Below are 72,089 nucleotides of genomic sequence, written 5' to 3'. Positions count from 1 at the left end.
AAAATATGTTGACAAAATAAATCTACATATAGGCTAGGTGTTGACTTCTTGTTTGCTTCATTTTTATGTGGCTTTGTGTTATGAAAATTCATTTTACAAAACGGAACCATTCTTGTCACAGCCCACAAAAATATGGAGTTGAGGGGCCTTGGAAAGGCCTAACACTGCTCAGGTATATCTGCTCCAGGGACAGAACCAATGCAACACCTTTTTCAGTCTTTCAGAGAACTTTTTCCTTACCAACTATGGAAGTTCTACCCTGACCTTGAGGTCAGTTTTGTCTGCTGCCAATTAGAACTTGCCAGCAGCTAAAAGTAGGCAAAAGGTCAACACTTTCTTCCAAATAACCTTATATTTCTCCATCCTAACAAAATTCCCTTGTCCTGTGGGGGGTACCAGAGGTCAGTGAGCCTGTCATGTATCTATTGTGTTACACCCTATTTGTCTATTGGAACTCCGTCTCTCTAGTTCTGACATTTGACCATTTGTATTAATGGTTATCTATATAACTAACACATATATAGATTTTCCTGATTCAAAAAGGACTTCCAATAAAGGCAATTTTCCTTTGTGAACTAAACTCCAATTCTAATCCTCTTTCCTCAAGGAGAATGTACCCATTACCTATCACCTACATATTTTGAAACGTACAGGAATGTGCAAACTTTGAAACCAGGTGCCACTGTACCCTACTCACACCAGACCTTCTGATAACAGAAATGCCATCAGAAACCTTGTCTTCCCTTGCCTGGACCTATAAATATCCTGTCTCCTGCTTCCTCAGGACACCTTGCCCTCTCACCTACAGCTCCTCGGTCCTGGGACCCAGTCCTCAACTCTCCCGGTGTCCCGGGACCCCGTCCCCTCTCCTCCCCGCATCCTAGGTGGGACCCTTCCCCTGCCCTCCATGCGTCCAGGGACCCGCGTCCCCTCCCCTCCCCGCGTCCTGGAACCCCCGTCCCGTCCCCTGCCCTCCCTGCGTCCTGGGACCCCCGTCCCCTCCCCTGCCCTCCATGCGTCCTGGGACCCCCGTTCCCTCCCCTCCCTGCGTCCTGGAACCCCCGTCCCCTCCCCTGCCCTCCCTGCGTCCTGGGACCCCCGTCCCCTCCCCTGCCCTCCATGCGTCCTGGGACCCCCGTTCCCTCCCCTCCCCGCGTCCTGGAACCCCCGTCCCCTCCCCTGCCCTCCCTGCGTCCTGGGACCCCCGTCCCCTCCCCTGCCCTCCCTGCGTCCTGGGACCCCCGTTCCCTCCCCTCCCCGTGTCCGGTCCTCGCGCCCAGCGCCCCTCGGAGGCCGACTGGGGCGCCGCTCCCGGGGCCTCTGCCCCTCCTTACCCGCCGAGGACCGAGGTCCCAGGACAGCCGGGACAGGAGCGCGCGGCCGGACGCCCCCATGTCGCCCGCACAGTGCGGGGGCGGCGCCGGCGCCTGGGCGCAAGTTCCGGGGCGGGGCGCGGCGGGGCGTCTGCGCGGGGCCGAGGCCGGCGGGGCGCGCACTGCGGCGGGCCCCGGCGCCCAGCGAGTGCGCCTGTGCTCGGTGACCGGTGGCGAAGCCTCCGGGGTGGGTGTGCTAAGTCCGTGCTCGACCGTGGCGCCGCTGCCAGACGACAACGTGCCGCACGCGCCCCGAGCTCAGAGCTCCGGCGGGACCCCGGGAGCGGCCGGACGCCCGCCGCCCCTGTCGGCCGCGGCCTCGGGGAAGGGCGGCCGGAGCCTCTGCACCCTGGAGGAGCGGGGGTGGAGGATTTTTAGAGGTGTGAAAACTCGGAAAAAAAAAAAAAAAACTCGCAGACAAACTGTGTAGCTGGCTATAAGGGATTTTTTTTTTAGTTATGTCATGAATGCATAGCGTATGTGTACACAGATGTTCGTTTATCAGTTGTCATCATAAAGTGCACATGATTAAAAGTTAAGACATATCAAAACAGGTACACAATCGTGAGCCATTTCACGGTGCCATTTGTAATAGAGCAGGCGTAAACACAGGTCGAAGATGTGGTGTAAATTATAACTACACAAAATGATTTGTAGTAAATACTATATATGGGGGGGGGAGGGAGAGGGAGGGGGAGAGTCAGTCTCATGTCTCAACAACTCGCTAGGTAGCCAAGGATGACACTGAAGTTAAACTCCTGACCCGCTTTTTGCACTGCTTTACAAATGCGCTCCCCTGCTACTATCCATCCTCCTTTAGTAATTTCACAACTAACTGCCGTTACTATTATGATGATGTCCCGTGTTGGGAATATGGCTTAAAATCATCTTGCGGTCAGCTGTCTATAAGAACTTGCATATTGGGCTGGAGAGAGGGCTTAGCGGTTAAATGCTTGCCTGTGAAGACTAAGGACCCTGGTTCTAGGCTAGATTCCCCAAGACCCACGTTAGCCAGATGCAAAAGGGGGCGTCTGGAGTTTGTTTGCAGCGGCTGGAGGCCCTGGCGTGCCCATTCTCTCTCTCTCTCTCTCTCTCTCTCTCTCTGCCTCTTTCTCACTCTCTCTCTCTCTCTGTGTCACTCTCAAATAAATAAATAAAAATGAACAAAAAAATTTTTTCAAAAAAAAACCTTGCATATTGTAGGAAAAGTGACCTCCTCCTGTTCTCATCATATGTGATGAACTTAAAATATGTGTTAATCAACTATGTTGTCAGTCAGGCTTAAGTTATATAGCAGTGTTGAAAGATTAGGGGACTACCCATCCATTCCCCATATCCAGCAAAATCAGTAGTAAGCCCCCACATCAGTCTTCTTATGGTTGCTGGGAACAAATGCCAGACCAGAAACACTTTAAAGGAAGGAAAGGGATTATTTTCTGATTACAGCTTCCAAAGGAAGTCTGTCATGGTGAAAAAGCAGGAGCAGAAAGTATGTATCACATGGTCACACCTCCAAGAGGCAGAAGTATGTAGCCAGAAAGCACTGCTACTCGAAAGGCTTCCCACTCTGGGGTAGTGTCTTCCCCTCCCTCTCAGGCAATCCTTCCTGGAAATGCCCTCACAGATCCATCCACAATATTTGCCTCTTACTTGATTCCTGACCCAGGCAAGTTGATAATAATTAACCATCACAATTAATGCTTTGGATGTAACATAGAAGCCACCAAAATTGTATGTGTACCACGACACTTAAATATGATTCTCCTTTGAGAAGTCCATACCCTACACTCTCAGTGTGTCTTAATCTTTGGACACCTCTCTCTTAATCCCCATGATTAAATCTATGTTAAAAATCTCTTATAATAAATGCCAACCCAGTTTTATACTTGCTCATCAAGAAATTCTTTTCTGCCACAAGGTCAAGAATCTGGCTTTACCTTCTTGGGATCCCTAAAGGATAAGGGACCTCCTCTGGCTGCTGGAGGCAGTTGTAGGATCTGTCTCTGGATGCATTGCAGCTACAAGATGGGCTGATTAAGACTTCATGATTGTAGAAATTGTAATGTTAAAGATCCAGAGCCAAATTATGTTGGTCTATTTTTAGCTCTAATAACCATTTGTTACCCATCTCTGACCTAATATCCTTTTGGATGTATAAAAGACAATTCTTTTGCCACCAACCCCAAAGCTAAGACTGTCAGATATGTGTGTGTGTGTGTGTGTGTGTGTGTGTGCATGTGTATGTGTGTTTATACATATTTTCCATGCTGGGCACTGAACTCAAGGCCTTGTTCTTGCTCAGCATTTTACCACTGAGCTAAATCCCCAAGAACTATCCTATATCTTTAAAAAGAAACTCATAAAACGGTTTCCATATTGGAACATATTGTTTGGGAAAACCTGAATCCATGTTCTTAGGCCATGGTCACTTGTATTTGCCTGAAAAATAAATTATCCTGTATTCCTTTTGATGTGAGAACTGTGTTATATGTAGACAACCTACTTTCTCCAAGCCAACCTGAAGTTTCCACCACCTCACAATAAAATACATTGAGTTGTAATTTCACAGTGGATTATTTCATTCATGTGGTCAGAGTCCTGATGATCCAGACATGTGCCAAAGGCCTCACTTCTGAATACTGCAGTGTTGGTGATCAAGCCTTCAATATGTGAGCTTCAGAGAGACATTTAAGTCCCAAACTGCAACATCACTATTATTATTAACATTTGAGAACTAGCAGCAGACAGTGGTTAGGCAAAGCAGCTTATGACATCAGGTGAATTCTATAGTCCACACACTCAGCCTCTGGACTTGAAAGGCTATAGACTTGGAATTACTTTACCAGGATTTAAACAGAACTATATGTCTCGCTAATATTTAACAAGGTATAAACTCTGTCTGGTTTTCTTATCTATGTCTTTTGTAATAGAAAGGGTTCATAAAATTTTACTTAGGATTAGACAACACATTTAAAGCATGTAGATCACAGCCTTGAACTTTGACAGTAAGTTTTCACTATCATCATGTGTGTAGAGAATGTGCAGTCATTAACCTAGAATTATATAACAATGGATAACATCTTTATTGAAATTTTTCTTTTTTCATGGCACTGTTACCAGTGGACTTGTCTGGACCAGTGTTTTAGGTTATTTATGTCTTATTTGTAGAATTGGAAAAATACACACAAATAGAGCAGCAAGTTATATTTAAAGTGACAGTACAGGATGTATAGCAGGTTACTTGAGTGATGTTGCTCAAAATTCCTGGGTCAGTATTTGAGGCTTCCTTTTATTGGTGCAGGAGGAGGAGAAGTTGGTTGCTAGGGGCAGGGTGAGGGTGGATGTCTGTCATGATGGACAACCTTGAGTTGGGTAAGCCTTTGTTCATGTGTTCATCCTTTCCCATGATGCATCTGATTTTAGCCATGTGCATGAGATAACAAGTAGGAGTTTGGGGTTAGAGAGATGGCTTATTCTTTAAGGCACTTGCCTGTGAAGCCTGAGGACCTAGGTTCAACTCCCCAGAATCCATGTAAGCCAGATGCACAAGGTGGTACATGCATCTGGAGTTCTTTTGCAGTGGCTACAGGCCCTGGCATGCACTTTCTCCCTGCCCTTCTCTCTCTCTCTCTAATAAATAAATAAAATGTTAAAAATAAATAAATGAATAGGCATTTTCCTAAAAGCTCACTTTTAGGACACAGTTTATCTACTGCATGTGCACCCAAAATTGCTAAGTGATTTCTAGGACAGAATTGTCATTATTTGGAGATGGGTGTGTGCATAGTTCTGTGCAGATGGAGAGTCTTGTTAGAAAAGCGGTGTGTGTGTGTGTGTGTGTGTGTGTGTGTGTGTGTGCATGTGTGTGCATGCGTGTGTGTAGCTCAACCCAAGTTGGGTCCCAGGGTGCAAAGCTCCCTGTGCAGTTGCAAGTCTTACTACTAACAGGCTATAATTATTAAGATTTACAAAATTCTTACCAAGAAAATAGCCACATGTGGTGGTACACACCTTTAATTCCAACTCTTGGGAGGCTGAGGCTAAGGCTGAGGTAGGAAGATCACTATGAATTCAAGGCCAGCCTGAGACTACACAGTGAATTCCAGGTGAGCCTAAGCTAGAGTGAGACCCAACCTCAAAAAAAAAAATTAATTAAAAAAAAAAGTAAAGGAACTATCCATAGTTTAAAAAAATAATGGGAGAGGGTGTAGCAGACAGCTTCGGGTTCACTGAGATGAACTTCCAGACCAGGCACAGTTATGGAGGAAGGGCTATTTATTGAAGCTTACAGATCCAGAGGAAGTTCCATAATGGCCAAAGGAGCTGGCCTGCCTTCACAGGTCCAAGCAGAGAGAGATGCACAAGCCAAAAGCCACATAGCACAGCACACTTCAAGAACTCCTGCTAGGTACACTTTGCATATCTTTAGATTGAAATCTGAAACCCACCACCACACCTTAAGATCCACTCAGTTGCACTGCCTCCAGCCAGGTGGCTGCAGATGCAAACTACAAGAGGTTTTTCTGGGTTTTAGGAGGTTATTTTATTTTATTGACACAAGATTTCATGTAGACCTCCTCAAGTGACTAATGATTCTTTGATTGTTTCTGATCATCTGTCAGACTTATCTAAGAAGGAACTACATGCTGTTTTTGGTGGGAAATGCCATCATTTGTTCAATGGCATTCCTAAGGGGGAAGTTGGGGTCTGAGAAAAGAGAGCTTATGTGGACGACTTTGCTCCTTCTGTTTGTTGACCCAGCAGTCATGACCCAGGATGCACATTTCAGGCTCTCACAAGAGCTGCAAGGACTCTGCCAGGTGTGGGACAGAAAATCTGCAGCGAGTTATATGGAAAATCAGATAACCTTATTGTTTTGTTCTGGTCATGGCTACAAATTGTCTTACTATTATGGGGCAAGCAGACATCTTTAATTTCCCCATAATTAGGGGTAATGTGTAGATTATTTCCAAGATGACTCAAAGTTCTGAAAAAAATCTGTGATTTTACAAATAAGCTGGCTTTGAAAGAAATATGTGATGTGTGACTGAGATCATCATGACACTGTGTGCTTCTCATAAACTCAAAGCTCATTTCACAGTTGCAACACGGCTAAAAGTTGATATGAAGAGCGAAAAAAGGCTCAGTGAGCAATCAAGTTCAATGAACAGTGATGGATTTGATATATGTCCATCACTATGGTAGATATCAGAAACAGTAACATGATTATACAATAGGGAAACAAACCTGACACAGATATTTGTGAAGTTCATTTTTCCTTTGAATCAAACCAATTGGTTACTATAGTTAGTAACCTTTTTAAAAAAGATTACACACATATCAAAAATGCAAAGGATTTACAATGACAAATTTTGCTAGTGAATGAAACACCAGAAGTAAATCAAGTATATATGCCATTTACAATTTCAAAGTGATTTGGATTCATTAACTAGCTCTTTTGCTTTATTTTTCGAGGCAGGGTCTCGCTTTAGCCCAGGTTGCTGACCTGGAATTCACTATGTAGTCCCAGGCTGGCCTTGAACTCACAACAGTCTTCATACCTCTGCCTCCTGAGTGCTGGGTTAAAGGTGTGCACCACCATACCGGACTTAATTAGCTGGGTTTTATTGGTGTTTTGGGTTGTTGTTGTTGTGGGTTTTTTTGTTGTTTTATTTTTTTTGTTTGTTTGTTTTTGTTTTTTCAAGGTAGGGTCTTACTCTAGCCCAGAATTCACTATGTAATCTCAGGCTGGCCTTGAACTCACAGCAATCCTCCTACGTCTGCCTCCAAAATGCTGGGATTAAAGGTATGTGCTGCTAGTCCTGTTTTAATTAGATTTTCAATGACTTCTGCAATAAAGGCTTATACACTGTCTTATTACATAAAGTTATTTGCTCTCATTCTGTAAAGTTGGATCTTAATTTGAACTCTTACATTCTTTACTTTTCAGTCTCCTAAAAAATGATGTCCAAATATACAATTTGATTCAAGTAATTAGCTAGCACTTCAACTAATCCTACTAACTATATGTAGATTAATCACATATACTGTCATAATTCCATTTAACATGAAACAAGATATAGAAGTTAAATACTTTTTATCACTATAAATTTCCAGAATAATAAAAATGCATATTGAATCCAAATCCTGGGCAGCTGTTCAAAAGAAGCCGAATCTCCCTGTTTAGTCTTTATGTCCATTTTCCCAGACATGTTTTCTTACTGAAGTCCCCACTCATGGTCTTGTACTCAAAACATAAACATGTTTTTTTTTTCTTCTTTTAAACAGCTTACTTTGTAACTAATGTGTAACTCTGATCTCTCTATAAAAATTGTGTGGCTGCAGAATAAAGTTGTCAGTTGCATTGAACAACTGTCCCTGTCTCATTTCAGGGTTAGTCTTCCAGGTCTCCTGGGAAATATCTCCGACATGTGGCACCCAAACGGGGACCTGAAGGCAGAAGAATTCAAAGACTCGCCCCTGCAGAAAGAGGTAAGCAGAGTACTATGGGACACTCGGTAAGCAAAGTGCCTTTTGTTCATTTAGTACATCATTTTCTTAAACAATTTGGAGCTAATGTTACTATAGCTAACATTCAACAGTGTTATGATGTATTATTGGAATATAACCTATGGTTTCCTAACGAAGGAACATTAGATCTTGATGTATGTGAGAGAGTAAAACATAATGCTATGAAAGCCTACAAACAAGGGGACAAAATTCTTTCCCAATGGTGGGCAACTTGGAGCTTAGTACAAGTAATAATACAACATATAAATGATGAGGGATCTCCCATATCTATTATGGAAAAAGAAACTATACAATCGCTCCATGGGTTCAAACTTTCAGAAGAAGATTTAAATAGAGAGAGAAAAACTAATCATGTTTGAGTGTTGTTCAACTCCCTCTGCTCCACCGTTGCCTAGAAATAATCCTATTAAAAAAATAACTCCCACTAAGGAGGACTCATTATCAGACAAATTGCATTCGTTAGCGATTGGCTCTCAGAGACTTGACAAATTTTACTTTCAGTTTTCCCTGTGTTTGGCCACGGGACATTCCAGCACATGCTGCTTTTCCCGTAACATTTAACACTAATAACCAGCCAGGGCATACGCAATGGGTTGGACCTAACTTCAATGTCATTACTCCATTTGAAAAGGCTTGCACTGTGTATGGACCTACTTCTCCTTACTGTCTGGAGTTTCTGGTCTAAGAATTGGATTCCTTTTGATTTTTATTCTATTGCTAGAATGGTACTGTCTAATCAACAATTATTGCAATGGCAAATGTGGCTGGGAGATGAAAGAAAAAATATCATGAGGGATCAAGAGGCTCCAGGAAACCCTGCCGGCCTCTCATATGATATCCTTACTGGGTCTGGGACTATGACCCTACTTGCTGATCAAACAACTCATATGCAGCCTCAGATGATTTATTGGGTTAAGCTAGCAGTTTTAAATGGCTGGAAAAAGATAGATGGTGGATCTGCTGCTGAGTCATTCATTAAAGTACTACAAGGAGCCCATGAATGTTATAACGAGTTTTTTGGCTGATTACAAGATGTCACACAGAAGTCAGTAACTAATGAAGAGCTTCAAAACATGTTATTAAGACAGCTAGCCTATGATAATGCTATTGAAAACTGTCAATTAGCTTTGAGACTCATAAAAGAGTCAGGAAATATCTTGGGTTACATGAAAGCATATCGAAACATTGGTTCTGTCAGGTATAAAACAAAAATGGCTGCCGTGGAAACTTTTGCTATACAAAAGAAAAAGTATAAATGTTTTAATTTTGGGAAGCCTGGGCATGTGAAACAGAAATGTAGAGTTCCAAAAATAGCAAATAGAAATTTGATTATAATAAGGAGGGCAAAAGAACAAACCTCCAGGCATATGCCCCAGGTGCAAAAAGGGAATGCATTGGCTAAATGAATGTAAATCAAAATATGATAAGGATGGAAAGATGTTATCTACCCTGAACATAGATTCAGGAAACTAATACGGGGTGTTCTTTCAACCCCTTCCAAAATGAGGGAGTCCTTAATATTATGAGTCTAAAAGCTGCAACAACTAAAAGTGCAGCTATTGACATCCCATGTCCAAAACAAATTACTCTTCAATTCCTTGAAAACCCTCATAAAATAGATACTGGATATTAGGGACCTATACTTCCTAATACTGTAAGACTTATATTGGGAAGGTCTAGTTTAACTATGAAATGAGTTACTGAACATACTGGTATTATAGATGAAGACTATTCTGGGGAAATTTTAATTATGATGAGTGTTCAATGGAATGTCACCTTTAAAAGGATGATCGCATTGCACAATTATTGCTATTACCTTATGTAAATCCTATGAACTCAACTAATTTACAAAGAACTAGAGGACTTGAAAATACTAATTTAACTGTAGGACTTAGTACTGTCCTTGCTGAAAATCATAAGCCTATTCTACAGATAAAAATAAAAGGAAAAATGTTTAAGGACATGCTTGATACTGGTGCTGATGTGTCTATTAAAAGAACAATGGAGTGGCCCTCAGATTGGCCTGAGCAAATGGCAGATTTCAGTTAGATTGGAGTCATATTGTCAGATGCCACTAAGACTTTCATCAGTAGTCAAATGTTAGCGACTAGACCTGATGATGTACATGCTTACATACAACTCTTCATTACAGATCTCCCCATTAATTTATGGGGAAGGAATTTTTTATAAGTCAATGCTCGATTGATTTTTAATGAGCCTTCTTCCTAGGGGCCATTGAGAAAATTTCTCCTTTAAAAATCACTTGGAAAAGTAAAGAGCCTGTTTGGACATCTCAATGGCCCCTATCAAAAGAAAAGTTACAGGTTTTACAAGATATAGTTTCTGAACAATTAGCTAAAGGACATATAGAGCCCTCTGTATCTCTCTGGTATTCTCCTGTGTTCGCTATTAAGAAAAAATCTGGGAAATGGAGAATGTTGATTGATTTGAGGAATTTTGATGCTACTGTAGTCCCTGTGGGTGTACCGCAACCTGGGCTTCCTTCTCCAGCTATCATTTCAAAAAACTGGCCTGTTATTATTGTAGATTTAAAAGACTGCTTTTTTACAATACCACTGCATAATGAGGATAAACTGCACTTTACATTTTCCATTCCTTCTCTGAATAATCAAGCTCTATGTTACAATATCAATGGACTGTATTGCCTCAGGGTATAGCTAATTCTACTACCATTTGTCAATATTATGTTGTAACTGCTTTAGCTCCATCCCAGAATTTCCTGAAGTATATATTATACATTATATGGATGATATACCATTTGCCTTCCCAGAAGAAGAGATATTAGAAAATAGTTTTTCTTTTACTATTCAACAATTGGAAACACATGGTCTTGCTCTTGCTCCTGAAAAGGTATGGTGTACTACCCCTATACTTACTTAGGATATATTATATTAAGAACTTCTTTAAAACCTCAAAAAGGGATTATTAGGTTAGGCCAGCTAAAAACTCTTAATAATTTTCAAAAATTATTGGGAGACATTATTGGTTGCGGCCAACTCTTGGAATCCCAAATTACCAATTAGCTCCTTTATTTAAGTTATTGGAAGGAGAAGCTGATTTAAAAAGCCCTGGACATTTGACTCTGGAAGCAAGAAAAGCATTAACTGTAGTAGAGAATAAATTACAACAACCTTTTGTTAATTGCATAGAACTTGCAAATCCTATTCTTTTATATGTATGCCCTACAGTTGATAGCCCTATCAGAATAACTCAGAGTGAAGGCCCTCTTGAATGGATATATTTACATTCTAAATAGCAAAGAGAATAGAATCTTATATAGATAAGACAGCAAAAATAATATTACAAGGGTGTCATTGCATTGTTCACTTGACAGGATATAACCCACATGAAATTATAATCCCCTTGTCTAAAAAAGAATTGAACTGAAGCATTACAAACTGTTACCTAAATACAAATTGCTTTGGCTGATTTTGCTGGAGATATTGATAATCATTATCGTTCCAGTAAGTTATGGCAATTTTTTTTTAATATTTTTTTTGTTCATTTTTTTATTTATTTATTTGAGAGCAACAGACACAGAGAGAAAGACAGATAGAGGGAGAGAGAGAGAATGGGCGCGCCAGGGCTTCCAACCTCTGCAAACAAACTCCAGACGCGTGCACCCCCTTGTGCATCTGGCTAACGTGGGACCTGGGGAACCAAGCCTCGAACCGGGGTCCATAGGCTTCATAGGTGAGCACTTAACCGCTAAGCCATCTCTCCAGCCCAGTTATGGCAATTTTTAAAACATACCCCATTCATTTTTGACTCATTGATTTCTAAATAGCCTCTCCAGGTGCCCATATATTACATAGATGGCAATAATAAGCAAAGAGCAACTATGGTTGGACCTGAATTAAAATTAACTCTGAAAGCCTGCCGTGGTGGTGCACGCCTTTAATTCCAGTACTCGGGAGGCAGAGGTAAGAGGATCACTGAGAGTTCAAGGCCACCCTGAGGCTACAGAGTGAATTCCAGGTCAGCCTGAGCTAGAGTGAGACCCTACCTCAAAAAAACAAAACAAAACAAAAAAATCAACTTTGAAATCTCCCCATGTGTCAATACAGAAAACTGAAGTGTTTGCTCTAGTGTCCTTGCTACGTGTAGTAACTCCTTGCAACATTATCCCAGACTCCTCTTATGTTGTACATTTATTCCATGATATATTTACAGCTCATATTTCCAGCCCTGTTTTCTTTATTTAGCACATTGCAGTCATTACTTCAACATAGACAACATCCTTTGCACATCACACATATCCAATCACATTCTTCCTTACCTGGGCCATTAGCAGCTGGAAATGAATTGGCTGATTCATTATTAACTGGCGATATTTTTTCTTCACCTACAGATGGACATTATCATCTACACACTAATGCTTACATAGGTTATCTCAAGCAAAACAAACTGTATAACAATGTGATATTTGCACTCCATTACATTTAAAAACTACTCTGGCAAGGACAAACCCTCAAGAGACCTCTCCAAATTTGGCAAGTGGATTTTACTCATTTTATGTTACCTGATACAACTTTAAATTTTTTTGTTTCTTTTTATTTATTTATTTGATACTGACAGAGAGAGAATGGGCGCACCAGGGCCTCCAGCCATTGCAAATCAACTCCAGATGTGTGTGCCCCCTTGTGCATCTGGCTAATGTGGGTCCTGGGGAATCAAGCCTCAAACCAGGGTCCTTAGGCTTCACAGGCAAGCATGTAACCACTAAGCCATCTCTTCAGCCCTGGTACCTCATTTTTAGCAGTTGTTGTTGATACATATTCTTCTTTTGTATGGGCTGTTGCATCCAAAAGAGAAACAACTAAAGCTGCTATCTCAGCTTTGTTGCAAACCTTTGCAGTCATGGGAGTTCCAACTGAATTAAAAACAGATAATAGCCCTGCATTTACCTCACATAAGTTTCAATCACTTATGGAGGAATGACAAAGTAAGCATATTACTGGAATTCCTTATAGCCCTCAAGGACAAGGAATCATAGAGATAACCCATGGTGAACTTTAAAGAAAGTATTGCTAAAACAAAGAAAGGGGAATTATGGGGTTCCCCCAAAAGATCTTCTAGCTCTTACCTTATTTACTTTAAATTTTTTAACTTTACCTACTTCAGAGCCATGTACATCTAGGGCAGAAACACATTTTTCCGCTGCTAAATCAGGACTTAAAGCAGTAGATATTCCAGTGTGGTATAAAGGCTTTAATGATTGGCAGCCAGGAATGCTTAAGTTCCTAGGCAAAGGATATGATATGCTTCTTACAGATAATGGAGAGGAAGTTTGGAGTCCCCTGCACTGCATCGGGTCTCACAAGCTTACAGCTACAACCCCCAGAAGCACCAATGGAATGGATAACCAAAAGGATGGCAACCATGACTTTACAAAGAAAAGGAAGAGAGTGAATGTTCAGAAGTTTCCAACCTAGGCTCAAATAAGGAACCCGTCACAAGAGGCTGAAAAAACTCTTCACACTGCTGGAACACCTTGTACTCCAGATGAGCTTTTGCTGGCTATGATGGCCATTCTTACCTGTTCCTCTGGGGTAGGTGCTGACTTTACTTACTGGACATTTATTCCATATCCACCTTGATGCATACTGTTGACTGGACACACCCTGGACCTATGGTCTATACTTATGACTCACAACATTTCCGCTCTCCGTGGACAAATGAAGGACCACATTTCCCTCAAGAGGAAGGAAAAATATTAAGATTTCCTTGGGTTTTGCAACCTTAGCTATATGTTTTGGGGAAAGAGATTTATGTGTTAATCTGTATCCACAGTGGTGAGGTTTCAATGCTGAAAATGGCTCTGGATTACATCTGGATTTTTCTCTACTGTCACCTTTTTATTTTTTTATTTTTATTTATTTATTTTTTGTTTTTCGAGGTAGGGTCTCACTCTAGCCCAGGCTGACCTGGAATTCACTATGGAGTCTACCTTTTTATTTAATGACATAGAACGTATTACTTATTCTCTTATAATGAATTATACTTTACATTATTTTATGCAACCTGAAGCACCTTCTGAAATGACTTCCTGGAGAAAACATAGTTTTTTTCCAGTCCATTGGAGTAGTTGTAGGGGTCATTTAGGAAAAATCTCTAATTTCCATAACTATTCTTTCATAGACTGGGGCCCTCATGGGTTCTTTACAAATTGTACTGAAGAAGGGGATGGAGGAGACTTATTATGTAATAATAACCTTATTCAATTTAATGTTACCAAACATAAAGAGTCTATACTAGGCTTATGGAGAGCAAAAGATGATGTCCTATCCTGGCACCCCCTAGACCTCGAATTTTGAATCTTTTGGGTCCTGAACAATGGCATACTGGAAATTATCTGCCACTCTATATAAATTAACTACTGCTTCAGGATTTACTGGTACTATAAAACCTCAAAATTATTCCATTGTGTACAATACAACTGGTCATATTCAGGCTCATGTACAGCCATCTTATGCATTAGCCATTGGTAAACTAACCATTAATAATACTCAGAAGATATTTTCTTGTATTAACTGCTCCTTATATATGTGCATTAATCATACTTTGCCTTCAATAGAACTATCCATTCTCTACTTATCCTTTAATAAAGGCCCAAGATTTGGTTCCCTATATCTATACCTGAACCTTGGTCTGAGTCTGCATTTCTATCAATTCTCTACCAACATATTAAACTTGGAACAAAGACATTTATTGAGTGGGTCATGGCTGGAGTGATAGGATTAATCACTATTACAACAGTAGGAACAGTAGCTGCATTTGCTTTGCACAATTCAATTACAAATGAATCATGAATTTATTTCTACCTGGCAAAAGAATTCACAATCTTTATGGAGTAGACAAGCAGAGTTAGATCAACAAACTTTTCATAGGATTCAAGAACTTCAAAAAACTGTTACCTGATTAGGAGATCAACTCATGGAAACACAATATAGGCTCTTTTTACGATGTCACTGGAATTTTACAAAGTTTTACATTACTAACCATGAATATAACTCTTCTAAGGAACACTGGTCTCTTATAAAAGGGCACCTGCTAGATCTTAGAATCAATTATTCTTTAGATATTGAAGCACTTAAAAAAGAAATCTTCAATGCCTTTTCCAAACAATTATCTGCTATCTTTGATTCATCCATCTTTGATACTCTGCATGACACTACTGCTTCCTTAAATCCCATTAATTGGCTCCAAGATTTACGACAAAATTTACCTCTACTCATTTTGGTTGCTTGCGTGTGTCTGTTATCCTTAGGGTTCTGCTGTTTCCGATGTTGTATCAGTACCACCGTTACTCCTACTGCCTTCGCAGCCTCTGTGCTGCGATGAAAACTAAGGGGGAGATATGAAGGTGACTTGAGAACACCAGCCTGAGGAGGAGAATTTCCTCCAAGGATGATGGCGAAAGGCCAAGAATCCTGGGCAGCTGTTCAAAAGAAGTCGAATCTCCCTGTTTAGTCTTTATGTCCATTTTCCCAGACATGCTTTCTCACTGAAGTCCCCGGTCATGGTCGCCTTGTATTTAGAACATAAACATGCTTTATTTTTCTTTTAAACAGCTTACTTAGTAACTAATATATAACTCTGATCTCTCTATAAAAATTGTGTGGCTGCACAATACAGTTGTCAGTTGCATCGAAAAACTGTTGTGCCTCATTTCAGAGTTAGAGTCTTTGAGGTCTCCCAAGAAATATCTCCGACAGAAATGTTCTAGGAGAAATGAGAGGAGACAGATATAAGTACAAACACAGAAAGTGGTCCTAAAGTAAAATATCAAATGAGTTCTTAAAGCTAGAAATAAAAGAAAGGATGGGATGTGAGTGCAGGTTATAAAAAAAAAAAGAAGTTCAGCCTGGAATCATGGTGCATACCTGAATTCCCTTTGGAGGCTGAGCTCAAGGGAATCCTCAGGTACACCATAGCTTTTAGGCAAGCCTGGGATATAGAAGACCCTGTCTCAAAAATGTTTGTTCTGGAGGCTGGAGAGATGGCTTAGCAATTAAGGCATTTGCCTGCAAAGCCGAAGGACCTCGGTTCAATTCCCCAAGACCCACATAAGCTGCATGCGCAAGGTGACACAGGTGTCTGGACCATTTGTAGTGGCTGGAGGCCCTGGCACTCCCATTCTCTCTCTTCCTCTCCCTCTCTCTCTGGTAAATACAAAGTTTTTAAAAAACAATTTGTCCTTTTACTTCAGGAATAGAAAAGTAGGATCCCAAGTGATAAAGAACTTCTCACATCAATTTCTTCAAAAAGCTTTGTCACTATATTCATAGGTGGCATGTCATTTAAAGATGTGAACAAACTCTTTGGGGTTCTAGAGAGTGGACTGTCTTAACATTGATGAACTGTGGCCTATAGTTCAACTAATTTATTAGAGTTTATGAGTTTGCAATTACCCCTTGTTTTCAAACCTGTACAGATTTTTACCTGAGAACTTCTAAAGAGAAGGTTGATATAGGATTTCAGTGTTGGTGTGTTGGGAACTATAAATACTTGAACTACTTGGTACAGAGTGTGAGCGAAGAGAGCGGAGAGTAAAAGTGGTTCTGAGAACTGGATGTCAGTAGGTCCTGGGGATCAGCTTGGAGAGAAAGGTAGATAGATGGACACTGTCAACCTAGGCAGCATGAGTAAACAAATGGTTAGAGGCCTAGACGAGGCTAAGCAGCCCATAGATTGGAAGTGAGAATGTGATGAAGCTGGATGGCCAGGCAGCTCCATGAACAAGGCACAGCAAAGGTTGAGGAAAGCTCTAGTGATATGAAGACCTAGTGTGGACATGCAAGAGGGTAGAGGTATGGGAATGAAAGTCCCAAGAGCTCAGAAAGTCAAACAAACTAAGCCCCGTGTATGGAGTGAGGTTTCTGGTATATTTTACAATGCCTTGAGAAAAATGGAAGGAGTTGGGATAAAGGATAAAATTCTCACATAGATAATGATGTCTTCAGTGAATAAGAGCAAGTAGCATGAATATACCTGTGTTTAGTAATGTTACAAAGAAGTATAGAGGGTAGGTAGTCATAGGAAATGACCCTGAGCTAGGAAAGATTTTCCAAAAGGGAAAAAGTAACACTGCAATGTAAAGTGAGGGGAAAAATAGGAATCTTGCTGGCCCAAAACAACAGTGAGTGGTGTTATGGAGAAAACGACCCTAGAATTTACCAAAGGAAGTCATGGTCTAGAGTGAAAGCCATATTTCATTTAAGATAGATATGGAGAGAAATTATATAAATACCTTAAAAATTTAGAAGGTTTGTTTATAACAGAACACAGGAGAAAGATGTCAGTAAGTTGAGTAAGTAAAGCTGTAATAACTCTACTACTAATAATAACAAAGCAATAAATAATAAGCAATAATGATAATGAAGCAATAAACAGACCAAGACTTTAAAACCCACTTGCATCACATCTCTTCTTTTTAAAGTTTCTGGCCTATGATTGTGTAAATCTGTTGTTGCCAAGCAACAATTGGAAACCACAGCACCTCATGTTTTCTTTATCACTCTATTGCTACCTCTCCTTCTAGCAGTGGGACAGTAAACAAGGCTGTGTTATAGTATAACTCAGATGGGTCGAACTGGGCTGGTAGGGGGTGATTTTACTTTAATGGAGCAGAAGGACCTCTAGCCAACATATATGAACATGAACAAGTAAAGTATTTATAGGACTCCATTTTCAGGATACTGAATGCAAGGTGGATGGAAAATTAAATTTGGATGAAGGAGAGGTTATTGATTTGGAAGCACTTTTCAGGAATAGACAATTTCATATCTTGGTAAAGCAAGAACCTTGAGAAATGGTCCTACCATTTTGTGCATGTGTGTGTGTTTTGTGTGTGCACATGTACATACATGTTCATACATGTGGGGGCTCATGTGCATGCGGATGTATGTGCACCTATGTGTGCATATGGAGGACACAGGGCAGCCTCACCTGTCATTCCTCAGGTACGGTATCCATCAGTTCCTGGGATCTCTCATTGGCCTGGAGCGCCCCCGTTAACCCAGATTAACTGGTCAGTGAGTATGAGGGAAGCAGCCATTGAAGCTTTCACAGAGCTTGAATTATAGGCAAGTGCCACCATTTCTGGGTTTTTAGGAGGGTTCTGGAGCTCAAACTCAGATCCTCATGATTGCAAGGTAATTGCATTAATAGCAGAGCTAGTTAGCCAAACTCCTGTCAGTTTTATTTTATGTTTTTATAAAAAATGTTTTTATTATTTATTTATTGCATGTGAGCTAAAGATGGATAGAGATACATAGATGATAGATGATATAGATGATAGATATGTAGATAGATGATACAGAGACAGTGAGAGAAAGAGAGTGTGTCAATGCAGGTGTGTGCATGAATATAGGCACATGCATGCCATGGTGCATGCATGGTGGTCAGAGGTCAGTCTTCACCTGTGTACCTCATTTGAAGCAGGGTGTTTATTTATGCTGCATTGTTGTTCCACTGTTCTTTGCTGTGCTAAACACAAGCTTCCAAGAAACTTTCCTGTTTCCTGGCCATCTTGTTGTGTCAGAGGGCAAAGGAATTCAGAAGCCCACCAGTGATTTCCGGCTTTTATTCATGGCATCTGGGGAATCAAACTCAGGTATTCCAGCTGAATAGCAAGTGTTTTATCCACCAAGTCATCTTTCCAGTCCTTATTCTTTTATCCACGTATGTGTATGCACATGTGTGTGGTGTTTGTGTATGCATTTATATGTAGGTGTGTATGTGTGGTGTGTATAAGCCAGAGGTCAATATTATCTGTCTTCATTAACTTTTTGTTTTCGTTTTTTGAGGTAGAGTCTCACTCTAGCCCAGGCTGATCTGGAATTCACTGTGTAGTCTCAGGGTAGCCTCAAACTCATGCTGATCCTCCTACCTCTGCCTCCCAAGTGCTGGGATGAAAGGCATGTGCCACGATGCCCAGCTAACTTCTTATTTTTTGAGATAAGGTCTCTCACTAAACCTGAACCTTACCCATTTGGCTAGACTGGCTAGCCAGCAAATCCAAGGAATCTTCCTGTCTCCAGCTTCCCAGAGCTAAGAACCCAATCACAGACTACTGTGTTTAACTTTTGCATGGGTGCTGGGGTTCCAAATCTAAGGCTTTATGTTTGCTCAGCAAACATTTTACCAAATGAGACATTCCCCCAGCCTCCCTTCCCATTACTTTCCTATGTTGACTTCTAAAGGTTTAAGAAAAAGAGGTGCCACACAGTGAGAGAAGCAGATGCTCCAGAACTGCCCTGACAGAGGACAGGCAAATGGATTACAGCACAGAGAAGTGGACATGCTAAAGTGGCTCTACTAACCAGATGTCACAGTCAGAAATATCACAAGGTTCTGGCCTTTCCTTACCTCTGCCCTCTTAGGGAGTCCTTTTACACTCTTAGGAGAAGGCTTCTCCCAGGAGAAATAAGATTTCTGGGAAGATTAACCTTTTACAGAAATTCTGACTCCAGACACCTGACATCAGGACTAGACTGGCTACACCAGCCGCCCATCCATGTAGCTCATAAAAAACTCCAACTGGCCAGGTGTGGAGGCATACAACTTTAATCCCAGCAGTCAGGAGGCAGAAGTAGGAGTAACACTGAGTGAGCTCAAGGCCATCTTGGAACTACAGAATGAGTTCCAGATTAGCCTAAGCTAAAGTGAGACCCTACAAAACAAAACACACAAACAACAACAAAACCCAGCCAAAGTCTTGAGGTGGGCTTCTCTAACTTGCTTAGCCTCCTTCGGCAAGAGCTACATATGCCTTCTCTCCCTCCCTTCCGGTTTTCAAGCTCCCCTTCTTTTAAAGCTCTCTCTCCTATCTAAGCTATAACAAGATCTTTGTAAACCCTATTCTCTGGTTAGTGAATTACACTTACCAAATACTTAAAACAAGAATCTGGGGATGGAGAGATGGCTCAGCATTAAAGGCACTTGCTTATTACAAAGTCTGAATACCTGGGTTTGAGTTCCCAGTACCCATGTAAAGCCAGATGTAAAAATGGCACATGTATATGGAAGCTCATGTTTGCAGTAGCAAAAGGCCCTGGTGCTATCTCTCTCAAAAATAAATCTTTTAAAAAAGAATCTGGGTTTGGAGACATGGCTTAGCAGTTAAGGTGCTTCCCTGCAAAGCCTGAGGACCCATCTTCTGCTCTGTAGATCCCATGTTAGACAGACACACCAAAAGTCTCTCTCTCTTTGTTTCTCTCTATATATAAAATAAAATAAAATATTTGAAAAATAAAAAAGAATCTGGGACACCCCAAAATTATTGGTGCATTGGCAGAGACTCCAAAATTCCCCTATCAATGACTGGAGTGATAAATGTGTTCTTTCCCAACGTTACTGTAAGTACAGACAAAAAAAAATTGACCTTTGCCCCAAAGTTATGCTGTGTCTGCTATCTGTTGTCACAATTCAGAATCAATACTCCCAATCTGAAAATTCAAAAACCTAAAAATGTTCCAAAATTCAAAACACTTGAGTGCTTGGGAAAATGACATAACCTGTGAATTTACTGTCATTCAACAAATTCTGGACCTGTAGAAAGACAAATGTGGCCATCTGTGTTTCTGCAAAGCATATTTATGACACCTATAAAAGATCAAACTATATACTGAGTTTGCTTTGAGCTGAAATCTCTATTTTACCATGATTAGTATACTAAGGAAAGCCTGCAAATAATAACTGTCAATACACGGAATATAACTAGCCCGTTTTAATAAATTTAACTAGAAATTCACATTGCTTAAGATATTTAAAAACATTTCTATCCAAAGAATTTTTTTTTTTCAGGCAGGGTCTCATTCTGGTCCCGGTTGGTCTCGAACCCACGACTATCCTTCATCCTTCAATCTCAGCCTCGAAGTTAATTTGTGAGCCACCTGGCTAAATGTAAGCGATGTTGAATTTAATGAATTAAGGATTAAAGCGGTCCTCCGCGGTCTTTTGCTGCGGCCTTCCGACAACGCGCTGCGCCGCCCCTCGCACCCAGCAGGGGGCAGCAGACGCCGGCGCCGGGGCCGCGCTCGTGCCTCTCCCTGGAGTTTCCCGCCAACTCCACGGCTCCCGAGAGCGCGCACGTCTCGGAGCTGCGCCAGTCGCGGGGCTGCGGCCGCGCACGTTGGAGAACTGAGGACCGCGGGCTGCCTGTCTCTGGAGGAACCCGGCCATGTGGAAGCTGCTCCGGGCCGAGGGCCCGGCCCCAGGTAAAAGCAGGAAGGAGGTGCTGGGGCCGGGCCAGTTTTCGTGGTAGCGGCTGCGGGGGGACGGGGGGAGTTTGGAGCGGGGCTTCCGGTCCGTCCTTGGTGTCTTCCGGCTTCGCCTCGGTTCCCTGGGGTGTGGAGTCGGAGTGCGACTCGGGTGCGCAGCGCCGCCGGCCGGAGGCTGCTGCGCCCGCCCCGCCCGGTGACCCCAGCCTGTACCCGCGTCGCCGAGCCTGGGCCCGCTACTCTTGGTTTATTGTTGGGTTTTTCGAGGTAGGGTCCCGCTCTAGCCCAGGCTGACCTGGAATTCACTTAGTCTCAGGGTGGCCTTAAATTCATAGCAATCGCCCGCCCTGTGCCTCCTGAGTGCGGGGACTAAAGGCCTGCGCCACCACGCCTGGCCCAGATACTACGTTAAGCTTTTAGGCGAACGCCTATGTTGAGTGACGTCTAGCGCCCCTTGCGCACGCGTGACCCTCACAGTAGCCACGTGGCACCGCAGGAGCGCTCACTTTCACTTCAGAACTTTTCCCTAGTAATGCAAAACCAAGCCCTCACCTCAAACAGAACAAGAGACTTTACTTTGGAGTCAAATATCCGTGTCCATGTTCCAATGTATGCACCATTTCATGAAGTTTTGGTACCAGCAGAACAAAGCCATCAATCAAAACACTCCAGATACATTGGTGGGAAAGTCAGGCAGAAAAAAAAAAGTGGGGAACTCTGTTGTAAGGTGTGTTAAAGAGAAAAAAACAACTCCCAGATGTGGTGATGTCTATCTGTAATCCCAGCATCGGAAGGTGGAAACAGATAGGATCAGGAATTCAAGGTTATCCTCAGTTACATAGTGAGTTGGAGGTTAGGCCACAGGAAACCTGTCAAAAAAGAAGAAAAGAAAAACCATTTGACAAGTTAAATTTAACAGCTGGAGGAGCAGAGTGTGGACATCACCCCCCCTGGCCAACATAAGGTAGACCATAGCAACAGGAGAGTATGCCAAACAGTGGCTTGAGGAAACTGGCTATAATACTCATAAGCCCGCCTCCAACAATACACTTCCTCCAGGAGGCATTAGTTCCCAAATCTCCATCAGCTGGGAACCTAGCAATCAGAACAGCTAAGTTTATGGGGGACACTTGAATCAAACCACCACACTCCGCCCCTGGCCCCCCATAAAATGATAAATGTCCATGATGTAAGATGCAATGCATTCAGTCCAATTTTAAAACTGCCCATAACTTTTATCAATTCCAATGATGTTCAAACATTCCCATAGTCCAAGATCTTTTAACTGAGCCATAGTACCAAAAAAAAAAAAAAAAAAAAAAAAAAAAATCCCCCAGAAGCCAATCATGGCCCAGAATAAACATTCACATTGCAAAAGATGGCACTGGGCATAGTAAAGAAATATTCAACCAATATAAGATTTAAACAGGGCAAACATCAAACTCTGTAGCTCCAAGTCCAACAATTCTAGTCAGTGACAGATCTCCAAGTCTGACAATTCTAACCAGCAAAAAGTCTCTGACATTCCAATTCCACCCCTCCAGCTAGGCTACCAGTAGCTTTCCTTAGCAGCCTTCTCATGTACCCAGTGTCTCCACTGGGTCTCCACTGCAATCCATGGTTCGTCCTTATGGTCCCATGAAGTCTCCATGCAGGCATCCAGCAAACCTGCTTCACAGTGCCCATGGCCATTTCCAAAACACAAGACCCTGTTGCAAGATCAGTGACCCTCTCTTTCCTGCATTTCTCATACTCCACATTATCAGGTAGGGTGCCAATGTGTTAATCCAGGGGGGAATAAAGCAGGCTTTGAAGAACAGGACACTTCAAAAGAGTCTACATTCTACATGTTGCCCCAGTGCAGGTCAGCTGGCCCAATCTGAAAGGTGGTAATCTCCAAACAATTTGCAGATGAATGAGCAACAATTTAGGCCCAAAGATTGCATTTTTTCAATGCCATATCCCTCTGCTCACACCAGTTCATTTCTATGCAAAGCAGCCTTGCACAACCTGTCAGGACACAGGCATAAGAGCAAGCTTCTCACACAAACTGCTAGCCCAGTCCAAGCAAAGCTCTTTCTCACCCTTATAAGCCAAACATCATAGTCCATAGTTATTACTGTGTTCGGGTCTTTCAACTCTGACCAGAAGAGTCTGTGCTGTACTTACCAACACTGCAAGGCATCTCTTAGGTTAAGGTTCCAAATCCTTTCACATTCCTCAAATCAGCTCCAAAAGGCCAAAGCCACACAGTCAGATGTCTAGCAGAAATCCCACTCCTCTCTTGCAGTCAGGTTCGCATTGCTGTTAGAAGTCACCCAACTAAGAGCAGCTTATGGAAAAAAAGGTTTATTTTGGCTTACAGGTACAAAGGGAGGCTCCATGATGGCAGGGAAAACCATGGCATGAGCAGAGGGTGGATATCACACCCTAGCAAACATAAGGTGGACCATAGCAACAGGAGAGTGTGCCAAACATTGGCTTGAGGAAACTGGCTATAATACCCATAAGCCCGCCCCCAACAATACACTCCCTCCAGGCGTCATTAATTCCCAAATATCCATCAGCTGGGAACCTAGCATTTGGAACACCTAAGTTTATGGGGGATACCTGAATCAAATCACCACACCTGTATTATAGTACATGTACTGTATACATACATGTATGTGTATATATGTTTATATACATATGTGTTCAATTTATTTTTGTTTTCCCTTAGGAGAACCATACAGACTTTTGACAGGTGTTGACTATGTTGTTGGAAGGAAAAACTGTGCCATTCTAATTGAAAATGATCAGTCAATCAGTAGAAATCATGCCGTGTTAACAGTCAACTTTTCTGCAACCAATTTGGTATGCTGCTAATTTTATTATAATATTATATCAGAATTTTATTGGTAAAGAAATTGAAATTACAAAAGGCTATATGTTGATATGTGTATGGACAGAGTTCATAGGACCTTTGATAAAGATGTTTAATTTTTTTTTAATATACAAGATTAAATATAATTGGAGCTAGAGACGTAGAACAGAGGTAGTGTGGTTACTTGACATGCACAAAGGTCAAGGAAGTCCATAGCACCACACACACACACACACACACACACACACACACACAAATTAGCAGTAACAGTGGCACTAGTGGTATTTATTCTGAAATTTCTGTTTCATGTTATTTTCTTCTTTAAGTGATCTAGAACCTCAGAGGAAATGGGCATGCTTATATTGAGTTAGCAAACATCTTGTGCTAAATTTTGTTACTGTGGAATTCCTGTAATAAGCAGTTTAAAGGAGAAAACCTTTAATTCGTGATTTCAGTCCTTGGTCCTTTGTCACACTGGGTTGGGCTTGTGGCTGCATGGTGCATCATGATAGGAGCTCTTATAGGAGGCTTATTATCTCCTGGAAGCCAGGAAGCAGAGAGCCAAAAGTTGGGAGATCCAAAAACCTTCAAGAGCACACCTCCAAAGAGGTGTTTGGTTTACATGCTTTCTTCTGCTAGGCCCCACCAGCTGGTGACTGAGCCTTTGACACAGAAGTCATTACCAGACGCTCCAGATCCAAACTGTAGGGAAGTATGGGCCAACCTAAGGTTTGAGGTCTGCATGCATCCCAAGATAGCTATGAATGTGGTCCAACACATTTGTACATAACATCATGTCAAAAGGGATCCAGGATGATGGTGTACTCCTTTAGTCCTACCACTCGGGAGGCAGGGGTAGGAGGATCACTGAGTTCAAGGCCAGCCTGAGATGACAGAGTGAGTTCCAAGTCAGCCTGAGTTAGAATGAGACCCTACCTTGAAAAACAAAAACAAAACAAAACAAAACAAAAATGTCAAAAGGTTGGGCACCCCTGCAGGATATTGTTTGAATGGTTAATAGGTATAAGTTAGGTGCTAAGGCTGGGAATACAGCAGTGAACCAACCTTCATGACTCATACTCTTAAAAGTGGTTATATGTATGGACACTGGCCTTTCCTAATGTCACACTTTCATACTGGGAATTTTTATGTGTTGCTAGGGAAAATAATAGTTGCTTATACCATACATCTCCCTTAAATAGCTTTGAGATTGTTTAATCACATCTATAGGTAATAAATATAAATTTATTGTGGTACTGAGAAAAGCCATTATTTTGAGCAAATCACATATGTGCACATGCTAGACTTGTTCAGTAATACTTAGGTTTTATGTCTATTTAAATATAGGAAAACATTACTATTAGGAACTCTAGCCTTTAATTTTTTATTTTAATTTGCTTTTTAAAATTTTTTTATTAGAGCAAGAGTGAAAGAAGCAGAGAGAGAAAGAGAATGGGCATGCCAGGGCCTCCAGCCATTGCAAACAAACTCCACATGCATTCGCCACCTTGTGCAGCTGGCTTACTTGGGTCCTGGGGAATTGAACTGAGGTCCTTTGGCTTTGCCAACAAGCACCTTAACCACTAAGCCATCTCTCCGGCCCCCACTGGCTGCTTTTGATGGGTTGCTTTGTCCCAGCAACAAGGAGGTAACTATATAATGTGTCAGTTTCATCCACACCTACCAATTATAATTATCAGAACCACATCATCAAAACGACCTGAAAGAGTAAGAAATTAGGGCTGGAGAGATCGCTTAGTGGTTAAGGTTCGATTCCCCAGTACCCAGGTAAAGCCAGATGCACAAGATGGCACTTGCGTTTGTAGTTTGTTTGCAGTGACTAGAGGCCCTAGTGTGTCCATTCTCTCTCTTTCTCTCCTTCTCAATCCGTCTTTCTCTCTTCTGTGCAAATAAATAAACAAACAAAACTTTAAAAAAAAATAAAAAAGCAGGCCATGGGACGAAAGTATTTATTCAAGGGGAAGCTTCTTTGATGTCAGGGGAAAGCATGGCATGAACAGACACTGGACATCACCTCTGTTACAGTAGGTGGGAAACAGCATCAGGAGAATGAGCCCAGTTGTGGCAATGGGGAACTGCCTATAACACCACAAAGGTCACTCCCAACATTCTCAACAACACACTTTCTCTAGCAAGGCTCCACCTCCCAACTTGCCATCAACTTAGAACTAAACATTCAAATCCATGAGTTTGGGCTGGAGAGATGGCTTAGTGGTTAAGGCACTTGCCTGCAAAGCCAAAGGACCCAGGTTCGATTCCCCAAGACCCACATAAGCCAGATGCACGAGGTGGTGCATGTGTTTGGAGTTTGTTTGCAGTGGCTGGATGCCCTGGTGTGCCCATGCTCTCTCTCACGCACATGCGTGAGCACACACTCTCTCTCTCTCTGCCTCTTTCTCTCATATAAGTAAAACTAAATATTAAAAAAATACAATACCATGACTTTATAGAGGCTTTCTAATTCAAACCACCACATATGTGAAACATAATGTTAAAAAAATCCTCAACTGGGGCTAGAGGAATGGCTTTGGGGTTAAGGTGTTTGCCTGCTAAGCCAAAGGACCCATGTTTGATTCCCCAGGACCCACATTAGCCAGATACACAAGGGGCACATGCATCTGGAGTTCATTTGCAGTGGCTGGAGGCCCTGGCGCATCCATTCTCTCTCTGTTTCTCTCCCTCTTTCTCTGTCAAATAAATTTAAAAAAATTCCTCAACTGTATGAAGTAAAGGATGTCAGGAAAATCCTCACTCACTTTCAAAAATAAAATATATAGGTTCCAGAGAAATAATCATGAAATTAAGAACTTACCAAAGAGAAAAATTTTAGTTGCCAGTTGAGAGATCATTCCTTGAAGGCAACCAAAATTGTAGCTATTGTCTCAGTTTTTGCCTATTTAGATAGCCATCTGTGTTTTGAATTTATCCCCTTGGAAATTATATTACAAAGTGGTAGAAGACTTTAAATCACTTTTTGGTTTTTCAGAGTCAAACAGATGAAATTCCTATATTAACACTAAAAGATAATTCAAAGTATGGTACCTTTGTTAATGAGGAAAAGTTGCAGAATGGCATTTCTCACACTTTGGAGACTGGAGATAGAGTTACCTTTGGAGTGTTTGAAAGTAAATTCAGGTAAGAAGTTTTTTTGTTTTCTGTTTTTAATTGGCATTAAAGTGGGTAGCTTTCATTCAAATTTCAGCCAAATTCTAGAGAAGGCTATCTATAGGTAAGAATGTGACAGAAGTTAGAGGTTGTGTGGTCCTGAGAGTGCTAATGGGAGTTGGGTTGTGTGATTGCACACTGGTGCAAGAAAGTACAGTGCTGTCTTTGGTCACTGCTTTTGCTTCATTGGAACTGAAAACTTAGGAAGTAGTTGATGAGAGAAAAAGTTTTTAATAATACATGACAGCTAAAATGACTGTGATATGTGCTTAAAGTTTTAAAGTGCTAACAGTTGCCCTCTCTATACAACAACGTAACTTTACGTAGGTAACTTGGTGTCTTTTGCAGAGTAGAGTACGAGCCTTTGGTTGTGTGCTCTTCTTGCTTAGACATCTCTGGGAAAGCTGCTTTGAATCAAGCTTTGTTACAACTTGGAGGACTTGGTGTAAACAACTGGACAGAAGAATGTACTCATCTTGTCATGACATCAGTTAAAGTTACCATTAAGGTAGGTTAAGTGTCTTTTTATTTATTTATTTATTTATTTGAGAGCGACAGACACAGAGAGAAAGACAGATAGAGGGAGAGAGAGAATGGGCCCACCAGTGCTTCCAGCCTCTGCAAACGAACTCCAGATGCGTGCGCCCCCTTGTGCATCTGGCTAACGTGGGACCTGGGGAACTGAGCCTCGAACCGGGGTCCTTAGGCTTCACAGGCAAGCGCTTAACCACTAAGCCATCTCTCCAGCCCCTAAAATAAGTTTTTTTAAACTCAAGGACATTATTTTTCATGAAAATTATTGAGTACACAGTTCATGTTTTCAGTCTGCAAGCAGACACTAGATAGCAACTCTAGTCAGCCTTCAGAGTTGCCTCTCATGTCTCTTTTATCAAGTTGTCTTTCTGTGATTTTTCAGGCCATCTCATGACCTCTCTTTTAGTATTTAAAGCTCTAAAAACAAAGACATTTTAAGTTTGTGAAGTTCAGTATTAACCTTAATGAACATGCTGTTAGAAGGTGCTGATTATTAAACCCATATGGCATGTTTTCAGATTTTGTATCTTCCTGTGGTTTCCAAGGCTCATGGAGTAGCAAAGATAATTCATTCTCATTCATATTCTCTTTCTGTCTTTCTTATTCACTGTCTTACATAGCCCGGGCTGTCCTCAAACTCACTTGTACGGTTGAGGATGACCTGATCCTCAGCCCCTGATCCTCCTGCTTCTCCCACATGCTTGGATAGTAGGTTTGTGCCATCATGCCCAGCCCAATTTTCATTCTGATTAATTATATGTCAGTAATTCTGATTAATCAAATGCCACAAAGGAAAACCTTGTGTTTCAACTATTTCTGTTGAGACAAACACCTGACAGAAGCAGCTTATGGGAGGAAAGGGTTTATTTCAGACTTACAGATCCCAGGGGAAGTTCTATCGTGGCACAAGAGCCTGGCTCACCTCATATATCCACAGCAGAGAGGCAAAAATTAACACCAACAAGTACACACTGATTTAGGACACACCTTAGGTCTATACTCAATATCCACCCCCAGTGAGACACCTCCTCCAGTAGGGCTCTGTCTGCTAAAGACTTAGTAGGAAGCTTAATCAAAAATACCTAAGGCTAGCCGGGTGTGGTGGTGCACGCCTTTAATCCCAGGTAGGAGGATCGCCATGAGTTCAAGGCCACCCTGAGACTACAGAGTTAATTCCAGGTGAGACCCTACCTCGAAAACAAACAAAAAAAATACCTAAGGCTAAGCTGGGCATAGTGCCACACACCTTTAATCCTGGCACTTTGGAGGCAGAGGTAGGAAGATCACGTGAGTTCCAGACCACCCTGAGACGACATAGTCAATTCCAGGTCAGCCTGAGCTAGAATGAGACCCTGCTTCATAAAACCACAAATAGATAAATATTTATTTTTTATTATTTTAATTTTTATTATTATTTAATAAAAACTAAGGCTATGGGAACATTACATTCAAAGCACCACACCTTGTATTTGTATTTTCCTTGAGTAAAGTTAGCTTTGTTTTTAGTCATAGAGTGTTAGAACCAAAAGAGAACTTAAAACAACTAAGACATGAAACAACTAACTAATATTCTAGGAGCTATATCTATACCAATCAATACATGTTTGTGTGTGTATAATAATGGTTTATTCAATCCAATGTTAAATTATACATCACTGCTTCATGCTTGGAAGCTAATTCCTTCATTCCTGCTCTTGAGACATAACCTAAATCTGTTTCTTTTGTTAGTGAAAGCATACTTGTGGCTGCAGATGTAGCTCAGTTGGTAATACTCATGTAGTATGCACAAAGCCCTGAATTTGATCCCAGGTACTGCATGCAGCCAGGCTTGGTGGTTCATGCCTGTAATCCCAGCACTTGGGAGGTAAAGGCAGGAGAATCACAAGCCTACTCAGTGAGTTTGAGGTCAGCCTAGGCTACCTGAGACTCAGTCCAAAAAAAAAAATTCTTATAAGTTCTTTAATTGGGTATTTCTTAGAATTATGCCAAATCGTTATTTTATGTTTTCTACACAGTATTCTTTTCTAGTCATTTTAGATTTTGTAGATGTACTGTATTTGGGGCTTATACCTTTTTAGGTTGGTTGTATGTATTTATTTTGAGCTTTTATCCAGCTTCAAACAGTTGGTTCTTTCGTTATATGGGAAGACTGCATTCCATAATTATACTTGGTTTGAAAGACAGGGCTGAAAAGATCTTCTTTTTCTACTGCATCTTTTTTTTTTTTCTATCTAAGTACATAATCAGATGAGCATTTCTTTAAAATACTAAAGCCAGCATTGTTTATTTATTTACTCATTTATTTTTGAGACAGGGTCTCACTTTGTAGCCCAGGCTAGCCACTAAGGATCTGCCCCCCTCAGCCTCTTGAACACTGGGAGATAGGTACCTCTATTCCCAACCTTTGTGCTTATTTTTTAATTTTATTTTTATTTATTTGAGAGAGAGAGAGAAAGAGAGTCAGGAGAGAGAAAGAGAGAGAGAAAAGGCATGCCAGGGCTTCCAGCTGCTGCAAATAAATCCCACACATGTACCCACCTTGTGCATCTGGCTTATGTGGGTCCTAGGGAATTGAACCTGGGTCTTTTGGCTCTACAGACAAGTGCGTCAACCACTAAGTCATCTCTCTAGCCCCCTTGTGCTTATTTCTTAACATTGTCTTCTCTGCAAGAAATATGTTACACATACCTAATTCCTTGATACAATTCTAACATTTGAATGTTTTTAAAATAGGATACCTTTTCTAATTTATTTATATTTTAGAATGTTCTGTCTTCAAAAAATAATTATTTTTGGTGGTTTTATTTTTTCATTAAAGAGAATATGAATGAGAATGGGCATGCCAGTCTTCTTACCACTGCAAACAAACTCCAGATGCATGCACTACTTTCTGCATCAGGCTTTCAGGCTTTGCAAACAAGTGTCTTTAACTCCTGAACCATTTCTGCAGCCCAGTTGGTGATTTCTTAATAGTGATTTGTATTTCTAAAACCCGAACAGTCGCCAAATACTTACTTCTCTTTTGTAGATTGTGGCTCTTATAAATTTAGACCTATGATAGAAAAAATAGTATATAATAACTTGTTCATGATATATAATTTAAAGTTGCTTTTAAAAAAAACAGTGTTAAGTTAAAAAAAAAGTATGAAAAACCTGTATATTTACATCTGCTTTTCTTCATTTTAGACAATCTGTGCACTCATTTGTGGACGACCAATTGTAAAACCAGAATACTTTTCTGAATTTCTCAAAGCAGTTCAGTCTAAGAAAGAACCTCCACAGATTGAAAGGTATATATATTTATATTATGTATTTCAAATATAGTGTAACTAGGTATTTCTGACATAGATGTAACTGATTTTACTTAGATTAATTCCTTTCTTTCCATTTTTAAAACCTTTTTTGGTGTGTACATGATCATGTGTGTTCATAATGTGGAGGCTGTAGGTTGATATTAGATAACTTCCTCGATTGCCTTCCACCTGAATGTGAAGCTTGCCAGCTTGGTTAGACTAGCCCTGGGGATCTTTCTGTCTCTGCCTCACCTGAACTAGGATTCTAGGCACTTTTTTTGAGATTATTTTGGGCCACTGTACCTGCCCCCCCTTTTTTTTTAACATGGGCACTGCAGATCCAAACTCAGGTCTTCATGCTTATGCAGCATGAACCTCATCAGCTGAGCTATTTACCTAGCCTGATGAATTCCTCTTTAGTGACCATTTTAATATGTAAAGGTTGCTGCTGTATTGAATGTTGATAATGACAGTTTCTTGTAGGCATGTAAAAAAGGATTTCTCAAAGTCCTTATCTCCATCAAGTCAATGTTTAATAAGTGAAATACTTAAAGAACAAAATTTCAGGAGAGTGAATGCCCTTGAGGTGCAGTCAGAGGAGCACACAAGTTAGTGCCAGTGCCAGTCATATGCCAGAGGAACATCAGAAACTGGTGCAGCAGCTCTCTTCAGGAGCCCAAAGTCCAGGAGCATCTCCTGAGGCATAATGATTGTATCTTCTGAGCTTCAGTTACTTCAGTTTGAAAATGAGACTAAGCTGGGTCTGATAACCTGCTTTTATAATCCTGTCACTAGGTAGGAGGCTAAGACTGAAGGGTCACAAGTTCACAGTTGTTCTGGGTTAAAGAGTGAGACCTAAGCTGAGTATGGTGGCTCATATCTTTAATCCCAGCACCCCAGAGATGGGGGAGGAGTATTGCCATGAATTCAAGTCCAGCCTGGACTACATGGTAAGTTCCGGGTCAGGTGAGACCTTGCCTTGAAAAACTAAAATAAAGTAAGAGAAAGAGAGAGACAGTAAGATTCAAACTGCCCAACTGAGCTGTTTTAATATTACTAATAATATACAGTATTTAAAGTCTGAGCACATTACCTGGTACAAGTGCTTACCAAAAGAAATGTTCATAATTGCTAACCCTGAAAATATCTGGGAAGATTCAAGGTAGTTTATGTTATTTATTTTTTGACAATCTGTCAAAGAACCTCAACTAGAAAATTGATCGTGTATGTGTCTCTGTGTTGGAAATTGTCATTGATTAGGAAGAGATTTGACTTCTTTTCAGATTGCTTGGTAAAGATGCTGAGGACTGTAACATGGGGGTATGCTTTAGTTCACTGATAGGGAAATATGAAAGGGATAGTGTATAAACTTGGTTGCTTGGTTTCTTAAGTGCTCATTTAGTTCTGAAAAAGTGGTCACTGGTCCTGAATTTAAGTTAGAAGAAAAATACAAAACAATATTTTTTATCCAACCAAAACTGCATTCTGTTTAATGCAGTTATGTATAGGTCATTGCACTGTCATCAGGAAGCCAGGCAAGGTCTGGTATGATTTGTCGTAGCTTTTTTTTATTTAGCCAGCCTCAAAGTACTGGTATAGAAAAAATCTTTTTTGGAAGACACTGTGTAGACTCTAAAAGGGCAGGTTTACTAAAATATTGTATATGTCTTAGTGGAAGGAAATTACCCCTTTAAAGTGAGTTACCTTTTAGCTTTTATAAAAGTCTCTCAATTACTTTATTTCAAAGTGTTGTTGTGGGAGGACACTGTTGGGAGAGTCCTCCATATGTCTCTTGTAGCTGCCCAATTTGCTGATCTGGGAGGAAGATGAGGCCCTGACAGCGTTGACACAGGACATTCCTTTGAGTGATGTTTGCAGGGAGAAGTCTTGAGATGAAATCACATCTCCTCCTGGAACAGAGAGCATGCCTGCTGATAGCTAATTATAAAAAAAATGGGGATTCATAAACTCAGTGTGCATTATTCCTATAATAGGAACCATCATATACCTTTTCTGCCTTCTCCATGGGACTTAGTTGGGAAGGTAGCTGCCACTAACACCTGTTGACCTTATATTTGTTGCATACATGTTGATGAATGCCTGCCTTAGATTATTTATTTAAAAAATAAAGACCAATTCTGCTATATGTGGAACTTGTCACCATATTTTTAGAAAAGGCATTTAGGTGTTTGTCATTTTTGTCCCAGATAAAACATAAAAAGAAAAAAACCTTAAGTTACTGTTTATGTACTAGTTGTGTATTTGTTTTGTTTGAGTATTGGCTTTTTTTTTCTTTTTTTCTTGATAGGATTTTGCTGTAGCCCATGCTGATCCTGCCTCTGCCTCAAGTGCTGGCATTAAAGGCATGTGTCTCAGCTTTTTGGAGACAGAATTTCACACTGTAGCCCTGACTGATCTGAAACTTGCAGAATGGACAAGACAAGCTTCAAACTTGCACTGATCCTCCTGCCTCTGCCTCCTGCGATTGCAAGCTTGCACCACCATGCCTGGCTCAAATGGTGTTGAAATTAAACTTTCTGGTATCAGATAGTTTCTTCATTAACAAATTTGATAAACATGCAGAATGGTAAATAATTAGAACATACCTTAATTACTTTTTCAGATTTTACCCACCCATTGATGAACCAGCTATTGGAAATAAAAATGTTGATCTGTCGGGACGACAGGAAAGAAAACACATCTTCAAAGGGAAAACATTTGTATTTTTAAGTGCCAAACAGGTAGTGTAATAAACAAAATTTTCCTAAGGAAATGCTTAACAAAATGGGTTAAATCAATACTCTTTTACTTATAATTGCTGGTGCATTTCATTGGGATTTTCTATTGATACATGAAGTAAAAAACTACTAAACATCAGTTTCTGCAAAAACTGCCTGGAGATCATGTATGATTACAGTGTTTCCTAATTCTGGCTAACTGACCTAATAAGTTATATAAATATCTAAATGGGGAGAACAGAAACTTTTAAGCCCTAACTCATTTAGCTGACAACCTTCTCTGGAAGGTCTTTTGTGCACAACATTGGAGATTCCAAGAGTGTATGTTGTAGTACAGGTAAGCCTGTATCTTGCAGGTCAGCCCACTGTAGAGATGTGTATGGGAGGTGTGATGAGAACATGCAGGCACTGCAGTCACTTGAAGGCTGCTAGGGCTTTTGTATAAAATAATGATGTGCTCAAATATTCATTGCAACTGTTACCTTTCTTTTTAAATGCTTCTTTTCATTTTTAGCATAAGAAGTTAAGTTCAGCTGTTCTTTTTGGAGGTGGAGAAGCTCGATTGATAACAGAAGAAGATGAGGAAGAAGATAGTTTCTTTTCAGCTCCTGGAACTTGTGTTATTGATGTAGGAATAACAAATACACAGATTGTAATTCCTGACTCTCAGAAAAGCTGGATTCATGCAATAATGGATATGCTCCACAGGTACATAATTATTCTTCATTGGCTTAAAGTATGCAAATAGCTTTTTGGCTGCAGTTCATTTAATATAAATACATATACAAAGTCTTGTCATGTTGTATGCTTGAGATTTAATAGAATTTGTGAAATTTACTACTCAAAACTAAAAGTAGCATTAAGTTTCCTGTAAACTATGTTGCAGTTAAAACTAAAATATTCTGAAATTGCCTAAAACTGAGATGTGTTTGTCCTTGGTCATTACCCATTGAAAATGAATATAAAGAATTGGAAAGAAGGTTCAGTCAATAAAATGCTTGCTTTGTAGCCATAAGGAAGGCTGAGGTGAGAGAATCATTTGAGTCAGGAGTTGAAGACCAGCCATGGCAACATAACAAGGCCTCACCCCTCCTCCAGATGCCTTAACACTGAAAACCTTACATACGTGTATAGATACAGCTTTTGTACATGGTTTTATTCTAACATGCCTCCTTGCTCTGCTTTCTTGTTTAGGCTCATAAAGCCTATTTTGTCTTTTTTGGGTAGTACTATTCATTTATTCTAAAAATAGAAATTTAGAACTGGAACAGCCTTCATCCTTTGTTCTAAACCTTTGCTGTATTGACAAAGCTCACTGAAAAGTGGTAGACTTGTCCCAACATAGCATTACTCTAGTGGGTAATCTGAAGTATTCCATAGATTTCATACTCCCCCCATGTCATATAATTTTGATCACTCTTTGGAAGGAAAAAATGGGTTGATTTAGCTTGATATCATTGTAATAAAAGTTGTTAGTTTTAATATTTTATTTACCAATTTTATTCTATCAGGCAGGGTCTTAGACCTATTCCTGAAGCAGAAATTGGATTGGCAGTTATTTTCATGACTACAGAGAATTACTGTGATCCTCGAGGCCAGCCCAGTACAGGTAAGTAAAGGACTGTCTTTGCTGTAACTCTAAACTAGGCAGTTGTTGAAGATTCCTTAGTGACTAGAGTAAATAGGATCCCTATTCTTCTGATCTTTGTCTTATAAGACTCAGGATTCAGACAGCAAAAAGAAGACAGGCACATGGGAATTCATACACAACCAAGGACAAAGAGGAAGGTTAAGTGGCATTCTGTGGTAGTGAGTGAAAGCATGCTGTTGTACAGGTCCTCAAGACAACTTTCATGGAGAATGTGACGTCTGAATTTCTGGGGCAAAACATCTATGTGAGAACCTCAGATAAAAGTAACAGATTATTCTGACGTGGAAAATGGATTCTTTGGAACCAGAACAGAAGTAGGGGTACAAATAGAAAACTACTGTGGAGGTTCTCTTACCATTATCCCTTGGTTACATTTTGCCCCCTCTATCCATGGGTTCTGCATTTAAGAATTTACCCAAAATTATTCCCTCAAAAATATTTAAAACAGAGGTAGGAGGATTACAAATTCAAGGCCTGATTGGGCTACATGTTATGTTCCAAGTTATACTGGGCTGTATAGTAAGACACTGTCTTGAAGAAGGAGATAAACAGGAAGAAAAGAAAAAAGGAGAAGAAAAAGGAGAAGGAAACAAAATCAGAAAAAGTATTATGTCTACAGTAAACATGTATAGACTTGCTTTCTTGTCATTATTCTCCAGCCAACAGAACAACAGTGTACTTAGCTTTTACATTGTGTTAGTAATCAGAAAATTATCTAAAGTGTGCAAGAAGATAGGAATTGTATGCAGATACTGTGCCTTTTTGTGCAAGGGACTTGGCACCTTGTATTGTAAAATCTGTTATGGGGGAGCACTGTCTTGGAATCAATGAATCCTCTACAGATATGTAGGGGTTACTGTATTAATTCCTATATTTGTATATGTATATCTTTTAGGAAAGCTTAAAGAGTTTTATGTTTATTTTCCCCAGTAACTTTTCTTTGCCTACTTTCATGAGCAGTTACTGGACTTTGGCTATCAGGTTGGAGAAAAGACCTCACCGGGCCCTTCTGGGTCTTCCCTTACACTGTAAGCCATTGAATAGCACCCATGAAGTTGGAGAGTATAACTTTTTTTAAAAAATTTTTTTTTATTTATTTAATTGAGAGCGACAGACACAGAGAGAAAGACAGATAGAGGGAGAGAGAGAGAATGGGCGCGCCAGGGCTTCCAGACTCTGCAAACGAACTCCAGATGCGTACGCCCCCTTGTGCATCTGGCTAACGTGGGACCTGGGGAACCGAGCCTCGAACTGGGGTCCTTAGGCTTCACAGGCAAGCGCTTAACTGCTAAGCCATCTCTCCAGCCCGAGAGTATAACTTTTGAGAGCTCTGCAACCTTGGTTTAAATGGGTAAAAAATATGGTAAGGTGTCTTTTTTTTTAAAGGCAGGAACTACTTAGAGCTTAGTGACCAGTAATTAATCAGTTATGTGAATCATTAGTGATAATGATTAGTAATCATAACTGCTGTCTCTGAGTGTATAGACTAGAGTGAGCATTTTACATGCTTCATTACAATTTAATTTGGAAAACAATCTTAAGATAGAGCACATCATGCATTTTACAAATGAGTGAACTAATGTAGAGAGAGCTTAGTACATTAGTCAAAGTTCACATAGCAAATAATTGATTCAAACTGACTCTAAAGTAAGTCATAGCTGTTATGACATCATGCTAAAGTAGCTACATTTTGATGTGTGGTTGTCTGAAAACATTTTCTACTCCCATTAGATACATGTTTTTTGTATGTAGATAACCATTAAACACATAAACTTCTCAGTTCTTTTGAAATTTTTTCATGTTTTTAATTTTTTATTTATTTGCAAGCAGAGAGATAAGAGACAGAGAGAGAATGGTCATGCCAGGGCCTCTAGCCACTGCAAATAAATTCCAGATGCATGTGCCACTTCTGCATCTGGCTTACATGGGTCCTAGGAAATCGAACCTTTGGCTTCACAGGCAAGTGCCTAAACCACTAAGCCATCTCTCCAGCCCCTCTTGTGAAGTTTTAAATGAGGTATTTTGGTGTAATTTTGTTGTAAGTAATAGTTTCCCAGCGTTTATGATTAATATTCCCAGGATGCATCCTTATAGTCAGAAGATAGAGATAACTCTGCATCCTCGTAACAAGAAAACTTTAGTGTGGTGTTTTGGGAGAAGCTGCCATTTCCCTGTCTATTTGAATCAATCCAACTTTTTTTTTTCATTTCTAATATTTTATGTAAAGACAAAACTGCTGGGCCCTGATAAGCTTCTGGCCATCAGCCCCGTGGTTGAGTCTGTAGAAACATGGAACTGGCCAAGTAGGCCATAAAGGTTGGGGAGAGCTGTCCACAGAGGCAGGCAACAAGGTAGCTCAGAGATCCCTCACAATGCAGGGAGTCTGTATCTATGGCACAGGGTAGGATGTGCTGTAGGGGCAAAGGTTTCCACTACAAATGTAATGGCCAGTCTCACAGGTGGCAACAGTCCTATAAGGACCTCAGCAGGGAAGAGCACTCCAATGCTGTCAGACTCTGGAAAGTCAGGTTGTACTGTTTCTGGGTCTGCTGTCCTGGGGATGGATACATCTTTGGCACTGGGGAGATACTAAGTTCTGAGGACACATGTCTTCTTTGCAGAGCCTGCACCCTCCACTCTGGATGAAGCAGGCTTCAGAATGAAGCAAGGCTGTGGATGAAGGAGTGGACTACAGCCCAGGCTATAGTCACTGGGCCAGGATCCTTCTGGGTTCATGACCATCTATCCAACTTTTAGAAGTAGCATGTGCTGTCAGTTTTTTTGTTTTTTGTTTTTGTTGTTGTTGATGTTACAGGGTGAAAAACAAAACAAAACACTATGTGTTATTTCAGAGTTGAATAGCAACAAATATATGAAAACCAAGTCATTTGTTATAAGTCAGTAGCTTGTCTTGTTCCAGCTCTCTTTTGAAGCACCTGTCTTATTTCTCTGTGTAGAGAACTGATTCTCAACCTGCAAAACATACACTGCAAAAACAATATTTTAATTGCAGTTCACATTGTCTGTTATTCAGAATATTCTGAGACGTGGCCTAGGCATTTGAGGTTTTTTTAAAAATTTTTTTTATTAGTTTTCTATTCAGCAAACACAGACAGTTTGGTACCATTATTAGGCTCATCCATGACCTACCCCCTCCCCTTTGGCCCCTCCTTGTTGAGGTATATGGGTCATGCCTTGTGGAGTTAGCCCACAGTTATTGCTACAATAAATGTCTCTGCATATCCTGACTCAACATGTGGCTCTGACATTCTTTCCACCCCCTCTCTTCCGCAAAATATCCCTGAGCCATGTTGGGTTCATTTTTGGTCTGCTTCAGTGATGAGGTGTTGGGGGCCTCCGAGGCTCTGGCTCTCTGATTTGGTAGGAGTTGATTTTTCTCTGTGTTAGTCTCCTTCCCCCTTAATGCTGGTATCTGGTTCATCAGGAAAAGAGCAACATTGCTTGTTTCGCTAATTATCCTTAGTTTCAGCTGGTGCTCTTTTGAGGTATGATGGGGTGGTTCTCTCCTTAGGATCTGCATCTATCTGAAAAAGAGAAGCAGATTCTTCAATGGAGAATAAGTTAGTTCCAGGACAAATGAAATAACCCTTACTTTTTTTATAGAGAGTTTAATAGGTGTAGGCCCTCTTGTAGCCCATGATTGATGGTAGCTTGATATTAGAGAGAGGGTTTATGTTTGGTTATGATTCTGACTTGTTTCCCAGCTCCAGCTATGGGTCCTGTACCACTGAGAGATCAGTTAGCCCATTAAGAGCAGTTGGTTCCCCACCATGGCTGTGTGCTACTACTGCACTTGTATGGGCATCACAACAGGTTATTTGTTGCTAAGTAGGTTAGACCATGAGTTGCTTGGAGAGATATTGGTTATTTCCCCCAGTAGCCCATGTAGCACCTTCTGGCACTAGACACGCTGACTGTCTGGGGACTGACTCTCTCCTGGCTTCCAGCCATGCTGTTCCATTTTACGTGTCAGCTGCATATGGAGTCTTCAGCAATAGGGTCTTACCACTGACCTTTGGTGGGTCATCAAGTACTCTGACAGAAATCTGTCACTCTTTTAGGAAACCTTGTAGATTTCTCTGATCAAAAGCTCATTGTGGATGATAGCCCCATGCTGGTACTAGGAGTCACAGGTCAGTGCCCATTAATAAAAGGAGGAATATAACTAATATGCAAGAGTTAGGGAGGAAAGGGGGAAGGGGGGGGAGGGAAGATGTAGCAGATTTAGGTTAGTCTTGATCCTACCATCTCCAGTGAAAGTTTTTCTTTCACCATCTATTATGAGGGATACTTTTGCTGGGTAGAGTAATTTGGGTTGGAATCCATAGATTCTTAGATTTTGTAGAGTTTCACTCCAGGCCCTTCTAGCTTTCAGGGTTTCCATTGAGAAGTCTGAAGTAATTCTGATGGGGTTACCTTTGAAAGTGGTGTGCTGTTTTTCCCCAGCTGCTTTTAGGACTTTCTCTTTGGTATCAGTGTTTAGAGTTTTAATGATAATATGTCTTGGAGAGTTTCTTCTTTGTTCCAGTCTGTTTGGAGTTCTGTTGGCTTCTTGTATCTTGATGGGCCTTTCTTTTAAGAGATTTGGGGAAGTTTTCTTCAATTATTTTGTTAAATAAGTTCTTCATGCCTTTGGTCTGAAATTCTTCTCCTTCTGGTATTCCAATGATTCTGATATTAGGACGTTTAAGTGTATCCCACAATTCCCTCGTGTTCTGTTCACAGGAACTTTTGAACTTACTGAAGTTTTTGAACTCTCGAACTGTTTCTTCCATCTTGTCTTCCAGATCAGAGTTTCTATCCTCTACTTCGCTGACTCTGTTCTTGAGGGCCTCTGGAGAGTTTTGGGCTTATTCAATTAAGTTTGCATTTTCTACTACTTTTCTGTGTATCACTTCCATCGCTCTGTCAAGCTCCCTTTTCACATCATTTTCTGATTTTCTTGATGATTCTTGGAATTCATCCCTGCATTTCTTTATGTCTTCATTTAATATGGCCAGCTGATTTTTAAGGTCCTTTTTTTTCCTACTCTCCCCCATCTCTTAACTCTCTTTGAACTCCTTCCAGTCTCTTATCCAATTGTTCTAGCTTAGTGATGGCAGCATCAACACGATTATGGGACTCTTGATGCTTTCCTGCAAGTTCTACCAGTAGGTTGGTCAGGGTTGCATTGCTCATAACATCAATTTGATGTTCTGATCCTAATATCTCTTCTATGTTTTGGTTAGATGCGTTCATTGTAGGACTGGGTGGTCTAACTGGGTTTTCTTGCATTTGATTTTTCATGTTATTTCTTTTGCGTTGTGGTCTGCCCATGACAGTGTATGGGCAAGTAGGTGGGTGGGATCAGCGTGGGCTCTAGTGCAATGGGAATCTGACGCATCATGGGGCAGTTGTCAGGCAACCTCGGCTTTGGCTCCCACTTGCCAAAGCCGCCTATCTACTGCCTGACAGGGACACCAAAGTTGCCTGAATTCTGAAGTGGTAATGCGCCAAAGCTGTCTGTCTTCGAGCTTGGAGGGGTACTGAGGTACAAAGCCCTGAAGCAGCCCAAACTCTGGCTGGGAATCCTGGGACCTGGAAACAGTCTGCGCTTCCCCACCACAGGAGAATGTAGGATGATGGGCAAGGGAGACAGGTAGGAGAGGGCACCTGAGCTGGCACAAGCGAGAGACACTCTGGGCTTGTGTGGCAGTTGCTGTGGGACTGGGCTCGATGAACAATAGTGTGGGCAAGTGTGCAGAGCAGTTTAAGCTTCTGTGTGCAGGGATCGATCTGTGTGCGCGTGCGGAAGCGGGTGCAGAGGTGGCGAAGTGGTGCGGGACCCCGACGGTGGGTCGCAGGTCCGTGGAGGTGGTCGTGAGTCCCCTGAGGCGGGCACTGAGTGGCAGGGCACAACGGCTATTTGGTGTTAGGGGTGGTCTACCCACCCGCGAAGGGATCCACGATTCCCTGTTTGCCTCCCTCTGTGTCCTCCCACTGATAAGAAGTCCCAGAAAACACTTAATGTCTTGCCTTTCTTTCCCCGGGATTTGCAGGGCAGCTAGGCAGTCGCCATCTTGGCCGGAAGTCCATTTGAGGTTTTTTTTTTTTTTTTTTTTTGGTTTGGTTTGTTTGAGGCATCGCAAGTATGTGGAGTCTTCAGCAATAGGGTCTTAACCATCTATTCCTGGTGGGAAACCAAGGGCCTCAGCAATGGCCTGTAATGTTTTGGGGGCATCCGGCACCTCCCTGGCCAATAACTCACTGGAAGGTATCTCATCACTGGCACTGAAATTTTTCTAGTAATAATCTATGGCTCCTGAGTGTTCCATTGCCCAAAAAAGGTAGGTTTCCATGTGACTGTTATATATATATTTAAGAGAGAGAAAGAGGGAGTTAGAGAGGAAGAATATGAACAACAGGGCCTCCAGCCACTGCAAACAAATTTCAGACACATTTGCTTTGCCACCTTGCACATCTGGCTTCATGTAGGTTCTAGGGAAATCAAATGTAGGTTTTCTGGCTTTGCAGGCAAACATCATAACTGATAAGCCATCTCTCTAGCCCCTTTCTCCTCCTTTTCTATTTTCATATTCATTCGTTTACATACTTAGTATTTATTGAACAATAGTTATAAACTTTAAATCATTTTAAATGCTAGGAATAAAGAGGTAAGCAGATCATAGGTGATCGCTGGCCTTGTGGTAGCAAGCGTCAAATGAATCATGACTAAGGTGATTTGCAAGGTAGCAGGGGAGCAGAAATGAGCATCTGATTCATTTTGGTCCAAAGACAAGGGGTGCTTAGTCTAGGCTGCTATTTTAATAAATAAATAACAAAGTAATCATTACGGTTTTCTAATTAGCCAAAAAAAGTATGTCTAAAGTAGTGTTTACATGTTTTCATGTCAAGTAATATGTTCCTTGTAAAAATAAAACATTGCCTCTGATTTGTGTAGGTGGTATGATAGACGTACTTTCTGTAAAAGTAAATATAATGTTTTGGTCTACTAGCTTAAAAGATCATTTGAACTAGAACATATTGATTTTATTAAAGTTGAAAATACTTCACAGCAAAGAATTTTGTGTCATTGTAAGATCATTGGGTTGAGATAAACTCATGACAGATGACAACTGGCTGCTCAAGTTGACTGTTGCATGAACTATTTATTGGCTTCACTGACAGACAGCCATATTACCTAGTCAGTCCCTTCAGTGTGGCACAGCCTTAGCCAGTTTCAGTGATCAAATGTCCATTGGATACGTTGTGCTTGTGATTTTATTTATTTATTTCTTCCACTTGTATGATCTACAGAAATAAAGTCAACCCCAGGGTCAAGCCTTTCCCAAGGCTTGTCAGTCAGTGGAAAAAGACCCAGTGCTCCAGTGAATACTACAACATACGTAGCAGAGACACAATCAGAGAAAGCAGATACATGGTAAGGCTTCTGTGTTAACACACAATTTGCAATATTTTATCAATAAACTAGGTATATCCAAGGAATAAAACTTGTTTCTTGTCAAATTATCTCTTAGTGCCAAAGAATGAGTGTGGCTGATTTCCAATAAAGGTACTTACAAAAACAAGTGACAGATTTTATTCTGCAAAGCTGTAGTTTTACTATCTTAGAGTAAGTTTGAAATACAGTTGTCTCTGCTTACCTACAGTTGTTTTACTTTCTGTAGTTTTAGTTTCTTGAAGGAAACTGGCCCAAAATGGGAAGGGTGATTCATAAAATAATCAATTGGTATGTTTGAAGTTATGCTTCCAAATAACATTATGAATTCTCTTGTTATCCTTCCTACACTGTACGTGATCCTTTTGTTTAGTGAGTCCAGACTGTGTAGCTACCTGCCTGTCACTCCCTAGTTGCCATGTGGTTATTGGAGTGACTTTCTTACTATTACAGTACTTGTGTTCAAATAATCCTTACCTAGTAGCCTATTGCTACAGTGCCTCCATTATTCATCTCATTTCATCTTATCACATAGAAATTGTTTTATCTCCTAAGAAGAGTGAGTAAATATACAGTAAGATATTTGAGGACTTGATAGATGGCTAAGAGGCTAAGGTGCTTGCCTACAAAGCCTCACAACCCTGGTGTGATGGTTTGAATGCTAGCTCCCCAGCTGATGGATATTTGGGAATTAATGCCTCCTGGAGGGAGTGTATTGTTGGGGGTGGGCTTAAGGGCTTTATAGCCAGTTTCCCCATGCTAGTGTTTGGCACACCCTCCTGTTGCTGTGGTCCACCTTCTGTTGGCCAGGGGGTGATGTCCACCCTCTGTTCATGCCATCGTTTTCCCCTGCCATCGTGGAGCTTCCCCTCGAGCCTGTAAGCCAAAATAAATTTCTTTTTCCCAGAAGCTGCTCTTGGTTGGGTGATTTCTACCAGCAGTGCGGACCGGACTACAACAGTAAAGTGGTACCAAGGAGTGGGGTTGCTGCTAGACACCTGACTGTGTGGCTTCAGCCTTTTGTAGCTGATTTTCAAGAGGAAAGTGGAAGGAGTTGAAACCTTGGCCTAAAAGATGCCTTGCAGTGCTGTAACTACAGCTTGATGGACTGTTCTGGTCTGAGCTGCAAGACCTGAATGCAGTAAGAACTATGGACTGTGAAGTTTGGCTTATGAGGGTGAGAAAGAGCTTTGCTTGGACTGGGCTAGCAGTTTGTGTGAAAAGCTTGCTGTTTTGCCTGTGTCCTGAAAAGTTGTGCAGGGTTGCTTTACATAGAAATGAACTGGTGTGTGCAGAGGGATATGGCACAGAAAGAAAAATCTTTGGGTGAACTGTTGCCCATTCAGCTGCAACTGAGAGATTACAACCTATGAGACTGGGCCAGCTGACCTGTGCTGGGGCAACAAGAAGAATGTAGACTCTTTAGAAGGGGCCTGAGTGCTCAAGGAGTGTCCTGTTCTTCAAAGTCTGCTTTATTCCCCCCTGGATTAACAAATTGGCACCCTACCTGGTATCGTGCAGTATAAGAAATGCTGGAAAGAGGGTCATTGAGTTTGCAACACAGTCTTGTGTTTTGGAAATGGCCATGGGCAGTGTGAAGCAGGTTTGCTGGTTGCCTGCATAGAGACCCTATGGGGCCATTAGGATGAACTGTGGCTTACAGTGGAGACCTGGTCTGCATTGCTGGTAGAAATCACCCAACCAAGAGCAGCTTCTGGGAAAAAGAAATTTATTTTGGCTTACAGGCTCGAGGGGAAGCTCCACAATGGCAGGGGAAAACGATGGCATGAACAGAGGGTGGACATCACCCCCTGGCCAACAGAAGGTGGACCACAGCAACAGGAGGGTGTGCCAAACACTGGCATGGGAAACTGGCTATAAAGCCCTTAAGCCCGCCCCCAACAATACACTCCCTCCAGGAGGCATTAATTCCCAAATATCCATCAGCTGGGGAGTTCGCATTCACAACACCTAAGTTTATGGGGGACACCTGAATCAAACCACCACACCTGGTTTGATTCCTCAGTATCCATTTAAAGCCAGATGCAAAAAGTGGTGTTGCCATTCTCTGTCAATCTGCCTCTCTTTCTCTTCCTCACTAATAAATAAATTGTGTAAAAAGAAGATACTTGAGAGGCAAACCACATTTATACAACTTTTATCCTAGTATGATTGTCCTATTTTCTCAATCATTGTTAATCTCTGGGTGCAACACTAGTATATATGCATAGGAAATGCAGTATTTATTGAATTGGTTTAAGGCATCAAATGTGCATGAGCAGGTGGAGGCCTAAATCAACATTGTCTGTCTTCCTCTGTTACTCTCCACCTAGAGCTCAGCCACTGGGGTAAACTAGCTGGCATGTCTGGAATTGGAGACAAATGCCACAACACCCTGCATTTTTCATGGGTTACAGGATCAACCCTGTTCTGCTTGTATGTACCTTTGGCCCACTGATGTGTCTCCCAGCTCCAGATTTAACTTTTTAAAAGAGAAACTGTTAACGTTTTGCTAATCACTTTTGGCATTTTTTTTTTGGCAGGGGGGAGGTGGTCTGTTCATATGTTAGAAAACTATGTGGTTTAAAAAAAACTGCTACACTGAGTCTCTCTTGCGCGCACTTGCTCGCTGTCATAAAAAAAAGTAATTTTTGGGCTGGGCGTGGTGGCACATGCCTTTAGTCCCAGCATTCGGGAGGCAGAGGTAGGAAGATTGCCCTGAGTTCGAGGCCACCCTGAGACTACATAGTGAATTCCAGGTCAGCCTGAGCTACAGTGAAACTCTACCTCGGAAAAAAAAAAGTAAAATTTGTTTCTGATGTTCAAGAGTTCGATACTAGAGACTGCCATCTCGCTACATAGAATCATATCAGTCAATCCAAGATGATACAAATGCCCCATTTTATGTGATACTGGCAAAAAAGGAGTTTATCCTGATTTTCCATTTTTACATGGAAATAATTTAAAATGTTAAATAAAACAAAAGTGGCATTGGATTATCACCTAGCGTAGTGTACAGGAGGACACTAGGTTAATACTCGTGTTTATTAACAAGCATTCAGACTAGGATGTGCTGTGGGGTGAGGAAGAGAAGGTCAGCCGCCCCCTTCAGGGCACTCAGATGACAAAGGTGCTACTTTCTTGGGATGGTGAGATATATTCACTGATATTACATTCTAAAATTACTTATTAAACTATTTAAAGATCTCTATTTTTAGGTAAAAATTCCTATAACTTATTTACCTTCTTTTTTTTTATGCTATAGGTCTTTGAATAATGAAGTAAAAATCCCTGGAATGGAGAAGAACCTCAGAACTCTTTCTCAAGAAACAGCCAATATAAAGGAACCCTCCAAAGCAAGTTCCAAAAATAATATATCAAATACTCTAGTTAAAGCAAAAATCCCAAATTTTCAGCTTTCGCCAACCAAATTCTCAACTGGAAATAAAAGTAAAGATTGGGCTTCTCAGCAGCAGATAAACTCCATCAGGAACTACTTTCAGCCATGTGCCAAAAAAAGGTACATTCTTAGTTACTTCTCTTCCTATGTCTTGGAAAAAATGTAAAAATTGTAAACTGTATTACTGTATAATATTATTTTCTGTAGCCTGTGCTTCAATAGGTCATTCCATCTCAGTTCTGTCCTGTCAGATCTCCTTTATTGAACGTATTAGTCACATACTCCATCTAGCTTAGCTGTTGTTCTGCTGCTGCCCTTCTGCAGAAAAGTTTAATTGAGCTGGTTGTGGGGACTCACACCTATAATCCTAGCACTCCCAAGCCTGAGGTAGGAAAATTGTCATGAGTTTGGGACAAGCCTGGGCTACAGACAGTAGGCCCTGCCTCAAAAGAAAGCAAAAAGTTTAGTCATACCTGAGTTTCAATCTTGTTGTTGCCTATTTTATTCGTAAACCTCTCTCAGAAAAGGGAGTTTACTTTTTGTAACAGCTTCAGTTGCTGGGATCAGCCTCCAAACCAGGCACAGACATGGATTACTTCATTTGAAGCTTATAGCTCCAGGGGAAGTTCCATAATGGCAGAAGAAACTGGTCCATTTTCACAGGTCCATGCCAACAGAGAAAAGCCACCACCAGCACCAGCACATTCAGGAATCCCAGTCAAATCTCAAGCACTCTGCATATCTTGGGTTGGAATTCAGATCCACCTTAGGGGTGAACCCTAGGATTGGCCTAGTGACACCTCCTCCATCCAGGCAGCTGGAGATCTAAATTACAACCTTTAGTAGACTCCTGAATTTATTAGGGGACATCCAATCAAACTACCACACCTTTGCAATCTGTATTTCTCCTCCACCTCCCCAAACTACATTGCTGATGAGTCTTCAGACCCTTACCATACATTTATGTGGCCAGCTCTCCACTTCAAAAAACATGGGCTCAAGTCTGTGATCTGTGGACTATAGTGCAATGTTCATAAACAAAAGTGCACAGTATTTAAAGTGTCTTACATACTCCCACAGTATTTACAATATTTTTTAAATTTTATTTTATTTTATTGACAGTTTACATAATTGTAGACAATAATCCATGATAATTCCCTCCCTTCCCCCACTTCCCCCTTTGAAACTCCATGCTCCTTCATATCTCCTCAGTCTTTATATTGATGTCATGATCTTTTCCTCCTATTATGATGTCTTGTGTAGGTAGTGTCAGATACTGTGAGGTCATGGATATCCAGGCCATTTTATGTCTGGAGCAGCTCATTGTAAGGAGTCCTACCCTTCCTTTGTCTCTTAGATTCTTTCCACCACCTCTTTCGCAGTAAACCCTGAACCTTGGAAGTCGTTATAGAGTCATTATTGCAGTGCTGTGCACTCCTTTGTCACTTCTCAACACCATGGTGCCTTCTTAGTCATCCCAAGGTCAACGTCATCTGAGAAACTTCTCTAACCAAAAGTGAGAATAACATTAGTATATGGGTATGAACATTAAGAGAAGTGCTTACCGGGCAGTTTGGTGAGCATAGTATATACTTTTAGCCAAAGAGCAGCAGATATTACATTCCTAGGGCTCATGACTACTCCTGTTGTAGGTTTTCAGTATTCCCTCCCATGGAGCAGGCCTCCAGTCCAATTAGAGAGCAGTTGATTTCCCCCCTAATAGACATGCTACTATAGCATCTGTTGGCTCATTTGACCTGGCTGGCCAAATTTAAGGCTTGCATTGTCCACATTGGGTATCTTCACTGGTGATTTCCCTCTCTCCCATTGAACTGCATGCAGTGTAGCTTTTTCCAGCTTTCTGTCAGCTGGTCTACATGGAGGAGGTTTTCAGCTCAGCTCCAGCAGGATTTCTCAGTGACTTTACAGCCCACATGTGTGGAGTCTTCAGCAATAAGAACTTACCATCTATTCCTGGTGGGAAACCAAGGGCCTCAGCAATGGCCTATAATGTTTTGGGGACATCAGTGACCTCTCTCACCAACAACTCATGAGGAAGCCATCCTGTCTTTGGCACTGAAAATTTTCTAGTAACAATCTATGGTTTCTGGATGTTCCATTGCCCAAAACAGTAGGTTTCCATATGCCTTATTCATACACTCTTAGATTTTGATTATCCCTCCCTCCATCTTTCCTTTACTCAATCTCTTCCCCTGGCCTCACTTAGGCCTTTCCACCTCCATAAATCTGTTTTTCTACTTACAAATATACAATACCATCCTATTAAGTCCCCCCTTGCTTTTTTAAAATAAATTTTAATATATTTATTTATGTATTTAGACAGACAAGAGAGAGAAACAGAGAAAGAGAGAGAAATGGACATGCCAGGGCCTCCAGCCACTGCAAACAAACTGCAGACTCATGTGTTACCTTGTGCATCTATCTGGCTTACATGAGTATTGTGGAATCAAACTTGGGTCCTTAGACTTCACAGGCAACTAAGCCATCTTTCCAGCCCAACAATGTGTTTTTATAGTGTTTACTTGGCACCATATTCTTGCTTTAGCCACTCTGTTTCATTATCTTGCATCCTGCCCTCATTTAGTACATTGGGTTATATTCCCATGTTAAGTTTTCCCTGCCTACACATTACCAAGTAAAATACTGTCTTCTGTCAGTAGACCCTTGCTATTTTTAGATTTTTGTCTTTTCATTCATATTAATTTACCAACTATTAATACTTAAGCAGGGAAGATAGAACACTTATTGATTTACCTGTAGTGTTCATTAGTCCTGTCAGAACAGTGTAAAATATGTTAATTATGTACCATTTAAAATGTTTGATATCTAGTGGTATTAATAAAATCAGAATATGTTGTGAATTAAATGAAGTGAATAGTAAATATTACCACATTCAGCGGTATTCACTTTCTGATTTTGTTTTGCTTTTTAAACCTAAGGGAAAGGGATGAAGAAAATGAAGAAATGTCTTCATCTAAATCATCAAGAATAGAAATGTCTTGTTCTCTTTTAGAACAAACCCAGCCTGTTCAATCCTCACTGTGGAAAAATAAGGAGGATCTATCTCAGAATAACTCTGTAGACAAAGAAGACAACAACTTATGTAGAGATTTTGTAGACTTAAAATCCAGTGTAGGAAATTCTGCTGGAAAATCTCTTCCTATAGACGATCTAAAATCAAAAAAGAGAAAAGAAGTGGATCCAGCCATAGAAGATGAAGTATTGGAGCAATTATTCAAGGATATGGAACCCGAGCTAGCCACTAAAATGAGAGCTGAAAAACAAGAAGTCAGTATCAGAAAAAAGCCAAGGACGGATGTGGAAGTACGAGATCATTTTAATGATGAAACAATGCCAGAAAGTGACAAAATATCTGTAAGTTTTCTTTTTTCTTGGAGATATTTTATGTGTTACAGGCTAGAACTGGCTATGTAGCCATGGGTAGCCTTGAACTTCTACCCCAGTGAACATAGGCATGCACCACCACATCCAGTTTTACATATTGTGCTCATGTGTGTGTGTGTGTGAGTGTGTGTGTGTGTGTTACATTCTGTCCCAACTTGGTCATTTGCTCACAGTGAACACAGGTCTTTGGGCACATGATGGTGATTTCAGTCACAGAGTTCTTTGCTGTTTTCAGTGTGGCTATTAATGGCTTCAATGCCTTCTTTTACTGTATTCTCCCAGGGTTTATGCCACCAGGGCATTATGGCTCAGTAGAGTCCAGAGAGGGAAAGGCAAAAACTAAGCACGACACACACTTTTTTTTTTTTTAATTTATGACATTTAAAATGAAAAAACAATGCAAGAATAAGAGCAATTGATTGTAATAAACTTTTTAGGACCTATTAAAAGTTAAAGTGCTGTATTCTTGCACTAAATGGTTTTGAGTAAGAATGTAGTTAGAAAAGGTTTTGTGTTCAGTGTAAGGTATTACTTTGAGATAATTGCTGATTCACATGCAAATGTAAGAAACGATATAGAGTGTTGAGGTTACCCTCTCATTGCTGAGAAAAAAAACACTCAACCAGAAGCAGCTTATAGAAAGAAAGGGTTTATTTTAGCTTATAGTTGTGAAGGGAAGTTTCATCGTAACAGGAAAGTGTGACATGATCGGGAATCTGGCTCACCTTGTCATTTTTCAGCTGGGAGGAAACGAGTGAGCTGAGCTAGCACTAGGAAGGGGGTTGTACTATAAAGTTCCAAGTCTCAGCTGGGCATGGTGGCACACAGGGAGGCAGAGGTAGGAGGATCACTATGAGTTTGAGGCCACCCTGAGACTACATAGTGAATTCCAGGTCAGCCTGAACTAGAGTGAAACCCTACCTTGAAAAACCAAAAAAAAAAAAAAAAGTTCCAAGTGTCACCCTAGTGTCATACCTCCTTCACCAACGCTCTACCTCCCAAAGTACCCACTGCTACCAGCTGGGGATCAAAGTATTCAAAACACATGACATGTAGGGGACATTTTACATTCAAACCATACCATTCCATGCCAGTTCCCTATCGACTTCATGATGATTCTCTTGAAGTAAAATACATTCGGTTCAATCTTTATAATGTCCTATAGTCTATACCAGTCTCAACAGTGTTTAAAAGTCCAAAGCCTCTCTCTGCCTCTCCTGCTTCTCAAGTAAGTGTAATCCCCTCTCTCTCTCTCTCTTTTTTTTTTTTCTTTATCCCAATCTTTTTGGCTCTCCTGTTTCTCAGGTAAATTTAATCCATTTTTTCCCTCACTCTCTCTCACACACACATACATGCATTCCCTTTATCTCTGTATTCTCTGTCCCTCACCTCTCCATCCTTTTCTGCTGTTACAATAAAGTCTTAGATACAAAGGGGGGGGGTGGAGAAAGTTTAAAGCTTCATCTGAGATGCAAGATAGTCTCTTAACTGTGAGCCACATAAAATTACATACAAATATACTTCCAATACATAGTGGCACAGAGCAAACATTCACATTCCAAAAAGAAGGCATAGCAAAGAAAGTTTGGACCAATGCATAATAGAAAACCAGCAAGGCAAACATCAAATCCTGTATCTCCATGTCAAGAACCTGGGACTTGTGACAAAATCTTTTGGCCTCTGAACGGACCTGGGACTTGTGATAAAATCTTCTGGGCTCCAAAAGGCTTGGGCAGCTCTGCCCTTCCAGCTGTGCTGCTTGCAGCCCAGGGAAAATCCATTCCAAGCCAACAGCTTCCTTGATATGAGTCCTATAGTCTGTCATCTCCAAAATCCTGAGGTCTCTACTGCAACTCAGGGTTCATCTTCACAGCGGCACCACATCACCTAGCAGCCATTCCTAGAACAATGTTGCAATTCGATGACCCTCTTTTTTCTACATTTGTCATACTTCCAAAGCAGTACCAGGTAGGCATTGCTCCCAAATTTGTTAATTCAGAGGATTCCAACCTTGAGAAGCAAGAAACTCCAGTCTTCTTTCCATAGGCTCCCTCCTTTTAAAAGAATCAGCACTCCTGCTGCCCCTTGCAGAGCAGCTGGCCTATCCTCAGTGGTGGTAATTATAAAGAGTTGCAGCTGCAGTTGTTTCTGTTGTTTTTGTAGTTTTTGTTTTGTTTATTCAAGGTAGGTCTCAACTGTAGTCCAGACTGGCTTGCAACTCCCTATGTAGCCCCAGGCTGACCTCAGACTCATGGTGATCCTTCTATCTTAGCCTCCCAAGTGCTGAGATTAACGGCATGTGCCACAGTACCTTGCAGTTGTCTCTGGAGCTGGACAAAAACCCATTCACATTTCCTTCTGTGCAAAACTTTGTATTTTTCATATCCTCCTTTCTATCTTTTCCTCTAACATATAAACTGATCCATCATGTCTAAACGTAACTTTGCTCAAGTTCTCATGACAGGCAGAACACAGCCAGTCTCTCCATCAGTGTATCACCCATACTGCCCTAGCCCAATCCCAGCAAAGTCCATTTTTTCCTCTCCTTATTAAGTGAATCTACATAGTCTACACTTGTTTCTGCATTTCTGTCTTTCAAACCCTCACCAGAATATCCATTAAGATCTCCTTAAAGCATTTGTAAAGCTTATCTAGTCCAGAGCTCCAAGTTCTTCCATATTTCTCCTGTACACCAGTTCCAAAAGATTAGAAACTAGTTGACTTAGCACAGCAACAGCCTCAGATCTTGATATGAGTTTTTGGTAGCACTTCCCTTATTGTTGGGCCAAAGCACCTGACCAAAAAGCAGCTTATAGAAGGAAAGGGCTTATTTGGCTTACAGTTTTGAGGGGAAGTTTCATCATTGCCAGAAAAGCATGGTGTCACATCTCGTCATACCAGCTGGGAGGAAGCATAGGAATGAGCTGAGCTAGCACTGGCAAGGAGGGCTGGAATGCAGTATCCTGAGGCCTGCCCCGGTGACATACCTTCTTCAGCAAGGCTTTACCGCCCAACAGCCCGTAACATTCCCAAGTTACAACCAGCTGGGGATCAACTGTTCCAAACACATGAGACTACTGGGGACATTTTATATTCAAACCACCAGGGAGTCCATGAACCCTTCAGCTACCTTCCCCTGATTACTTGGGACAGCTTGAATAATTGTATTCTAGTATCACAGCTGGGAAATTGTTGCAGTTTACCCACTTTATATTATGAGGCTACTTTTAATTCATTTATTTTCTGTCATTTTAGGAATTTACCTGAAAGCCCTTATGAATGTTTATAGATTAAAGGAAAGGAAGACAACAGTTTATTGATATCCTACCATCCACCATATAGTTTTTTTGAGGAAGGCTCTCACTCTATCCCAGGCTGACCTAGAATTCGCTATGTGGTTGGCAATCCTCGTACCTCTGCCTCCTGAGTGCTGGCATTATAGCCCATGCACCACCATACCTGGCTAGTATTTTCTTTATAAGTCAACTGTTAATAGAATTTTCTAGCCATTATTTTATAAATGTATATTATTTTCCCATTCCTGTTGGATAGTCTGAATTTATAATTTATATTTACTTAGATGGCTTTCAATTCTTTGTACCTCCATTCATATTGAAAAATGTCTGTGTTTTTTTTAATCTCACAATTTCTTTAGGAATTATATTTGATAGATAACTGTACCACAGCATGATTATCTTAAGGTTTCACAAAATACTATAAATAATTCATATGAACTTTTTTAAATTTTTAGCAAGAAAATAAAACTGGGAAGAATTATGAGCTCAAGAATGAATCACTGTGGTCAACAAAAGAAGACATATCTGTGAGGAAATCCTCATTTTTATTCTCATTACTAAATATTTGTTAGTATAATTCTATTTCATGCTTTTGCCTCCTCTGGAAGTAGATAGCTGTTGTAGTCATGATACAGTAAAAGTACAGAGAATGTTAGGTATAACTATTTTCTGTATTGCATGGATAAGTGTCCTGAAACACATAATTTCACATTTATTGACTGTGGGTCCTTTGTTTAGAAAATGAGATTGAAACTTTTCTAGTAGTATTGTTTTTTATGTCAAATGCAGTTATAGATATGAAACATCGGTTAATTTCAACATAATTAGGTAATTTTGTATGAATAAGATCTTGAATACACTCTGGTACTAAAAGATTAACCTTTTCTTTGGGCTTTCCTGGTTTTTCTTTTTTTTTTTTCTAAATGTTAAACCTATTACCAAGTAAAATATAAACTATAAAATACAGCATTTAAAAGAATTAATCTGTCAGCCTTGATACGTAACTAGATGGTAGTAAATGACATAAGGTCAGGAATGTCATTGAGCACATTTTCAGTTAATGAAATAATGTGTTCAGAAGTAATGATTGATTTTTACTTGTGTCAAGAATAAAATTTAAAGTTATTGAGAATTCAAGAATGCTTAAATATAGTGGATGAGGACCTAGAATGGAATGGGTAGTAAATTTGGTAAACACTGCTAATGAAAGAAGCAGACAATGCTGAAATGTCCTGTCCACAACATATGTATAAGAAGGTTATCTTGCTTTTTGAGAAGGTATTTATTAGGCCAGGCTGCTAGGTGGAAACATGACGTGATTTCTAGCCTTCTGTTTTAGATGGCTGTGTTAGAGGTGCTTTCAGTGTCACAGAACACCTGAGTAAGACATTTTCTCATTTTGAAATAGATATGATTTGGTACCAAATACAAAACTCGGGTGCCAGGAATTGGTTCTTACTGTTCTTCAAGTATTTGAACTTTCCCTGTACATCCCTAAATGACAAGGAATTTTCCTTTTCTTCTCCTTCTTACCTATCCATTTGAACACCATTTAAGAACAGTAACGAACTTCAAGACAATAGTGAGATACTTCCAAGAAAGGTGCTACTGACTGAATTTAGATCACTGGTGATTAATAACGCTACTTCCAGAAATTCATGTGGGGTGAATGATTATGGTCAACTAAAGAATTTCAAGAAATTTAAAAAGGTAAGTGTTTTTACTATCACCACAACACAGTGTTTGAAGTGCTTTTGGAAACACTACTGGTAGTAAACAGTAACAAAAGCTACAAAGATAAGAACTGATAATGAGTATGAAATAATTTAAGGAAGTGAGTTTAATTAATACTGAGTTCTGAGGTTGCTGTTTTCCTAGGTTTCTACATCAGCTTTAATTAGGGTTCTATCTATAATGACAGGATCCTCCCAGTTCTAATACTAATCTGTGACTACCTGAGCAGGGCTTTGGCTCAGGATCTTACGGAGATAAAGGAGATACACAAAGTAATCATATTTAATAAGGCATTTTATTTTCCATCTATATAAATATGCACTCTACTAACACCAGACCTGAGATTCTCCTCTTTAAGGAACCACTAGGATGTTTTTCTTTTGAGCATGATTAAAAGAATATTTCTGGGGCTGGAGAGATGGCTTAGCGGTTAAATGCTTGCCTGTGATGCCTAAGGACCCTGGTTCGAGGCTCTATTCCCCAGTACCCACATAAGCCAGATGCATAAGGTGGTATATGCATCTGGAGTTCATTTGCAATAGCTAGAGGCCCTGGCATGCTCATTCTCTCTCTCTTTCCCTTTATCTGTCTGTCACTCTCAAATAAATAAAATAAACAAAAAAATTAAAAACAACAAAAAAATATTTCTGATATACCTGCTTTCTTTTATTGTTTGTCTGGGGCTGTTTCTTGCTCCAGCTCTATGAGCTTTTGCTTTATGTTTGATCAGAATATAGTTATTTCAAAACTGGTATTCTGAAAAACTAAAACAATGTTCTGTACAAATTTTTGTTGTTTATGAGGTAGTATAGATTTTTTCTTTGACCTGAACATTTACTCTTAAAATTTTTTTTACTTATTTATGAGAGAGAGAGAATGGACACATCCTCTAGCCACTGCAAACAAACTCCAAATGCTTGTTCCATCTTGTACATCTGGCTTACATGGGTACTGGGGAATCCAACCTGAGTCTTCAAGCTTTGCAGGCAAGCACCTTAAGCCCTAAGCCATCTCTCCAGCCCTGATAAATATTTTTTAAACTTTAGTTTGGAAAGTCCAAAATTTGTACAGATGAAGGTTTAGCTAGATTTAAAGAAATTTGTCTAAGTTTTCTTTCAATTTTCCAATCAATAACATAGCTGTTCAGTACTTTGAAAATATGCTTAATGATGAAAGCAGTACCATTTCTACTTCCATATATTGAAATTTCTATAGCATGACTCATAGATATTACAAACTATATTGATTTTTTTTATTCCATTCTTAATTTTTAAAGAATTTAAGGTCAATTCAAAGTATAAAGCATTGCCCTCTCCACGAACTTTTGCTGAAGATCTATAAACATAAGAGTTTTAGAAATGGCATATATTTTCATCAGTACTAAAAAGGGCTTAAACTTAGAAATCTTATTTTTTTGAGACAGGATCCCACATGTAGCCCAGGCTGGCCCCAAATTCTACAGTCTTCCTGTATCAGTCTCCCAAGTGCTAGGATTACAAGGTAAAACTTTGATGTCTTTAGAATAAAACACAGTCACAGTACTTTAATTTATAATGTGTTTTCTTATGTTAAGTTTTTTTTGCTAGGTTAGTTGCTAGGTAATAAACTAAAGTCATTTTTTTTTAAATAAAAACTACAAATTAAAACACTTAAATTTGGAGTTGGAGAGATGGCTCAGCAGTTAAGGTGCTTGCTTGCAAAGCCTAATGACCTGGGTTTGATTCCCTGGTATCACGTAAAGCCAAATACACAAAGGCCCATGCGGAGTTTGTTGGTAGTGGCGGGAGGCCCTGGCACACCCATTCTCATTCGCATTCTCTCTTACTCTGTCTCTCTCTGCTTGCAAATAAATAACAAATTTTTAAAAACCACTTAAATTCTTCATAGTGGATAAGTTCCAGTGACATGTCTAAATCTTGATACAGTATTAGCTAGAGGCGAAAGTTAAAGACAGATGATGCTAGCATGTATGATTTGCAATCTTTCCTTTTTTAATCTTTTTATTTATTTATTTGTTAATGTTTTTCTCACTCTACCCCAGGCTGATTTGAAATTCACTATGTAGTCTCAGGTGGCCTTGAATTTATGGTGATCCTCCTATCTCTGTTTCCCGAGTGCTGGGATTAAAGGCGTGTGTCACCATACCCAGCTTTTTAAATTTTTTTAAAAATGGTTATCTTAATTTGAAAATATCTTAACCTTGCTACTTATTATTTAACAGGTTACATTTCCTGGAGCAGGAAAACTTCCACACATCATCGGAGGATCAGATCTAGTAGCTCATCACGCACGGAAGAATACAGAATTAGAAGAATGGTTGAAGCATGAGATGGAGGTTAGTGGGAAGTGAGGTGCTAAACTTCTTTGAATTGCACTTTGGTCCTTTGTGTTTCCCTAGAGTATACTCCTCTTAAAATAAAACCTGAGAAAATAACCTCAGGCCATTCATTCAGGAAAATTTCTGAGTTGCAGAACAGTAAGATTTGTCTTTACCTTTCCATATCATCTATTTAAGAAAATTCTAGACTTGTTTTGTTAGTTTAAAAGAAGGGGGGCTTTTGGGCTGGAGAGATGTTTATGTTTCCTATACAAATATGAGGGACTAAGAGGGCCTGAGACAGCAGAGTTTGGATCTCCAGAACCCATATACACAGTCGGGCATAGCCATGCATATCTATTCCCAGTTCTGTGGGGAGTGGAGACCAGATAATTGCTTGCTGGGGCTTGTAACTGGCCAGCTCCAGAATCAGTAAGAAATCCCTTGTAAGATAAAACAGGTGGGTGAGTAATGGAGGGAGGCATCAGTTGCTATCTTTTCTTCAGGTGAGCCCACAGTGTACAGCATCAGCACATATACATGTATACAACACACACATCATGTAAAAAACAGTTGGCTATCACATCTTCCAAGCATCAGAGTCCATTGTGGAAGAGGTAGCAGAAAAATTATAAGAGCCAAATGAAGGGTAGGACTCCTTACAACATGCTCCTCCAGACACAAAATGGCCTGGGTATCCATGACCTCACAGTGCCTGACATTAACTACATAAGACCATCATAATAGGAGGAAAAGATCATGACATCAAAATAAAAGAGAGACTGATTAAGAGGGGGAGGAGATATGATGGAGTGGAGTTTCAAATGGAAAAGTGGGGGGAGGGAGAGAATTACCACGGATTATTGTCTACAATTATGGAAGTTGTCAATAAAGAAAATAAAACATTGTGGGATCTAAATGGATGAATTAAGTGTGTGTACTAATGTAAAGCAGGGAAAATCTTAAGCATACAAGTTTTTTAAAAAACTTAAAAGCGTAACAGTGAAAAGGGTGATCATATAGTCATGTGGAAGCTATTCGAGATATATCAGTGACACAGTGTGCAGATGAGCAGGCCGTTTTCAATTGTGAATTGTGTTTTAGCAATTCCACAAATTTCTCATTTTCTTCAACAGTATCTTTTTCCTGTCTTCCCTACTGTTTCTTTCTGGAACTCCAGTTTGATATAAGTCAAGCAGTCAGTTTCTTGGGGTAAATCTGTTTCTAGTAGATTAACTGGACACTATGGAGTTCTGATTTGCGGTTGTCCTTTTTGACTGCAGGGACAGTTGCATCATGTATTATCAGATGTTTTTGTATTTGCCAGGCTGTCTACATTATCTATACAAGTAGGGATAACTATTCTCTTTTGGCTTACTGTTGCTCTCCATATCTCTTTGGCATTGCCACAGTTTTCTTAGGCTCTTTCACTGTCAGAAGATGAGGTTACAGGGATTTTTTTTCTGTTCCTCCTCAGCTATGAGCAGTAGCCTCAGGCACATTGCATGCCCCATTCAGCTTCTTTTGCCTGAAGACACTGGATCAGGACAAGGAGGGTTCCACTTCAGCCACATGCAGCTTTTTTTTGCAAAGCTGGGCTAGTTCTCTCCTGGCATAGAATCAAATCTCTCATAATAGGGAGTTCCTCCTCCCAGAATAGAACACTTGAGCATCTGAGGTTGCTCACGTTACTTGTGAGGGGTCCCTGTAGCCTTGGCTTTGTTCAGTCTCAGTCCCACTCTTAAATGTCTATTACGTGTGAATCCCTGGTAAGAACTTTCAGGTTTGGCCAGCTATGTGTCCTCTGTAGTAGGTAGGAACAGTATTGGAAGTTGGTTGTATCAGAATCCCTTTGCTGTGACCCTGGCTGTGTTTTGAAGTCGGAGGCATGGTGTCATGGTTACTCTTCTTGATCAGTTACTGCTGTCGGATCTTTGTAGAGGGGAAGGGGAAGTGACAGTGCAGCTGTTGACTGCATTCAGACTAGACAGAGGTGCTTCTTGTGTTAAATCTTTAATTTTTTGCTCAACCAGTTCTCAGCACAGTGGATATTTGCTCTGTAAAACTTTCTCATTGCTGCTGTTTTGATTGGTACCTCTCACTGGAGTTGATGCCACTGCTGTCTTCCTAAACTCCTTGTTCTTTCTTCGTGTGCTTCTGCTGCAGGCAGTCTTAATTTTCATAATTAGGGGACCAGTTATTCAAGTTTCCTTGAATTCAGGATGTTTTCATTCTGAACATTAAACATAAGTTTTAACTCCATTCTACCTGATTTGAACTTTGAGAGTCTATGAAATATATCACAGCCCTTCAAAACAAAAATGCCAGTAGCATAGCCTTTTGTATTTCTTAATACTACCTTAATGTTTTTCTAAAATACATAAAATGGATTTTTCTTCATTGCCCCCCTAAAGTTAGCATTTCCCTACCGGGAAGCCTCCAAGAATACTTAAAATAATAGTGCCTACAACTTCGTTTTACAACTATTTTATGCATATTATGTGTTTTCCTCTTTTTGTTCTGTTACCCTAATAGAAAATATAAAAACATGGTTTCATTTTGACATTTCACACTATAAGTAGAAAATTGGTGTGTAAGATTGAATCGCTACAACACACATGTAAGTCAGTTAGTCTTATCCTACTGAGCTCTGGTTGACGGTTCTCTCAGGTCAGTCTGTCTCGGGGTCTGTCAGGAAACTTACTATTGTTTAGGGAATGTACTAGTTAACCTTTCTCAGCTCTGATCCAGTGCTGACAAGAACCAACTTAAAGGAGCAAGGATGGCTACTGGCTTGAGGGATATGGGCAGTCCTCTTGGGGAAGGCATGGCAGTGGGAACACTGAGCCGCATTGTGTATACAGAGTCCACGATGAATCTGGATACACAGTTCACTTTTTCCTTTTTCACTTTTTCTTTCGTCCAAGACCCTAGTCCTTGGGATAGTGCCACCCATATTGAGGGTGGGCCTTCACTCCTCTGTCAAACCTCTGTGGAAATGCCCTCACAGACACATCTAGAGGTGTTTCTACTAGGTAATTCTAAATTAGTCAAGTGGACAGTGAAGATTAATCATCATGGAACAATTTCTGTTTTTGTCATGGGTGATCTTCCTAAAAGGCTTGCTGAGAGAAATGACTTAGGGAGAACAGGTTAGAGATTAAATTAGCATGATAACTGGAAATTCCTTTAAGTCCTCAGGTTTTATTTTTTACTTTTAGTTATTTGAAAGGAGAGAGGGGGAGAGAGAGAAAGAAAGAGAATGGGCATGCCAGGACTTCTTGCCATTGCAAATGAACTCCAGATGTTTGTGTCACTTTATGCATCTGATTTTTACTTGGGTACTGGGTAATTGAGCCCAGGCCATCAGGCATTGTAAGCAAGTGCCTTTATGTGATGAACCATGTCTAAACCTAAATCCTCAGGTGTTTTTTTTTCTTTTTCTGTTTTCTTTTTGCTGCGGGTGGGGGGGTGTTTTGTTTTTTTAGGTTTTTTGTTTGTTTGTTTGGGGTTTTTTTGCTTTTTTTTTAATATTTTTTGTTCATTTTTTATTTATTTATTTGAGAGCGACAGACACAGAGAGAAAGACAGATAGAGGGAGAGAGAGAATGGGCGCGCCAGGGCTTCCAGCCTCTGCAAACGAACTCCAGACACGTGCGCCCCCTTGTGCATCTGGCTAACGTGGGACCTGGGGAATCGAGCCTCAAACCGGGGTCCTTAGGCTTCACAGGCAAGCGCTTAACCGCTAAGCCATCTCTCCAGCCTTTTTTTTTGCTTTTTTGAGGTAGGTTCTCACTCTAGCTCAGGTTGACTGGAATTCACTATATAGTCTCAGGGTGGCCTCGAACTCACAGCAATCCTCCTACCTCTGCCTCCCAAGTGCTGGGATTAAAGGCATGTGCCACCATGTCCAGCACTCCTCAAGTTTCTTTTTGTTGCTGCTGTTGTTGTTTTCTTTTGTTGTTGTTGTTGTTTTGTTTTGGTTTTGGTTTTTTGCAGTAGAGTCTCAGTTTAGCCCAGACTGACCTGGAATTCACTATGTAGTCTCAGGCTAGCCTCAAACTCACAGCGATCCTCCTACTTCTGCCTCCCAAGGGCTGGGATTAAAGGCATTTATCACCATGTCCAGTTTAAATCTTCAGGTTTAATGCAACCTTTATTATATCATCAGTGGTCTTGACAATGGAGCATTGAACTTTCAATTAGCAAAAGGATTCTGCCAAAAACAATGTTTAAAACCTCCATAAGCAGTATGCCTTTTGACAGAAAATTGGCTAAAGAAAGTCATTTGGGAATGGAATGTCAAAGGGGAAAGTGTGGGGGTCATGGAGGGAGGGAATTGCCACGGGATATTTTTTTATAATCATGGAAAATGCTAATAAAAATTAAAAAAAAAAGAAAGTCATTTAGGAATTTGTGGAGATGAAGGTTTTGTCTCGTAAGTGTGAGGACCTGAGTTAGGTCCTTAGCACTCATGAAGATGCTGGGTAGACATGGTGGCCCACCTGTAATCCCAGCACTTGGGACACAGAAGAGAGGATTCCCAGGGCAAGCTGGGTAGCGAAACTAGTCAGATCAGCAAGCCCTGGTTTCACGTGAGAAATCTTGCCAGAGTAAATAATATGAAGAATCATCAAGGAAGACACTGATGTCAGTCTTTGGCTTCCACATACACCGTGCACGTGCACCCACCCACCTGTATACCACATACATGTGAGCACATACACATGCACAAAAAGAAGAAAGTTACTTAAAAAAGAAAGTGCAGCAACTTTGTAATAATAATAGCGTGAAGTGAAAATAGATCTGTCAAATGAGAGATTGTAGAGGCAAGGGCTTACAGACTGTTCATATCTTGGATAGGGAAATCTGGAAAATGACCAACTCAGTATAGCAGTTCATTAACTATATATTGGCCTCAGAACAAATGAAATTATGTGAATTTTGACAGGTACAGAAACAACATGCAAAAGAAGAGTCTATGGCTGATGACCTCTTTAGGTAAGGTTGGATTTGGTCTTGTGTCCTTTTGAGAGATGTGCATATAATTCACTTCTGTTCATGCCAATTAAATGTTTCTTCTATCCTTACAATAGATGCCTTACTCTCTTCATCTAAAGAATGTTTTCTTTTAAATGTTTAACTTGTCTTTATGTTACATGATCATCTAGCAGTCAGGTTTATTGAATATAACTTCAAAATTGGAAGTTGATTCATTTGTATCAGAAGACATTTAAAATTTGCATGGGGGCCAGGAGTGGTAGAGCATGCCTTTAATCCCAGCATTCAGGAGGCAGAGGTAGGAGGATTGCTATGAGTTCAAGGCCACCCTGAGACTACAGAGTGAATTCTAAGTCAGCCTGGGCTAGAGTGAGACCCTGCCTCAGAAAACCAAGGGGAAAAAAAAAAAAAATATATATATATATATTTTTTTTTATTTTTTATTTATTTATTTTTTTTTTTGTATGGGGTCATTCAGGCAAAAAGAAGGGTCCTAAACCAGTACAGTTGGCTTTCATTTCTCAATAGAATTGAGAATGGATTTTGAATTCAGATAAGTAAAATCCTAGATCATTTGTTTAGTTTCAGTTTGATACTTTAATAAAACTGAAAAGCAGTAGGTTTTTTCTTCTTTTTACAATTTTTATTAAATTTTCCATGATTCTAAAAAATATCCCATGGTAATCCCCCCCCTTTTCCCCTTTGAAATTCCATTCTTTATCATATTACCTTCCCATCTCAGTCATTGTAGTTACATATATACGATACCAACCTATTAAGTACCCTCCTCCCTTTCTCTTCCCTTTATATCTCCTTTTTAACTTACTGGCCTCCGCTACCAAGTATTTTCCTTCTCACGCAGAAGCCCAATCATCTGTAGCTAGGATCCACATATGAGGGAGAACATGCAACGCTTGGCTTTCTGGGCCTGGGTTACCTCACTTAGTATAATCCTTTCCAGATCCATCCATTTTTCTGTAAATTTCATAACTTCATTTTCCTTTACTGCTGAGTAGAACTCCATTGTATAAATGTGCCACATCTTCATTCTCCACTCATCAGTTGAGGGACATCTAGGCTGGTTCCATTTCTCAGCTATTATAAATTGAGCAGCAATAAACATGGTTGAGCATGTACTTCTAAGAAAATGAGTCCTTAGGATATATGCCTAGGAGTGCTATAGCTGGGTCAAGCAGTAGGTTTTTATGGGCAGTTTTAGGGCTTGGTAGGATTGATCCAAATTTAATTCTGATTTAATACATTTCAGCATTCCTGGAGATCCAAAAAACCTTATATAATTGCCTCTTAAACACTAATAAAATACATTATCAGAGGCAGATACTGGCTTAAAGAAGTGCAGTATGTCTTAATCTGTTTTGTAACCTGCTTCAGAATACTCTTGACTTGATAAAGAGGTTTAACTTACTAATGAAAATGTTGACAAATGACTACTGATTTTTGCATGTAGTCAAACACGACTGGCTGCCTAGCTGTGTTTGCTGAGTTCCTGTACCAGATTTTGTGAAGCATTGGTTACATTTTAGGTTCATTTAGGCTTTTTATACATATGTTTTACCTTAATTTGAGGATGGAGGTAGGAGATCTGTTTGAATCTTCACGAAATATCAAAACTAATGTTTTCATCATTTTAATACTTTATATGATTTTTGTTATTAATGATTTTTTATCAAATATTCATCAAAGCAATATCAAAGAGATACATGAAAATGTTTATTTTTCAATTCTGCTGACAATGTTGATAGTCTCATGCCATTTTCTCACATGTAAAATCCCTTTAACTTTCAGAATGAAAGAAATAGGATTCCTTATCAAATGTCATTTGACTGTTTTTTTCTTTGCAGATATAATCCGAATGTGAAAAGAAGATAACAGAACTCTTAAAAAAAGAAAACTATGGAAACACCTTTCTTAGTAAACATTTACTTTAGGCTTAATGTGATACCTGAATGTACAATATAGAAATTACAAATACTATAAGCCTATATGTATTAAATAAAATGTACAAGACTCTACTCCTTTTGTTGTGGTAATAGTGTTTTTTGGTTTTACAGGCTTTATTATCTTCTCTCTCATGAGATGATTGATTGATTGATTGATAGATAGATAGATAGATAGATAGATAATAGATTCATTTTAAGGTAGTTTCTTATTTATTAAGTAATTAATATAGTCACTGCCTAAAATCTTTAAACTGTAGAAATAAAGACTAGTCTCCTTTCTACTAGCTATTTAGTTCTCCTTGGGTAGGGGGAGTGTGTGGTACTTATTTACTAACTCTTTCTAGATTTGTTAGTGCTATTCACATTTCTGTGTGTACCATTTTTCAGTAATTTCATATGCAAATAGTACCAACAGTGTTCTGTGCCTTGTTCTGTCTCACCAGACAATCATAGGTATATATGTCAATGTAATATTTCTTTCCCTCATACTGTTGACTTTTCCTAAACTTACAGATCCAAGTGCAGTGGCTTCATAGTGTAGATGTGCTACTCTAGTGTTAGAAACAAGTGGCAGTCTAGAATGTTTCATCAAACTGGTTAGATTGTGCACCTTTTGTGTGGTCTTACAGAGCAGTATGTTACTTGTCTTTGTCCATTTTAAAGGTGTGAGTCTTTCTACCTTTCAAGGAGGAGGTCACTGCATTGAAGTGTCTTGTTAAGATACTTTCATGCAGGGGTCACACCATTCATTTCTGTATCATTCCATTTTTAGCATATGTGTTGCAGAAGCAAGCTCGCACAAAAGCTAAAATACTTTCTACCTTTCACCTGTCCTTGGGATATGCTTTTTCTTTATATGCAGATGGTTTATAAAGGTCATAAACTTTTCCCTATTCTCATCCTCCATCATGCGCAAATTCTTTCTTTAGAAAACATTACTAAGAATATGTCTAAAGAATTGCCCTGCCCAGCACTGTGAAGGAATACAGCGATTATAAAGGTCACTAGTCTCAGAACTGACAGTCTTGTTAAAATGCCTATATTTTGTTTATCAGAGGAAGTACGGTTATAGATGGTTTCTGATTATAGTCAGATGTTTCAACACTCCCCAGTCTTCAAAAGTTGGTTAGCTCTGACCTGAGCAACTTGAGCCAAAGACCTGTTTTAGTGGCATCTGTGCTTTTTCCAGTCTCATTTGGGAACTCTTTTTCCGAGGCTTTGTTTTAGGAGGAAGAAAAGGTAGGGTGGCGATATTCCTCACATCTTTTTTTGTCATGAAGTGAATGAAAGCTATGTTCCCATTTTTAGCCTAATTTTAGGAGCTATAGAACAACCTAGCTTCCTGATGGATGGCAGGAAGATAACTTGCCCTTTGGCCACAGTATCAAAATTGTTCATGCCTCAGCAGTCTTTATGGACTGGTAGACCTTTTCCTCCTCTTTGGGGCTCAGCTTCCTCCTCAGGAGTGTCTTTCTTTAAGACTTCTTTCTCAACCACAGTATTTTGGATGGTCACACTGTGGAAGTCTGTATTGGCCTTTTGAAATAGGACCATGAACCAAGTTACTCCTTAAGAAATTGCAGCAAGTAGGAACTAGGATAGTCTTCCTCAAGTGTAGTAAGCCTGTTCAATTTCTTTTTAATCCTTTTGCTATTTTTAACTCACAGTTGACTAAATTTAAAAGCAAACATCAGCCTAGTTCCCTTACAAGGATCTCTAGAGTTGGCAAACTTAGAATATATTTTACTGTTCTAAACAGTAACATTGAATCACTTCTTAACTGTCACTGTGCAGGATAACCTCCTCAGTAGGTAACAATACACCTTTAATATGGAGCATCTTGGGATATAGCTCAGTGGATAAAGTACTATGCAAGCCTGACAACTGACCCCCAATACTCATAATTGCCAAGTGAGCCTGGAGGCTTACCTATCTTCCCAGCAGTTGGGAGTGGGGGAGAGTGGATCTGAGCAGCAGGCTGGCCAGCCAGACAAGGCGCGTAAACAAACTCTGGGTTCACAAGAGACCCTGCCTCAGTAAATAAGGTGAAGGGAGTACAATCAAGGAAGACACTCAACATCACACCCACATGTGCACCCACACATGCAAATGTGCACACATGCCACACAAATTGCAAAATAAAGGAGCATCAGTGTTGCTAGCAAATTGAGAGACATCAGGCCAAGTGGTCCAGGGGTTACTTTATAGGTGGTGGAGGAGTGGTTCCTACATCCTGAATGAGAATTTCAAAATCAGTATGTCATTTCTACACTAAAGTATGTGGGAAATGAAGTATGTACTGAGGAAACATGCCATTGTATTTTAAACAGGAAGGGATTGGATCCAATATGAGACTCTTGTTTGAGTCTCTTAGTGTCATTCATATAGGAGGAGGTTCTAGTCTGAGCCTTCAGGAAATATCCCCAGTTTAGAACATCCCTGTGCAGCTTTTACATCCGAGGCCTCATAGGAGTGGTATGCTACCAGTACATCTTGTCTACCTGTGGTCCAGGGAGGAAGGAAGCTCCAAGAATCACTGTAGCCAATTATACGGAGAATGATAAGTTATAAAGTATTACAAAAAGGCTTGGTGGCACATGCCTTTGATGCCAGCACTTGGGAGGCAGACATAGGAGGATCGCTGTGAGGCCACTCTGAGATTGCAAGTTGAAAACAAACAAAGCAAGAAGAAGGAGGAAATAACAAAAGGCAATGTGTCCTCTATCTCAATTTCACCTTCCATCTATTTGAGGGGCCCTAATTAACCTTAACCTTGCAAGTTGAGACTACTTACAGATGGATCTCTAGCGGCAAGTAAAACAAAGAAATACAGTTTTATGTGCCTTGCAGGGACTGAATCCAGGGCCTTCATTTTAGGCAAGTACTCTACTACTGAGCTTCATCCTAGCCCAGATATATAACTTGTAAGCTTTTTAATTTTTCTTCTAAGTAGGATGGGGTGACCAATCTGTAATTGTCTACTGTAGGCAACTAGAAGTTTTGAAATAATGTAGTTTGTGAACGCTTAGATTATGATAGTGGAATGACACTAGAGAAAACATGGGACACCTTGCTGCATAATTAACCAACTTCAAAAAGTTTATCTTGCAATGATTTATTTATTTATTTTAGTTTTTCAAGGTAGGGTTTCACACTGGTCCAGGCTGACCTGTAATTCACTATGTAGTTTCAGGGTGGCCTCGAACTCACAGTGATCCTCATACCTCTACCTCCTCCTCAGTGCTGGGGTAAAGGCATGCACCACCACGCCTGGCTTGATTTATTTTTTATATATGGAAATAAATAACTTTGAATACTGAATTTGGAGCCCATGTCATCCCTTAACTCTCGTATTTTTTGTAGATTCCTTAGCATTTTACATATATGATAAAATAATGTCATTTGTGAAGCTTTACTTCTTCCCTTTCTATTAGTTTTATTTCACCTTACTATAGTTACGACTGTCAAAACCATTGTCAGTATCTTATACTGAATATAGCTATTTCAAATTTTCCATTTCTTGTGGTAGTTCTGGCAATTTGCATCTTTCAAGGACTTTTTCTCAGTTCTCAAGTTCAGTTAAGAAACATTTCATGGGCTGGAGGGATGGCTTAGCAGTTAAGGTGTTTGCCTGCAAAGCCAAAGTACCTAGGTTCAATTCCCCCATAAGCCAGACGCACAAGAGGGTGCACATGTCTGGAGTTTGTTTGCAGTGGCTGAAGGCCCTGGTGTGCCCATTGTCTCTCTCTCTCCCTCCCACCCTCTTTCTCTGGCAAATAAATAAAAATTTTTTTTAAAAAAATATTTCATTGTTTGTCCTTTCCTTCATTGATATACTTCAGTCCCTTTAACACTCACCTTTCTAGACCTTCAGATCATTGGTCTTTAAGCCTGTCTTCTAACATCATTACCTAAAACTTTACATTTCACTTCCATGAACTGCTTTAGCTGTGACAAATTTGAATATTTATGCTATGGCCTGATTTCCTTATTACCTGTGCATTAATTTCTTTCCCCTACCCGTCAAAAATTATAATAGTTGAAGGCTGTTTCTAAGTTAATTCCACAGTGGTCTGAGATCATAATTGGTAAGATTTTAATCTTCTGAGCTTTCTTGAGATACTTCACTGGCAATCTCAAGATTATAGTCTGCATGGGTGACTTCTCTGTATCTAGGCACAGTTTGGTAGTGTGGGTTCATAAAGGTCAGTCCAGTGGTTGATAATGCTATTGAAATACACCATTTCTCTAAACAAATCCAAAAATTCATTTGGAATCACAAAAAACCTCGAATATCTAAGATAATACTGAGCAACAAAAATAAGGCTGGTGGTATTACCATACCTGATTTTAACCTATACTACAGAGCCGTAGTAACAAAGACAGCATGGAACTGGCACAAAAGCAGACATGAAGATGAATGGAACAGAATAGAGGACCCAGATGTAAGTCCATGTAGCTATAGCCACCTGATATTCAATAAAAATGGCAAAAAATTCTCATTGGAGATAAGACAGCCTCCTCAGGAAATGGTGCTGTGAAAATTGGATAGTTATCTGTAGAAGAATGAAAATAGATTCTTCTCTCCATCCATGCACAAGAATTAAGTCCAAATGGATTAAAGACCTTAACATCAGACCTGAAACTCTGAAACTGCTAGAGGAAAAAGAAGGGGAAACCCTTTCAACATATTGGTCGTGGCAAAATCATTCTGAATATAACCCCAACTTCTCAGGCAATAAAACTACAGATTAACTGCTGGACCTCATGAAATTACAAAGATTTTGTATGGCAAAGAACATTGTGAATAAAGCAAAGAGGCAACCTACAGAATGGGAAAAAAATCTTCACCAGCTATATATCTGATAGAGGAGTAATATCTAGGATATACAAAGAACTCAAAAAGTTAATAAGGAATCAAACAAGCCAATCAAAAAATGGGCTATGGAGCGAAATAGAGCATTCTCAAAGGAAGAAATACGAATGGCATATAAGCATCTAAAAAAAAATGTTCTACATCACTAGTAATCAGGGAAATGCAGATTAAAACTACATTGAGATTCCATCTCACTCCTGTCAGATTGGCCACCATCATGAAAACAAATGATCATAAATGTTGGCGGGGATGTGGAAAAAGAGGAACCCTTCTATACTGCTGGTGGGAATGTAAACTGGTCCAGCCATTGTGGAAAACAGTGTGGAGGTTCCTAAAACAGCTAAAGATCGATCTACCATATGACCCAGCTATAACACTCCTAGGCATATATCCTAAGGACTCCTCTCATTTCCTTAGAAGTATGTGCTCAACCATGTTTATTGCTGCTCAATTTATAGTAGCTGGGAAATGAAACCAGCCTAGATGTCCCTCAACTGATGAGTGGATAATGATGATGTGGCACATTTATACAATGGAGTTCTACTCAGCAGTAAAGGAAAATGAAGTTATGAAATTTACAGAAAAATGGATGGATCTGGAAAGGATTATACTAAGTGAGGTAACCCAGGCCCAGAAAGCCAAGCGTTGCATGTTCTCCCTCATATGTGGATCCTAGCTACAGATGATTGGGCTTCTGCGTGAGAAGGAAAATACTTGGTAGCAGAGGCCAGTAAGTTAAAAAGGAGATATAAAGGGAAGAGAAAGGAAGGGAGGAGGGTACTTAATAGGTTGCTATTGTATATATGTAAGTACAATGATTGAAATGGGAAGGTAATATGATGGAGAATGGAATTTCAAAGGGGAATGTGGGGGGGAGGGAATTACCATGGGATATTTTTTTATAATCATGGAAAATGCTAGTAAAAAACAAATAAAAAAAATAATAATTACAGTGAATAAGTCCAATTTTGATTACTCTGACTTGACTGGAACCAAGAAACCATCCTTTTGTTAGTTTGGGTTTTTGGAGGTAGGATCTCACTGTAGTTCTGGCTGACCTGGAACTCCCTCTGTAGTCACAGTCTGGCCTCAAACTCAAAGTGTTCCTCCTACTTCTGACTCCACCATGCTGGGATAAGAGGTGTGTGTTACCGCATTGACCCATTTTTTTGCTTTTGTTTTTTTGAGGAAGGGTCTCACTCTGGCTCAGGCTAGCCTGGAATTCACTATGTAATCTCAGGGTGGCCTTGAACAATCCTACCTCTGCCTCCTGAGTGCTGGGATTAAAGGCGTGCACCACCACGCCCAGCTCCATTTTTTTAAAATATTTTTATTTACTAAGACAGAAATAGCGAGTGAGAGAACAGGCACAGACATGGCAAGGGCCTCCTGCTGCTGCAAAGCAGCCTGATACATGTGCTACACTGAGCATCTGGCTTTGCATGGCTGCTGGGGAATCTGGGCCATCAGGCTATGCAAAGCAAACACCTTCACAGCTAAACTATGTCTCCAGCACCCCTTTTGTTTTCCAGTGTTGAAATCTCCTTTTTATCAGTTGTCTTTACCTTATTTGACCTGTCCCATCTCAAATAAACCAATTACTTTAAGCAATGGGTGCAGAGATTAGGAGAGTATCCAGATCAGTACCCTTCTTCCACGGGGGATGGTCCTTGTCCACCCCAGGAATGCAGGAATTTGAAGAAAAGTATATGGATCTGATGTCCTCAAAATGGTTTTAACAAGAAGTCCTATAACAAGGTAGATGTTTTAAAAAAACTTTTTCCCAGTTAGGATCACACTCTAGCCCAGACTGACCTGGAATTCACTATGTTATTTTCAGGGTGGCCTCAAACTCATGGCTATCACACCCAGCTTAAATGGCATTTAAATTGTGTAATTTATTTCTGATCCTCTCATTGTTTCACAAACTGGGATTTAACAGAACTCACCTTGAAGTTGCATTTATTTTGAATATGTTTTACCACTTCATATTTACTTATTTTAAAAAATATATTCTTATTTGTTTGTTTGAAAGAGAGAATCAGAGAGAATGGGCACACCAGGGCCTCCAGCCACTGCAAATGAACTCCAGATGCATGCACCCCTTTGTGCAACTGGCTTATGTGGGTCCTGGAGGATCGAACCAGGATCATTTGGCTTTGCAGGCAAAGGCCTTATCTGCTAAGCCATCTCTCCAGCCCAACTATTTAGTATTTTTAAATGTCTTCTTTTAAGGTTTAGGGAGATTTTATTGGATTATGAGAAGGAAAGAGAAGAAAGTACAAAAAGGTCCTGCCACATGGAAGGTATGAGGGGGTAAAACTCTGAAAATGTCTTTTTTTAAAAAGATCAGTTAATACAGTGGCCAGGCACAGTGGTGCATAACTAATCCTGGCACTTGGGGGCCAGTGGCAGGAGTATTGCTATGAGTTTGAGGCCAACCTGGGACTACAGAGTGAGTTCCCATCTCAGCCTGGGCTAGAGTGAAACCCTACTTTGAAAAAATATATTAATACAACAGGGGCTAGAGAGAGAGTGTTTAAGATGCTTGCTTGCAGGCCTAATGGCCCAGGTTCAAATCTCCAGTACCCATGTAAAGCTAGATGCACAAAGTGGTGTATGTATCTACAGTTTGTTTGCAGGGACAAGAGGCCCTAGTGTGCCTGCCATCTCTCCTCTCTCCCTTGCTTGCAAATAATAATTTTTAAAAATAAATACGATGAATCATATTACATAATGTAACTTAGATTTTGAAAAAGCCGAATGAGGTTCAGAGGCTAAGATTGCCTACCACAATCAAAGCTGTAACTAAATCTAATTTTTATTGTTAGTTGTTTTTTTTTTTTTAATTCTCTTCTTGGGCTGGAGAGATGGCTTAGCCATTAAGCGCTTGCCTGTGAAGCCTAAGGACCCCGGATAAAGGCTCGATTCCCCAGGACCCACATTATCCAGATGCACAAGGGGGTGCACGCGTCTGGAGTTCATTTGCAGTGGCTGGAAGCCCTGGCATGCTCACTCTCCTCTCTCTCTCTCTACCTCTTACTCTCTCTGTCTGTTGCTCTCAAATAAATAAAAATAAACAAAAAAAATTCTTTTCTTGCAAGCAGAGAGAGAAAAAGAGAGAGAGACACACACAAAGAATGGGCATGCCAGGTCCTCTAGCCTCTGTAAACAAACTCTAAATGCAAGTGTCATTTTGTGCA

The 72,089-nt window shown here is 40.3% G+C and overlaps 2 protein-coding genes across 2 annotated transcripts in view; one reads left to right on the top strand and one right to left on the bottom strand.

Annotated features, from left to right (window-relative positions):
* Decr1 (2,4-dienoyl-CoA reductase 1) overlaps window positions 1–1,419 on the bottom strand; it is a 42,839-nt gene extending 41,420 nt beyond the window's left edge. Inside the window, exon 1 of the mRNA XM_045143833.1 lies at window positions 1,335–1,419. Coding sequence (XP_044999768.1) covers window positions 1,335–1,394 — 60 coding nt within the window. The 5' untranslated portion in view covers window positions 1,395–1,419. The remainder of the gene's footprint in view (window positions 1–1,334) is intronic.
* Window positions 1,420–21,017: 19,598 nt separating this feature from the next.
* Window positions 21,018–64,082, top strand: Nbn (nibrin). Its single transcript, XM_045143817.1, has 16 exons — window positions 21,018–21,148; window positions 23,871–24,004; window positions 27,022–27,170; window positions 27,549–27,708; window positions 30,921–31,024; window positions 33,651–33,768; window positions 34,280–34,473; window positions 35,277–35,374; window positions 42,734–42,857; window positions 46,141–46,395; window positions 49,236–49,671; window positions 53,453–53,524; window positions 54,555–54,707; window positions 56,953–57,066; window positions 62,000–62,049; window positions 63,912–64,082. Exons 1-16 carry the CDS (start codon window positions 21,112–21,114, stop codon window positions 63,937–63,939), a joined length of 2,226 nt encoding a protein of 741 aa, XP_044999752.1. The 5' UTR covers window positions 21,018–21,111; the 3' UTR covers window positions 63,940–64,082.
* Window positions 64,083–72,089: the final 8,007 nt, after the last annotated feature.

This window comes from Jaculus jaculus, chromosome 2, assembly GCF_020740685.1.
Source record: "Jaculus jaculus isolate mJacJac1 chromosome 2, mJacJac1.mat.Y.cur, whole genome shotgun sequence".
NCBI classification, from domain to species: domain Eukaryota; kingdom Metazoa; phylum Chordata; class Mammalia; order Rodentia; family Dipodidae; genus Jaculus; species Jaculus jaculus.
This window is presented reverse-complemented; position numbering and strand designations above follow the sequence as displayed.

Bases quoted from the DNA above. Each gene is read 5' to 3' on its own strand.
- Nbn (XM_045143817.1), top strand. From the start codon at position 21,112: ATGTGGAAGCTGCTCCGGGCCGAGGGCCCGGCCCCAG. The intron at 33,769-34,279 runs GTAGTGTAATAA...TTTCATTTTTAG, and splicing joins TATTTTTAAGTGCCAAACAG to CATAAGAAGTTAAGTTCAGC. The intron at 34,474-35,276 runs GTACATAATTAT...TTATTCTATCAG, and splicing joins ATAATGGATATGCTCCACAG to GCAGGGTCTTAGACCTATTC.